Source organism: Pseudophryne corroboree, chromosome 6 (genome assembly GCF_028390025.1).
Source record: "Pseudophryne corroboree isolate aPseCor3 chromosome 6, aPseCor3.hap2, whole genome shotgun sequence".
In the NCBI taxonomy this organism is placed as follows: Eukaryota; Metazoa; Chordata; class Amphibia; order Anura; family Myobatrachidae; genus Pseudophryne; species Pseudophryne corroboree.
In genome coordinates this window covers 45,009,382-45,068,693 of record NC_086449.1, presented here as the reverse complement: position 1 = coordinate 45,068,693, position 59,312 = coordinate 45,009,382, and the positions used below count along the sequence as shown (strand labels likewise).

The window sequence follows — 59,312 nt, the reverse complement described above, 5'->3', positions numbered from 1 at the left end:
TTACAGGTGTAGAGGTCACATCCCAGAACCCTGATTCTCCTAAAACCACAAGAGATTCATCATCAACTGCAAAAGAAACAACGCATGATCTTTCCACGGCCCAAACAGACGAATCAACAATATCTGCTACAGCAACAGCTGATATTATTGAGACAACTGGGGCAGAAAGTACTACTTTAGAAATGACAAATACAGAGGATACAACCATATCTGAAATTCAAACAACACAAGAAGAACAGACAACTTTGCAAACAACAAACATTGAAGGATCCACGTATCCCACAGCAGAGACTACAGGTGTAGAGGTCACATCCCAGAACCCTGATTCTTCTAGAACCACAAGAGAATCATCATCAACTGCAATAGAAAAAACACCAGAATGGTCTACGCCGCAAACAGATGAAATAACAATATCTGCTACAATAGCATATGATGTTACTGAGACAAAAGAGGCAGAAAGTACTACTTTAGAAATGACAAATACAGAGGATACAACCATATCTGAAATTCAAACAACACAAGAAGAACAGACAACTTTGCAAACTACCAACATTGAAGGATCCACATATCCCACAGCAGACACTACAGGTGTAGAGGTCACATCACAGAACCCTGATCCTCCTAAAACCACAAGAGATTCATCATCAACTGCAATAGAAACAATGCCTGATCTTTCCACTGCCCAAATAGACGAATCAACAATATCTGCTACAGCAACAGCTGATATAATTGAGACAACTGGGGCAGAAAGTACTACTTTAGAAATGACAAATACAGAGGATACAACCCTATCTGAAATTCAAACAACACAAGAAGAACAGACAACTTTGCAAACTACCAACATTGAAGGATCCACATATTCCACAGCAGACACTACAGTGGTAGGGGTCACATCACAGATCCCTGATTCTCCTAAAACCACAAGAGATTCATCATCAACTGCAATAGAAACAACGCATGATCTTTCCACGGCCCAAACAGACGAATCAACAATATCTGCTACAGCAACAGCTGATATTACTGAGACAACAGGGTCAGAAAGTACTACTTTAGAAATGACAAATACAGAGGATACAACCATATCTGAAATTCAAACAGCACAAGAAGAACAGACAACTTTGCAAACTGCCAACATTGAAGGATCCACATATCCCACAGCAGAGACTACAGGTGTAGAGGTCACATCCCAGGACCTTGATTCTTCTAGAACCACAAGAGAATCATCATCAACTGCAATAGAAACAACACCAGAATGGTCTACGCCGCAAACAGATGAAATAACAATATCTGCTACAATAGCATCTCATGAAACTGAGACAACAGGGGCAGAAAGTACTACTTTAGAAATGACAAATACAGAGGATACAACTATATCTGACATTCAAACAACACACGAAGAACAGACAACTTTGCAAACTACCAACATTGAAGGATCCACATATCCCACAGCAGAGACTACAGTGGTAGAAGTCACATCACAGAGCCCTGATTCTTCTAGAACCACAAGAGAATCATCATCAACTGCAATAGAAACAACACCAGAACGGTCTACGCCGCAAACAGATGAAATAACAATATCTGCTACAGCAACAGCTGATATCATTGAGACAACTGGGGCAGAAAGTACTACTTTAGAAATGACAAATACAGAGGATACAACCATATCTGAAATTCAAACAACACAAGAAGAACAGACAACTTTGCAAACTACCAACATTGAAGGATCCACATATCCCACAGCAGACATTACAGGTGTAGAGGTCACATCACAGAACCCTGATTCTTCTAGAACCACAAAAGATTTATTATCAACTGCAATAGAAACAATGCCTGATCTTTCTACAGCCCAAACAGACGAATCAACAATATCTGCTACAGCAACAGCTGATATTACTGAGACAACTGGGGCAGAAAGTACTACTTTAGAAATGACAAATACAGAGGATACAACCATATCTGAAATTCAAACAACACAAGAAGAACAGACAACTTTGCAAACAACCAACATTGAAGGATCCACATATCCCACAGCAGAGACTACAGGTGTAGAGGTCACATCCCATAACCCTGATTCTCCTAAAACCACAAGAGATTCATCATCAACTGCAAAAGAAACAACGCATGATCTTTTCACGGCCCAAACAGACGAATCAACAATATCTGCTACAGCAACAGCTGATATTACTGAGACAACTGGGGCAGAAAGTACTACTTTAGAAATGACAAATACAGAGGATACAACCATATCTGAAATTCAAACAACACAAGAAGAACAGACAACTTTGCAAACAACAAACATTGAAGGATCCACGTTTCCCACAGCAGAGACTACAGGTGTAGAGGTCACATCCCAGAACCCTGATTCTTCTAGAACCACAAGAGAATCATCATCAACTGCAATAGAAAAAACACCAGAATGGTCTACGCCGCAAACAGATGAAATAACAATATCTGCTACAATAGCATCTGATGTTACTGAGACAAAAGAGGCAGAAAGTACTACTTTAGAAATGACAAATACAGAGGATACAACCATATCTGAAATTCAAACAACACAAGAAGAACAGACAACTTTGCAAACTACCAACATTGAAGGATCCACATTTCCCACAGCAGACACTACAGGTGTAGAGGTCACATCACAGAACCCTGATCCTCCTAAAACCACAAGAGATTCATCATCAACTGCAATAGAAACAATGCCTGATCTTTCCACTGCCCAAATAGACGAATCAACAATATCTGCTACAGCAACAGCTGATATCATTGAGACAACTGGGGCAGAAAGTACTACTTTAGAAATGACAAATACAGAGGATACAACCCTATCTGAAATTCAAACAACACAAGAAGAACAGACAACTTTGCAAACTACCAACATTGAAGGATCCACATATTCCACAGCAGACACTACAGTGGTAGGGGTCACATCACAGATCCCTGATTCTCCTAAAACCACAAGAGATTCATCATCAACTGCAATAGAAACAACGCATGATCTTTCCACGGCCCAAACAGACGAATCAACAATATCTGCTACAGCAACAGCTGATATTATTGAGACAACTGGGGCAGAAAGTACTACTTTAGAAATGACAAATACAGAGGATACAACCATATCTGAAATTCAAACAACACAAGAAGAACAGACAACTTTGCAAACAACAAACATTGAAGGATCCACGTATCCCACAGCAGAGACTACAGGTGTAGAGGTCACATCCCAGGACCCTGATTCTTCTAGAACCACAAAAGAATCATCATCAACTGCAATAGAAACAACACCAGAACGGTCTACGCCGCAAACAGATGAAATAACTATATCTGCTACAATAGCATCTGATGTTACTGAGACAACAGAGGCAGAAAGTACTACTTTAGAAATAACAAATACAGAGGATACAACCATATCTGAAGTTCAAACAACACAAGAAGAACAGACAACTTTGCAAACTGCCAACATTGAAGGATCCACATATCCCACAGCAGACACTACAGGTGTAGAGGTCACATCACAGAGCCCTGATTCTTCTAGAACCACAAAAGATTCATTATCAACTGCAATAGAATTAACACCTGAACTTTCCACGGCCCAAACAGATAAAACAACAATATCTGCTACAGCAACATCTGATATTACTGAGACAACTGGGGCAGAAAGTACTACTTTAGAAATGACAAATACAGAGGATACAACCATATCTGAAATTCAAACAACACTAGAAGAACAGACAACTTTGCAAACTGCCAACATTGAAGGATCCACATATCCCACAGCAGACACTGCAGGTGTAGAGGTCACATCACAGAGCCCTGATTCTTCTAGAACCACAAAAGATTCATTATCAACTGCAATAGAATTAACACCTGAACTTTCCACGGCCCAAACAGATAAAACAACAATATCTGCTACAGCAACATCTGATATTTCTGAGACAACTGGGGCAGAAAGTACTACTTTAGAAATGACAAATACAGAGGATACAACCCTATCTGAAATTCAAACAACACAAGAAGAACAGACAACTTTGCAAACTACCAACATTGAAGGATCCACATATTCCACAGCAGACACTACAGTGGTAGGGGTCACATCACAGATCCCTGATTCTCCTAAAACCACAAGAGATTCATCATCAACTGCAATAGAAACAACGCATGATCTTTCCACGGCCCAAACAGACGAATCAACAATATCTGCTACAGCAACAGCTGATATTATTGAGACAACTGGGGCAGAAAGTACTACTTTAGAAATGACAAATACAGAGGATACAACCATATCTGAAATTCAAACAACACAAGAAGAACAGACAACTTTGCAAACAGCAAACATTGAAGGATCCACGTATCCCACAGCAGAGACTACAGGTGTAGAGGTCACATCCCAGGACCCTGATTCTTCTAGAACCACAAAAGAATCATCATCAACTGCAATAGAAACAACACCAGAACGGTCTACGCCGCAAACAGATGAAATAACAATATCTGCTACAATAGCATCTCATGAAACTGAGACAACAGAGGCAGAAAGTACTACTTTAGAAATAACAAATACAGAGGATACAACCATATCTGAAGTTCAAACAACACAAGAAGAACAGACAACTTTGCAAACTGCCAACATTGAAGGATCCACATATCCCACAGCAGACACTACAGGTGTAGAGGTCACATCACAGAGCCCTGATTCTTCTAGAACCACAAAAGATTCATTATCAACTGCAATAGAATTAACACCTGAACTTTCCACGGCCCAAACAGATAAAACAACAATATCTGCTACAGCAACATCTGATATTACTGAGACAACTGGGGCAGAAAGTACTACTTTAGAAATGACAAATACAGAGGATACAACCATATCTGAAATTCAAACAACACTAGAAGAACAGACAACTTTGCAAACTGCCAACATTGAAGGATCCACATATCCCACAGCAGACACTGCAGGTGTAGAGGTCACATCACAGAGCCCTGATTCTTCTAGAACCACAAAAGATTCATTATCAACTGCAATAGAATTAACACCTGAACTTTCCACGGCCCAAACAGATAAAACAACAATATCTGCTACAGCAACATCTGATATTTCTGAGACAACTGGGGCAGAAAGTACTACTTTAGAAATGACAAATACAGAGGATACAACCCTATCTGAAATTCAAACAACACAAGAAGAACAGACAACTTTGCAAACTACCAACATTGAAGGATCCACATATTCCACAGCAGACACTACAGTGGTAGGGGTCACATCACAGATCCCTGATTCTCCTAAAACCACAAGAGATTCATCATCAACTGCAATAGAAACAACGCATGATCTTTCCACGGCCCAAACAGACGAATCAACAATATCTGCTACAGCAACAGCTGATATTATTGAGACAACTGGGGCAGAAAGTACTACTTTAGAAATGACAAATACAGAGGATACAACCATATCTGAAATTCAAACAACACAAGAAGAACAGACAACTTTGCAAACAGCAAACATTGAAGGATCCACGTATCCCACAGCAGAGACTACAGGTGTAGAGGTCACATCCCAGGACCCTGATTCTTCTAGAACCACAAAAGAATCATCATCAACTGCAATAGAAACAACACCAGAACGGTCTACGCCGCAAACAGATGAAATAACTATATCTGCTACAATAGCATCTGATGTTACTGAGACAACAGAGGCAGAAAGTACTACTTTAGAAATAACAAATACAGAGGATACAACCATATCTGAAGTTCAAACAACACAAGAAGAACAGACAACTTTGCAAACTGCCAACATTGAAGGATCCACATATCCCACAGCAGACACTACAGGTGTAGAGGTCACATCACAGAGCCCTGATTCTTCTAGAACCACAAAAGATTCATTATCAACTGCAATAGAATTAACACCTGAACTTTCCACGGCCCAAACAGATAAAACAACAATATCTGCTACAGCAACATCTGATATTACTGAGACAACTGGGGCAGAAAGTACTACTTTAGAAATGACAAATACAGAGGATACAACCATATCTGAAATTCAAACAACACTAGAAGAACAGACAACTTTGCAAACTGCCAACATTGAAGGATCCACATATCCCACAGCAGACACTGCAGGTGTAGAGGTCACATCACAGAGCCCTGATTCTTCTAGAACCACAAAAGATTCATTATCAACTGCAATAGAATTAACACCTGAACTTTCCACGGCCCAAACAGATAAAACAACAATATCTGCTACAGCAACATCTGATATTACTGAGACAACTGGGGCAGAAAGTACTACTTTAGAAATGACAAATACAGAGGATACAACCATATCTGAAATTCAAACAACACAAGAAGAACAGACAACTTTGCAAACTGCCAACATTGAAGGATCCACATATCCCACAGCAGACACTACAGTGGTAGGGGTCACATCACAGATCCCTGATTCTCCTAAAACCACAAGAGATTCATCATCAATTGCAATAGAAACAATGCCTGATCTTTCTACAGCCCAAACAGACAAATCAACAATATCTGCTACAGCAACAGCTGATATTACTGAGACAACAGGGTCAGAAAGTACTACTTTAGAAATGACAAATACAGAGGATACAACCATATCTGAAATTCAAACAGCACAAGAAGAACAGACAACTTTGCAAACTGCCAACATTGAAGGATCCACGTATCCCACAGCAGAGACTACAGGTGTAGAGGTCACATCCCAGGACCTTGATTCTTCTAGAACCACAAGAGAATCATCATCAACTGCAATAGAAACAACACCAGAATGGTCTACGCCGCAAACAGATGAAATAACAATATCTGCTACAATAGCATCTCATGAAACTGAGACAACAGGGGCAGAAAGTACTACTTTAGAAATGACAAATACAGAGGATACAACTATATCTGACATTCAAACAACACAAGAAGAACAGACAACTTTGCAAACTACCAACATTGAAGGATCCACATATCCCACAGCAGAGACTACAGTGGTAGAAGTCACATCACAGAGCCCTGATTCTTCTAGAACCACAAGAGAATCATCATCAACTCTAATAGAAACAACACCAGAACGGTCTACGCCGCAAACAGATGAAATAACAATATCTGCTACAGCAACAGCTGATATCATTGAGACAACTGGGGCAGAAAGTACTACTTTAGAAATGACAAACACAGAGGATACAACCATATCTGAAGTTCAAACAACACAAGAAGAACAGACAACTTTGCAAACTGCCAATATTGAAGGATCCACATATCCCACAGCAGAGACTACAGGTGTAGAGGTCACATCCCATAGCCCTGATTCTCCTAAAACCACAAGAGATTCATCATCAACTGCAATAGAAACAACGCATGATCTTTTCACGGCCCAAACAGACGAATCAACAATATCTGCTACAGCAACAGCTGATATTATTGAGACAACTGGGGCAGAAAGTTCTACTTTAGAAATGACAAATACAGAGGATACAACCATATCTGAAATTCAAACAACACAAGAAGAACAGACAACTTTGCAAACTGCCAACATTGAAGGACCCACATATCCCACAGCAGACACTGCAGGTGTAGAGGTCACATCACAGAGCCCTGATTCTTCTAGAACCACAAAAGATTCATTATCAACTGCAATAGAATTAACACCTGAACTTTCCACGGCCCAAAGAGATAAAACAACAATATCTGCTACAGCAACATCTGATATTACTGAAACAACAGGGGCAGAAAGTACTACTTTAGAAATAACAAATACAGAGGATACAACCATATCTGAAATTCAAACAACACAAGAAGAACAGACAACTTTGCAAACTGCCAACATTGAAGGACCCACATATCCCACAGCAGACACTGCAGGTGTAGAGGTCACATCACAGAGCCCTGATTCTTCTAGAACCACAAAAGATTCATTATCAACTGCAATAGAATTAACACCTGAACTTTCCACGGCCCAAAGAGATAAAACAACAATATCTGCTACAGCAACATCTGATATTACTGAAACAACAGGGGCAGAAAGTACTACTTTAGAAATAACAAATACAGAGGATACAACCATATCTGAAATTCAAACAACACAAGAAGTACAGACAACTTTGCAAACAACAAACATTGAAGGATCCACGTATCCCACAGCAGAGACTACAGGTGTAGAGGTCACATCCCAGGACCTTGATTCTTCTAGAACCACAAGAGAATCATCATCAACTGCAATAGAAACAACACCAGAATGGTCTACGCCGCAAACAGATGAAATAACAATATCTGCTACAATAGCATCTCATGAAACTGAGACAACAGGGGCAGAAAGTACTACTTTAGAAATGACAAATACAGAGGATACAACTATATCTGACATTCAAACAACACACGAAGAACAGACAACTTTGCAAACTACCAACATTGAAGGATCCACATATCCCACAGCAGAGACTACAGTGGTAGAAGTCACATCACAGAGCCCTGATTCTTCTAGAACCACAAGAGAATCATCATCAACTGCAATAGAAACAACACCAGAACGGTCTACGCCGCAAACAGATGAAATAACAATATCTGCTACAGCAACAGCTGATATCATTGAGACAACTGGGGCAGAAAGTACTACTTTAGAAATGACAAATACAGAGGATACAACCATATCTGAAATTCAAACAACACAAGAAGAACAGACAACTTTGCAAACTACCAACATTGAAGGATCCACATATCCCACAGCAGACATTACAGGTGTAGAGGTCACATCACAGAACCCTGATTCTTCTAGAACCACAAAAGATTTATTATCAACTGCAATAGAAACAATGCCTGATCTTTCTACAGCCCAAACAGACGAATCAACAATATCTGCTACAGCAACAGCTGATATTACTGAGACAACTGGGGCAGAAAGTACTACTTTAGAAATGACAAATACAGAGGATACAACCATATCTGAAATTCAAACAACACAAGAAGAACAGACAACTTTGCAAACAACCAACATTGAAGGATCCACATATCCCACAGCAGAGACTACAGGTGTAGAGGTCACATCCCATAACCCTGATTCTCCTAAAACCACAAGAGATTCATCATCAACTGCAAAAGAAACAACGCATGATCTTTTCACGGCCCAAACAGACGAATCAACAATATCTGCTACAGCAACAGCTGATATTACTGAGACAACTGGGGCAGAAAGTACTACTTTAGAAATGACAAATACAGAGGATACAACCATATCTGAAATTCAAACAACACAAGAAGAACAGACAACTTTGCAAACAACAAACATTGAAGGATCCACGTTTCCCACAGCAGAGACTACAGGTGTAGAGGTCACATCCCAGAACCCTGATTCTTCTAGAACCACAAGAGAATCATCATCAACTGCAATAGAAAAAACACCAGAATGGTCTACGCCGCAAACAGATGAAATAACAATATCTGCTACAATAGCATCTGATGTTACTGAGACAAAAGAGGCAGAAAGTACTACTTTAGAAATGACAAATACAGAGGATACAACCATATCTGAAATTCAAACAACACAAGAAGAACAGACAACTTTGCAAACTACCAACATTGAAGGATCCACATTTCCCACAGCAGACACTACAGGTGTAGAGGTCACATCACAGAACCCTGATCCTCCTAAAACCACAAGAGATTCATCATCAACTGCAATAGAAACAATGCCTGATCTTTCCACTGCCCAAATAGACGAATCAACAATATCTGCTACAGCAACAGCTGATATCATTGAGACAACTGGGGCAGAAAGTACTACTTTAGAAATGACAAATACAGAGGATACAACCCTATCTGAAATTCAAACAACACAAGAAGAACAGACAACTTTGCAAACTACCAACATTGAAGGATCCACATATTCCACAGCAGACACTACAGTGGTAGGGGTCACATCACAGATCCCTGATTCTCCTAAAACCACAAGAGATTCATCATCAACTGCAATAGAAACAACGCATGATCTTTCCACGGCCCAAACAGACGAATCAACAATATCTGCTACAGCAACAGCTGATATTATTGAGACAACTGGGGCAGAAAGTACTACTTTAGAAATGACAAATACAGAGGATACAACCATATCTGAAATTCAAACAACACAAGAAGAACAGACAACTTTGCAAACAACAAACATTGAAGGATCCACGTATCCCACAGCAGAGACTACAGGTGTAGAGGTCACATCCCAGGACCCTGATTCTTCTAGAACCACAAAAGAATCATCATCAACTGCAATAGAAACAACACCAGAACGGTCTACGCCGCAAACAGATGAAATAACTATATCTGCTACAATAGCATCTGATGTTACTGAGACAACAGAGGCAGAAAGTACTACTTTAGAAATAACAAATACAGAGGATACAACCATATCTGAAGTTCAAACAACACAAGAAGAACAGACAACTTTGCAAACTGCCAACATTGAAGGATCCACATATCCCACAGCAGACACTACAGGTGTAGAGGTCACATCACAGAGCCCTGATTCTTCTAGAACCACAAAAGATTCATTATCAACTGCAATAGAATTAACACCTGAACTTTCCACGGCCCAAACAGATAAAACAACAATATCTGCTACAGCAACATCTGATATTACTGAGACAACTGGGGCAGAAAGTACTACTTTAGAAATGACAAATACAGAGGATACAACCATATCTGAAATTCAAACAACACTAGAAGAACAGACAACTTTGCAAACTGCCAACATTGAAGGATCCACATATCCCACAGCAGACACTGCAGGTGTAGAGGTCACATCACAGAGCCCTGATTCTTCTAGAACCACAAAAGATTCATTATCAACTGCAATAGAATTAACACCTGAACTTTCCACGGCCCAAACAGATAAAACAACAATATCTGCTACAGCAACATCTGATATTTCTGAGACAACTGGGGCAGAAAGTACTACTTTAGAAATGACAAATACAGAGGATACAACCCTATCTGAAATTCAAACAACACAAGAAGAACAGACAACTTTGCAAACTACCAACATTGAAGGATCCACATATTCCACAGCAGACACTACAGTGGTAGGGGTCACATCACAGATCCCTGATTCTCCTAAAACCACAAGAGATTCATCATCAACTGCAATAGAAACAACGCATGATCTTTCCACGGCCCAAACAGACGAATCAACAATATCTGCTACAGCAACAGCTGATATTATTGAGACAACTGGGGCAGAAAGTACTACTTTAGAAATGACAAATACAGAGGATACAACCATATCTGAAATTCAAACAACACAAGAAGAACAGACAACTTTGCAAACAGCAAACATTGAAGGATCCACGTATCCCACAGCAGAGACTACAGGTGTAGAGGTCACATCCCAGGACCCTGATTCTTCTAGAACCACAAAAGAATCATCATCAACTGCAATAGAAACAACACCAGAACGGTCTACGCCGCAAACAGATGAAATAACAATATCTGCTACAATAGCATCTCATGAAACTGAGACAACAGAGGCAGAAAGTACTACTTTAGAAATAACAAATACAGAGGATACAACCATATCTGAAGTTCAAACAACACAAGAAGAACAGACAACTTTGCAAACTGCCAACATTGAAGGATCCACATATCCCACAGCAGACACTACAGGTGTAGAGGTCACATCACAGAGCCCTGATTCTTCTAGAACCACAAAAGATTCATTATCAACTGCAATAGAATTAACACCTGAACTTTCCACGGCCCAAACAGATAAAACAACAATATCTGCTACAGCAACATCTGATATTACTGAGACAACTGGGGCAGAAAGTACTACTTTAGAAATGACAAATACAGAGGATACAACCATATCTGAAATTCAAACAACACAAGAAGAACAGACAACTTTGCAAACTGCCAACATTGAAGGATCCACATATCCCACAGCAGACACTGCAGGTGTAGAGGTCACATCACAGAGCCCTGATTCTTCTAGAACCACAAAAGATTCATTATCAACTGCAATAGAATTAACACCTGAACTTTCCACGGCCCAAACAGATAAAACAACAATATCTGCTACAGCAACATCTGATATTTCTGAGACAACTGGGGCAGAAAGTACTACTTTAGAAATGACAAATACAGAGGATACAACCCTATCTGAAATTCAAACAACACAAGAAGAACAGACAACTTTGCAAACTACCAACATTGAAGGATCCACATATTCCACAGCAGACACTACAGTGGTAGGGGTCACATCACAGATCCCTGATTCTCCTAAAACCACAAGAGATTCATCATCAACTGCAATAGAAACAACGCATGATCTTTCCACGGCCCAAACAGACGAATCAACAATATCTGCTACAGCAACAGCTGATATTATTGAGACAACTGGGGCAGAAAGTACTACTTTAGAAATGACAAATACAGAGGATACAACCATATCTGAAATTCAAACAACACAAGAAGAACAGACAACTTTGCAAACAGCAAACATTGAAGGATCCACGTATCCCACAGCAGAGACTACAGGTGTAGAGGTCACATCCCAGGACCCTGATTCTTCTAGAACCACAAAAGAATCATCATCAACTGCAATAGAAACAACACCAGAACGGTCTACGCCGCAAACAGATGAAATAACTATATCTGCTACAATAGCATCTGATGTTACTGAGACAACAGAGGCAGAAAGTACTACTTTAGAAATAACAAATACAGAGGATACAACCATATCTGAAGTTCAAACAACACAAGAAGAACAGACAACTTTGCAAACTGCCAACATTGAAGGATCCACATATCCCACAGCAGACACTACAGGTGTAGAGGTCACATCACAGAGCCCTGATTCTTCTAGAACCACAAAAGATTCATTATCAACTGCAATAGAATTAACACCTGAACTTTCCACGGCCCAAACAGATAAAACAACAATATCTGCTACAGCAACATCTGATATTACTGAGACAACTGGGGCAGAAAGTACTACTTTAGAAATGACAAATACAGAGGATACAACCATATCTGAAATTCAAACAACACTAGAAGAACAGACAACTTTGCAAACTGCCAACATTGAAGGATCCACATATCCCACAGCAGACACTGCAGGTGTAGAGGTCACATCACAGAGCCCTGATTCTTCTAGAACCACAAAAGATTCATTATCAACTGCAATAGAATTAACACCTGAACTTTCCACGGCCCAAACAGATAAAACAACAATATCTGCTACAGCAACATCTGATATTACTGAGACAACTGGGGCAGAAAGTACTACTTTAGAAATGACAAATACAGAGGATACAACCATATCTGAAATTCAAACAACACAAGAAGAACAGACAACTTTGCAAACTGCCAACATTGAAGGATCCACATATCCCACAGCAGACACTACAGTGGTAGGGGTCACATCACAGATCCCTGATTCTCCTAAAACCACAAGAGATTCATCATCAATTGCAATAGAAACAATGCCTGATCTTTCTACAGCCCAAACAGACAAATCAACAATATCTGCTACAGCAATAGCTGATATTACTGAGACAACAGGGTCGGAAAGTACTACTTTAGAAATGACAAATACAGAGGATACAACCATATCTGAAATTCAAACAGCACAAGAAGAACAGACAACTTTGCAAACTGCCAACATTGAAGGATCCACGTATCCCACAGCAGAGACTACAGGTGTAGAGGTCACATCCCAGGACCTTGATTCTTCTAGAACCACAAGAGAATCATCATCAACTGCAATAGAAACAACACCAGAATGGTCTACGCCGCAAACAGATGAAATAACAATATCTGCTACAATAGCATCTCATGAAACTGAGACAACAGGGGCAGAAAGTACTACTTTAGAAATGACAAATACAGAGGATACAACTATATCTGACATTCAAACAACACAAGAAGAACAGACAACTTTGCAAACTACCAACATTGAAGGATCCACATATCCCACAGCAGAGACTACAGTGGTAGAAGTCACATCACAGAGCCCTGATTCTTCTAGAACCACAAGAGAATCATCATCAACTCTAATAGAAACAACACCAGAACGGTCTACGCCGCAAACAGATGAAATAACAATATCTGCTACAGCAACAGCTGATATCATTGAGACAACTGGGGCAGAAAGTACTACTTTAGAAATGACAAACACAGAGGATACAACCATATCTGAAGTTCAAACAACACAAGAAGAACAGACAACTTTGCAAACTGCCAATATTGAAGGATCCACATATCCCACAGCAGAGACTACAGGTGTAGAGGTCACATCCCATAGCCCTGATTCTCCTAAAACCACAAGAGATTCATCATCAACTGCAATAGAAACAACGCATGATCTTTTCACGGCCCAAACAGACGAATCAACAATATCTGCTACAGCAACAGCTGATATTATTGAGACAACTGGGGCAGAAAGTTCTACTTTAGAAATGACAAATACAGAGGATACAACCATATCTGAAATTCAAACAACACAAGAAGAACAGACAACTTTGCAAACTGCCAACATTGAAGGACCCACATATCCCACAGCAGACACTGCAGGTGTAGAGGTCACATCACAGAGCCCTGATTCTTCTAGAACCACAAAAGATTCATTATCAACTGCAATAGAATTAACACCTGAACTTTCCACGGCCCAAAGAGATAAAACAACAATATCTGCTACAGCAACATCTGATATTACTGAAACAACAGGGGCAGAAAGTACTACTTTAGAAATAACAAATACAGAGGATACAACCATATCTGAAATTCAAACAACACAAGAAGTACAGACAACTTTGCAAACAACAAACATTGAAGGATCCACGTATCCCACAGCAGAGACTACAGGTGTAGAGGTCACATCCCAGAGCCCTGATTCTTCTAGAACCACAAGAGAATCATCATCAACTGCAATAGAAAAAACACCAGAATGGTCTACGCCGCAAACAGATGAAATAACAATATCTGCTACAATAGCATCTGATGTTACTGAGACAACAGAGGCAGAAAGTACTACTTTAGAAATAACAAATACAGAGGATACAACCATATCTGAAATTCAAACAACACAAGAAGTACAGACAACTTTGCAAACAACAAACATTGAAGGATCCACGTATCCCACAGCAGAGACTACAGGTGTAGAGGTCACATCCCAGAGCCCTGATTCTTCTAGAACCACAAGAGAATCATCATCAACTGCAATAGAAAAAACACCAGAATGGTCTACGCCGCAAACAGATGAAATAACAATATCTGCTACAATAGCATCTCATGAAACTGAGACAACAGGGGCAGAAAGTACTACTTTAGAAATGACAAATACAGAGGATACAACCATATCTGAAATTCAAACAACACTAGAAGAACAGACAACTTTGCAAACAACAAACATTGAAGTATCCACATATCCCACAACAGACACTACAGGAGTAGAGGTCACATCACAGAGCCCTGATTCTTCTAAAACCACAAGAGATTCATCATCAACTGCAATAGAAACAACACATGATCTTTCCACGGCCCAAACAGACGAATCAACAATATCTGCTACAGCAACAGCTGATGTTACTGAGACAACAGAGGCAGAAAGTACTACTTTAGAAATAACAAATACAGAGGATACAACCATATCTGAAATTCAAACAACACAAGAAGAACAGACAACTTTGCAAACAACAAACATTGAAGGATCCACGTATCCCACAGCAGAGACTACAGGTGTAGAGGTCACATCCCAGGACCCTGATTCTTCTAGAACCACAAGAGAATCATCATCAACTGCAATAGAAACAACACCAGAACGGTCTACGCCGCAAACAGGTGAAATAACAATATCTGCTACAATAGCATCTGATGTTACTGAGACAACAGAGGCAGAAAGTACTACTTTAGAAATGACAAATACAGAGGACACAACCATATCTGAAATTCAAACAACACAAGAAGAACAGACAACTTTGCAAACTGCCAACATTGAAGGATCCACATATCCCACAGCAGAGACTACAGGTGTAGAGGTCACATCCCAGGACCCTGATTCTTCTAGAACCACAAGAGATTCATCATCAACTGCAATAGAAACAACACATGATCTTTCCACGGCCCAAACAGACGAATCAACAATATCTGCTACAGCAACAGCTGATGTTACTGAGACAACAGAGGCAGAAAGTACTACTTTAGAAATGACAAATACAGAGGACACAACCATATCTGAAATTCAAACAACACAAGAAGAACAGACAACTTTGCAAACTACCAACATTGAAGGATCCACATATCCCACAGCAGACACTACAGGTGTAGAGGTCACATCCCATAACCCTGATTCTTCTAGAACCACAAGAGAATCATCATCAACTGCAATAGAAAAAACACCAGAATGGTCTACGCCGCAAACAGATGAAATAACAATATCTGTTACAATAGAATCTGATGTTACTGAGACAACAGAGGCAGAAAGTACTACTTTAGAAATGACAAATACAGAGGATACAACCATATCTGAAATTCAAACAACACAAGAAGAACAGACAACTTTGCAAACAACAAACATTGAAGGATCCACGTATCCCACAGCAGAGACTACAGGTGTAGAGGTCACATCCCAGGACCCTGATTCTTCTAGAACCACAAAAGAATCATCATCAACTGCAATAGAAACAACACCAGAACGGTCTACGCCGCAAACAGATGAAATAACTATATCTGCTACAATAGCATCTGATGTTACTGAGACAACAGAGGCAGAAAGTACTACTTTAGAAATAACAAATACAGAGGATACAACCATATCTGAAGTTCAAACAACACAAGAAGAACAGACAACTTTGCAAACTGCCAACATTGAAGGATCCACATATCCCACAGCAGACACTACAGGTGTAGAGGTCACATCACAGAGCCCTGATTCTTCTAGAACCACAAAAGATTCATTATCAACTGCAATAGAATTAACACCTGAACTTTCCACGGCCCAAACAGATAAAACAACAATATCTGCTACAGCAACATCTGATATTACTGAGACAACTGGGGCAGAAAGTACTACTTTAGAAATGACAAATACAGAGGATACAACCATATCTGAAATTCAAACAACACTAGAAGAACAGACAACTTTGCAAACTGCCAACATTGAAGGATCCACATATCCCACAGCAGACACTGCAGGTGTAGAGGTCACATCACAGAGCCCTGATTCTTCTAGAACCACAAAAGATTCATTATCAACTGCAATAGAATTAACACCTGAACTTTCCACGGCCCAAACAGATAAAACAACAATATCTGCTACAGCAACATCTGATATTTCTGAGACAACTGGGGCAGAAAGTACTACTTTAGAAATGACAAATACAGAGGATACAACCCTATCTGAAATTCAAACAACACAAGAAGAACAGACAACTTTGCAAACTACCAACATTGAAGGATCCACATATTCCACAGCAGACACTACAGTGGTAGGGGTCACATCACAGATCCCTGATTCTCCTAAAACCACAAGAGATTCATCATCAACTGCAATAGAAACAACGCATGATCTTTCCACGGCCCAAACAGACGAATCAACAATATCTGCTACAGCAACAGCTGATATTATTGAGACAACTGGGGCAGAAAGTACTACTTTAGAAATGACAAATACAGAGGATACAACCATATCTGAAATTCAAACAACACAAGAAGAACAGACAACTTTGCAAACAGCAAACATTGAAGGATCCACGTATCCCACAGCAGAGACTACAGGTGTAGAGGTCACATCCCAGGACCCTGATTCTTCTAGAACCACAAAAGAATCATCATCAACTGCAATAGAAACAACACCAGAACGGTCTACGCCGCAAACAGATGAAATAACAATATCTGCTACAATAGCATCTCATGAAACTGAGACAACAGAGGCAGAAAGTACTACTTTAGAAATAACAAATACAGAGGATACAACCATATCTGAAGTTCAAACAACACAAGAAGAACAGACAACTTTGCAAACTGCCAACATTGAAGGATCCACATATCCCACAGCAGACACTACAGGTGTAGAGGTCACATCACAGAGCCCTGATTCTTCTAGAACCACAAAAGATTCATTATCAACTGCAATAGAATTAACACCTGAACTTTCCACGGCCCAAACAGATAAAACAACAATATCTGCTACAGCAACATCTGATATTACTGAGACAACTGGGGCAGAAAGTACTACTTTAGAAATGACAAATACAGAGGATACAACCATATCTGAAATTCAAACAACACTAGAAGAACAGACAACTTTGCAAACTGCCAACATTGAAGGATCCACATATCCCACAGCAGACACTGCAGGTGTAGAGGTCACATCACATAGCCCTGATTCTTCTAGAACCACAAAAGATTCATTATCAACTGCAATAGAATTAACACCTGAACTTTCCACGGCCCAAACAGATAAAACAACAATATCTGCTACAGCAACATCTGATATTTCTGAGACAACTGGGGCAGAAAGTACTACTTTAGAAATGACAAATACAGAGGATACAACCCTATCTGAAATTCAAACAACACAAGAAGAACAGACAACTTTGCAAACTACCAACATTGAAGGATCCACATATTCCACAGCAGACACTACAGTGGTAGGGGTCACATCACAGATCCCTGATTCTCCTAAAACCACAAGAGATTCATCATCAACTGCAATAGAAACAACGCATGATCTTTCCACGGCCCAAACAGACGAATCAACAATATCTGCTACAGCAACAGCTGATATTATTGAGACAACTGGGGCAGAAAGTACTACTTTAGAAATGACAAATACAGAGGATACAACCATATCTGAAATTCAAACAACACAAGAAGAACAGACAACTTTGCAAACAGCAAACATTGAAGGATCCACGTATCCCACAGCAGAGACTACAGGTGTAGAGGTCACATCCCAGGACCCTGATTCTTCTAGAACCACAAAAGAATCATCATCAACTGCAATAGAAACAACACCAGAACGGTCTACGCCGCAAACAGATGAAATAACTATATCTGCTACAATAGCATCTGATGTTACTGAGACAACAGAGGCAGAAAGTACTACTTTAGAAATAACAAATACAGAGGATACAACCATATCTGAAGTTCAAACAACACAAGAAGAACAGACAACTTTGCAAACTGCCAACATTGAAGGATCCACATATCCCACAGCAGACACTACAGGTGTAGAGGTCACATCACAGAGCCCTGATTCTTCTAGAACCACAAAAGATTCATTATCAACTGCAATAGAATTAACACCTGAACTTTCCACGGCCCAAACAGATAAAACAACAATATCTGCTACAGCAACATCTGATATTACTGAGACAACTGGGGCAGAAAGTACTACTTTAGAAATGACAAATACAGAGGATACAACCATATCTGAAATTCAAACAACACTAGAAGAACAGACAACTTTGCAAACTGCCAACATTGAAGGATCCACATATCCCACAGCAGACACTGCAGGTGTAGAGGTCACATCACAGAGCCCTGATTCTTCTAGAACCACAAAAGATTCATTATCAACTGCAATAGAATTAACACCTGAACTTTCCACGGCCCAAACAGATAAAACAACAATATCTGCTACAGCAACATCTGATATTACTGAGACAACTGGGGCAGAAAGTACTACTTTAGAAATGACAAATACAGAGGATACAACCATATCTGAAATTCAAACAACACAAGAAGAACAGACAACTTTGCAAACTGCCAACATTGAAGGATCCACATATCCCACAGCAGACACTACAGTGGTAGGGGTCACATCACAGATCCCTGATTCTCCTAAAACCACAAGAGATTCATCATCAATTGCAATAGAAACAATGCCTGATCTTTCTACAGCCCAAACAGACAAATCAACAATATCTGCTACAGCAACAGCTGATATTACTGAGACAACAGGGTCAGAAAGTACTACTTTAGAAATGACAAATACAGAGGATACAACCATATCTGAAATTCAAACAGCACAAGAAGAACAGACAACTTTGCAAACTGCCAACATTGAAGGATCCACGTATCCCACAGCAGAGACTACAGGTGTAGAGGTCACATCCCAGGACCTTGATTCTTCTAGAACCACAAGAGAATCATCATCAACTGCAATAGAAACAACACCAGAATGGTCTACGCCGCAAACAGATGAAATAACAATATCTGCTACAATAGCATCTCATGAAACTGAGACAACAGGGGCAGAAAGTACTACTTTAGAAATGACAAATACAGAGGATACAACTATATCTGACATTCAAACAACACAAGAAGAACAGACAACTTTGCAAACTACCAACATTGAAGGATCCACATATCCCACAGCAGAGACTACAGTGGTAGAAGTCACATCACAGAGCCCTGATTCTTCTAGAACCACAAGAGAATCATCATCAACTCTAATAGAAACAACACCAGAACGGTCTACGCCGCAAACAGATGAAATAACAATATCTGCTACAGCAACAGCTGATATCATTGAGACAACTGGGGCAGAAAGTACTACTTTAGAAATGACAAACACAGAGGATACAACCATATCTGAAGTTCAAACAACACAAGAAGAACAGACAACTTTGCAAACTGCCAATATTGAAGGATCCACATATCCCACAGCAGAGACTACAGGTGTAGAGGTCACATCCCATAGCCCTGATTCTCCTAAAACCACAAGAGATTCATCATCAACTGCAATAGAAACAACGCATGATCTTTTCACGGCCCAAACAGACGAATCAACAATATCTGCTACAGCAACAGCTGATATTATTGAGACAACTGGGGCAGAAAGTTCTACTTTAGAAATGACAAATACAGAGGATACAACCATATCTGAAATTCAAACAACACAAGAAGAACAGACAACTTTGCAAACTGCCAACATTGAAGGACCCACATATCCCACAGCAGACACTGCAGGTGTAGAGGTCACATCACAGAGCCCTGATTCTTCTAGAACCACAAAAGATTCATTATCAACTGCAATAGAATTAACACCTGAACTTTCCACGGCCCAAAGAGATAAAACAACAATATCTGCTACAGCAACATCTGATATTACTGAAACAACAGGGGCAGAAAGTACTACTTTAGAAATAACAAATACAGAGGATACAACCATATCTGAAATTCAAACAACACAAGAAGTACAGACAACTTTGCAAACAACAAACATTGAAGGATCCACGTATCCCACAGCAGAGACTACAGGTGTAGAGGTCACATCCCAGAGCCCTGATTCTTCTAGAACCACAAGAGAATCATCATCAACTGCAATAGAAAAAACACCAGAATGGTCTACGCCGCAAACAGATGAAATAACAATATCTGCTACAATAGCATCTGATGTTACTGAGACAACAGAGGCAGAAAGTACTACTTTAGAAATAACAAATACAGAGGATACAACCATATCTGAAATTCAAACAACACAAGAAGTACAGACAACTTTGCAAACAACAAACATTGAAGGATCCACGTATCCCACAGCAGAGACTACAGGTGTAGAGGTCACATCCCAGAGCCCTGATTCTTCTAGAACCACAAGAGAATCATCATCAACTGCAATAGAAAAAACACCAGAATGGTCTACGCCGCAAACAGATGAAATAACAATATCTGCTACAATAGCATCTCATGAAACTGAGACAACAGGGGCAGAAAGTACTACTTTAGAAATGACAAATACAGAGGATACAACCATATCTGAAATTCAAACAACACTAGAAGAACAGACAACTTTGCAAACAACAAACATTGAAGTATCCACATATCCCACAACAGACACTACAGGAGTAGAGGTCACATCACAGAGCCCTGATTCTTCTAAAACCACAAGAGATTCATCATCAACTGCAATAGAAACAACACATGATCTTTCCACGGCCCAAACAGACGAATCAACAATATCTGCTACAGCAACAGCTGATGTTACTGAGACAACAGAGGCAGAAAGTACTACTTTAGAAATAACAAATACAGAGGATACAACCATATCTGAAATTCAAACAACACAAGAAGAACAGACAACTTTGCAAACAACAAACATTGAAGGATCCACGTATCCCACAGCAGAGACTACAGGTGTAGAGGTCACATCCCAGGACCCTGATTCTTCTAGAACCACAAGAGAATCATCATCAACTCTAATAGAAACAACACCAGAACGGTCTACGCCGCAAACAGATGAAATAACAATATCTGCTACAGCAACAGCTGATATCATTGAGACAACTGGGGCAGAAAGTACTACTTTAGAAATGACAAACACAGAGGATACAACCATATCTGAAGTTCAAACAACACAAGAAGAACAGACAACTTTGCAAACTGCCAATATTGAAGGATCCACATATCCCACAGCAGAGACTACAGGTGTAGAGGTCACATCCCATAGCCCTGATTCTCCTAAAACCACAAGAGATTCATCATCAACTGCAATAGAAACAACGCATGATCTTTTCACGGCCCAAACAGACGAATCAACAATATCTGCTACAGCAACAGCTGATATTATTGAGACAACTGGGGCAGAAAGTTCTACTTTAGAAATGACAAATACAGAGGATACAACCATATCTGAAATTCAAACAACACAAGAAGAACAGACAACTTTGCAAACTGCCAACATTGAAGGACCCACATATCCCACAGCAGACACTGCAGGTGTAGAGGTCACATCACAGAGCCCTGATTCTTCTAGAACCACAAAAGATTCATTATCAACTGCAATAGAATTAACACCTGAACTTTCCACGGCCCAAAGAGATAAAACAACAATATCTGCTACAGCAACATCTGATATTACTGAAACAACAGGGGCAGAAAGTACTACTTTAGAAATAACAAATACAGAGGATACAACCATATCTGAAATTCAAACAACACAAGAAGTACAGACAACTTTGCAAACAACAAACATTGAAGGATCCACGTATCCCACAGCAGAGACTACAGGTGTAGAGGTCACATCCCAGAGCCCTGATTCTTCTAGAACCACAAGAGAATCATCATCAACTGCAATAGAAAAAACACCAGAATGGTCTACGCCGCAAACAGATGAAATAACAATATCTGCTACAATAGCATCTGATGTTACTGAGACAACAGAGGCAGAAAGTACTACTTTAGAAATAACAAATACAGAGGATACAACCATATCTGAAATTCAAACAACACAAGAAGTACAGACAACTTTGCAAACAACAAACATTGAAGGATCCACGTATCCCACAGCAGAGACTACAGGTGTAGAGGTCACATCCCAGAGCCCTGATTCTTCTAGAACCACAAGAGAATCATCATCAACTGCAATAGAAAAAACACCAGAATGGTCTACGCCGCAAACAGATGAAATAACAATATCTGCTACAATAGCATCTCATGAAACTGAGACAACAGGGGCAGAAAGTACTACTTTAGAAATGACAAATACAGAGGATACAACCATATCTGAAATTCAAACAACACTAGAAGAACAGACAACTTTGCAAACAACAAACATTGAAGTATCCACATATCCCACAACAGACACTACAGGAGTAGAGGTCACATCACAGAGCCCTGATTCTTCTAAAACCACAAGAGATTCATCATCAACTGCAATAGAAACAACACATGATCTTTCCACGGCCCAAACAGACGAATCAACAATATCTGCTACAGCAACAGCTGATGTTACTGAGACAACAGAGGCAGAAAGTACTACTTTAGAAATAACAAATACAGAGGATACAACCATATCTGAAATTCAAACAACACAAGAAGAACAGACAACTTTGCAAACAACAAACATTGAAGGATCCACGTATCCCACAGCAGAGACTACAGGTGTAGAGGTCACATCCCAGGACCCTGATTCTTCTAGAACCACAAGAGAATCATCATCAACTGCAATAGAAACAACACCAGAACGGTCTACGCCGCAAACAGGTGAAATAACAATATCTGCTACAATAGCATCTGATGTTACTGAGACAACAGAGGCAGAAAGTACTACTTTAGAAATGACAAATACAGAGGACACAACCATATCTGAAATTCAAACAACACAAGAAGAACAGACAACTTTGCAAACTGCCAACATTGAAGGATCCACATATCCCACAGCAGAGACTACAGGTGTAGAGGTCACATCCCAGGACCCTGATTCTTCTAGAACCACAAGAGATTCATCATCAACTGCAATAGAAACAACACATGATCTTTCCACGGCCCAAACAGACGAATCAACAATATCTGCTACAGCAACAGCTGATGTTACTGAGACAACAGAGGCAGAAAGTACTACTTTAGAAATGACAAATACAGAGGACACAACCATATCTGAAATTCAAACAACACAAGAAGAACAGACAACTTTGCAAACTACCAACATTAAAGGATCCACATATCCCACAGCAGACACTACAGGTGTAGAGGTCACATCCCAGAACCCTGATTCTTCTAGAACCACAAGAGAATCATCATCAACTGCAATAGAAAAAACACCAGAATGGTCTACGCCGCAAACAGATGAAATAACAATATCTGCTACAATAGAATCTGATGTTACTGAGACAACAGAGGCAGAAAGTACTACTTTAGAAATAACAAATACAGAGGATACAACCATATCTGAAATTCAAACAACACAAGAAAAACAGACAACTTTGCAAACAACCAACATTGAAGGATCCACATATCCCACAGCAGACATTACAGGTGTAGAGGTCACATCCCAGAACCCTGATTCTCCTAAAACCACAAGAGATTCATCATCAACTGCAAAAGAAACAACGCATGATCTTTCCACGGCCCAAACAGACGAATCAACAATATCTGCTACAGCAACAGCTGATATTATTGAGACAACTGGGGCAGAAAGTACTACTTTAGAAATGACAAATACAGAGGATACAACCATATCTGAAATTCAAACAACACAAGAAGAACAGACAACTTTGCAAACAACAAACATTGAAGGATCCACGTATCCCACAGCAGAGACTACAGGTGTAGAGGTCACATCCCAGAACCCTGATTCTTCTAGAACCACAAGAGAATCATCATCAACTGCAATAGAAAAAACACCAGAATGGTCTACGCCGCAAACAGATGAAATAACAATATCTGCTACAATAGCATATGATGTTACTGAGACAAAAGAGGCAGAAAGTACTACTTTAGAAATGACAAATACAGAGGATACAACCATATCTGAAATTCAAACAACACAAGAAGAACAGACAACTTTGCAAACTACCAACATTGAAGGATCCACATATCCTACAGCAGACACTACAGGTGTAGAGGTCACATCACAGAACCCTGATCCTCCTAAAACCACAAGAGATTCATCATCAACTGCAATAGAAACAATGCCTGATCTTTCCACGGCCCAAACAGACGAATCAACAATATCTGCTACAGCAACAGCTGATATCATTGAGACAACTGGGGCAGAAAGTACTACTTTAGAAATGACAAATACAGAGGATACAACCCTATCTGAAATTCAAACAACACAAGAAGAACAGACAACTTTGCAAACTACCAACATTGAAGGATCCACATATTCCACAGCAGACACTACAGTGGTAGGGGTCACATCACAGATCCCTGATTCTCCTAAAACCACAAGAGATTCATCATCAACTGCAATAGAAACAACGCATGATCTTTCCACGGCCCAAACAGACGAATCAACAATATCTGCTACAGCAACAGCTGATATTACTGAGACAACAGGGTCAGAAAGTACTACTTTAGAAATGACAAATACAGAGGATACAACCATATCTGAAATTCAAACAACACTAGAAGAACAGACAACTTTGCAAACTGCCAACATTGAAGGATCCACATATCCCACAGCAGACACTGCAGGTGTAGAGGTCACATCACAGAGCCCTGATTTTTCTAGAACCACAAAAGATTCATTATCAACTGCAATAGAAACAATGCCTGATCTGTCCACGGCCCAAACAGATAAAACAACAATATCTGCTACAGCAACAGCTGATATTACTGAGACAACAGGGGCAGAAAGTACTACTTTAGAAATGACAAATACAGAGGATACAACCATATCTGAAATTCAAACAACACAAGAAGAACAGACAACTTTGCAAACTACCAACATTGAAGGATCCACATATCCCACAACAGACACTACACTGGTAGGAGTCACATCACAGATCCCTGATTCTCCTAAAACCACAAGAGATTCATCATCAACTGCAATAGAAACAATGCCTGATCTTTCCACGGCCCAAATAGACGAATCAACAATATCTGCTACAGCAACAGCTGATATTATTGAGACAACTGGGGCAGAAAGTACTACTTTAGAAATGACAAATACAGAGGATACAACCATATCTGAAATTCAAACAACACAAGAAGAACAGACAACTTTGCAAACTACCAACATTGAAGGATCCACATATCCCACAACAGACACTACAGGAGTAGAGGTCACATCACAGAGCCCTGATTCTTCTAGAACCACAAGAGATTCATTATCAACTGCAATAGAATTAACACCTGAACTTTCCACGGCCCAAACAGATAAAACAACAATATCTGCTACAGCAACAGCTGATATTACTGAGACAACAGGGGCAGAAAGTACTACTTTAGAAATGACAAATACAGAGGACACAACCATATCTGAAATTCAAACAACACAAGAAGAACAGACAACTTTGCAAACAACCAACATTGAAGGATCCACATATCCCACAGCAGACACTACAGTGGTAGGGGTCACATCACAGATCCCTGATTCTCCTAAAACCACAAGCGATTCATCATCAACTGCAATAGAATTAACACCTGAATTTTCCACGGCCCAAACAGATGAAACAACAATATCTGCTACAGCAACATCTGATATTACTGAGACAACAGGGGCAGAAAGTACTACTGTAAAAATGACACATACAGAGGATACAACCATATCTGAAATTCAAACAACACAAGAAGAAAAGATCACTTTGCAAACAACCAATAATGATGGATCCACGTACACCACAGCAGAGACTACAGGTATAGAAGTCACATCCCAGAACCCTGATTCTCCTAGAACCACAAGAGATTCATCTTCAACTGCAATAGAAACAACACCTAAACTTTCCACGAGCCAAACAGATGAAATAATATCTGCTATAGCAACATCTGATATAACTAAGACAACAGAGGCAGAAAGTACTACTTTAGAAATGACAAATACAGAGGATACAACCATATCTGAAATTCAAACAACACAAGAAGAAAAGACCACTTTGAAAACAACCAACATTGGAGGATCCACATATCCCACAGCAATGACTACAGGTGTAGAGGTCACAACACAGAACCCTGATTCTCCTAGAACCACAAGAGAGTCATCATCAACTGCAATAGAAACAACACCTGAACTTTCCACGGCCCAAACAGATAAAATAATATCTGCTACAGCAACATCTTATATTACTGAGACAACAAAGGCAGAAAGTACTACTTTAAAAATTACAAATACAGAGGATACTACAATATCTGGAATTAAAACAACACAAGAAGTAAAGACCACTTTGAAAACAACCAACATTGAAGGATCCACGTATTCTACAGCAGAGACTACAGGTGTAGAGATAACATCCCAGAACCCTGATTCCCCTAGAACCACAAGAGATTCATCATCCATTGCAATGGAAACAACACCTGAACTTTCCACGGCCCAAACAGATGAAATAATATCTGCTACAGCAACATCTGATATTACTGAGACAACAAAGGTAGAAAGTACTACTTTAAAAATTACAAATACACAGGATACTACAATTTCTGGGAAAAAAACAACACAAGAAGAAAAGACCACTTTGGAAACAACTATCATTGAAAGATCCACATATTCCACAGCAGAGACTACAAGTGTAGAGGTCACATCCCAGAACCCTGATTCTCCTAGAACCACAAGAGATTCATCATCAACTGCAACAGAAACAACACCTGAACTTTCCACAGCCCAAACAGAAAAAACAACAATATCTGCTACAGCAACATCTGATATTACTGAGACAACAGGGTCAGAAAGTACTACTGTAAAAATGACAAATACAGGGGATACAACCATATCTGAAATTCAAACAACACAAGAAAAACAGACCACTTTGCAAACAACCAACATTGAAGGATCCACGTATCCCACAGCAGAGACTACAGGTATAGAGGTCACATCCCAGAACCCTGATTCTTCGAGAACCACAAGAGAATCATCATTAACTGCAATAAAAACCACACCAGAACAGTCTACACCCCAAACAGATGAAATAACAATATCTGCTACAATAGCATCTGATGTTACTGAGACAACAGAGGCAGAAAGTACTACTTTAGAAATGACAAATACAGAGGATACAACCATATCTGAAATTCAAACAACACAAGAAGAAAAGATCACTTTGCAAACAACCAATAATGATGGATCCACGTACACCACAGCAGAGACTACAGGTAAAGAGGTCACATCTCAGAACCCTGATTCTTTTAGAACCACAAGAGATTCATCTTCTACTGCAATAGAAACAACACCTGAACTTTCCACGAGCCAAACAGATGAAATAACAATATCTGCTACAGCAATATCTGATATTACTGAGACAACAGGGGCAGAAAGTACTACTTTAAAAATGACAAGTACAGAGGATACAACCATATCTGAAATTAAAACAACACAAGAAGATAAGACCACTTTGGAAACAACCGTCATTGAAAGATCCACGTATTCCACAGCAGAGACTACAGGTGTAGAGGTCACATCCCAGAACCCTGATTCTCCTAGAACCACAAAAGTTTTATCAACTCCAGAAGAAACAACATCTGAACTTTCCACGGCCCAAACAGATAAAACAACATCTGCTACAGCAACATCTGATAGTACTGAGACAACAGGGGCTGAAAGTACTACTTTAAAAATGACAAGTACAGAGGATACAACCATATCTGAAATTCAAACAACACAAGGAGAAAAGACCACTTTGAAAGCAACCAACATTGAAGGATCCACGTATTCTACAGCAGAGACTACAGGTGTAGAGGTCACATCTCAGAACACTGATTCTCCTAGAACCACAAGAGATTCATCATCCACTGCAATAGAAACAACACCTGAACTTTCCACGGCCCAAACAGATAAAATAATATCTGCTACAGCAACATCTGATATTACTGAGACAACAAAGGCAGAAAGTACTACTTTAAAAATTACAAATAAACAGGATACTACAATATCTGGAATTAAAACAACACAAGAAGATAAGACCACTTTGGAAACAACTATCATTGAAAGATCCACGTATTCCACAGCAGAGACTACAGGTGTAGAGGTCACATCCCAGAACCCTGATTCTCCTAGAACCACAAAAGTTTTATCAACTCCAGAAGAAACAACATCTGAACTTTCCACGGCCCAAACAGATAAAACAACATCTGCTACAGCAACATCTGATAGTACTGAGACAACAGGGGCTGAAAGTACTACTTTAAAAAAGACAAGTACAGAGGATACAACCATATCTGAAATTCAAACAACACAAGGAGAAAAGACCACTTTGAAAACAACCAACATTGAAGGATCCACGTATTCTACAGCAGAGACTACAGGTGTAGAGATAACATCCCAGAACCCTGATTCTCCTAGAACCACAAGAGATTCATCATCCATTGCAATGGAAACAACACCTGAACTTTCCACGGCCCAAACAGATAAAATAATATCTGCTACAGCAACATCTGATATTACTGAGACAACAAAGGTAGAAAGTACTACTTTAAAAATTACAAATACACAGGATACTACAATATCTGGAATTAAAACAACACAAGAAGAAAAGACCACTTTGGAAACAACTATCATTGAAAGATCCACGTATTCCACAGCAGAGACTACAAGTGTAGAGGTCACATCCCAGAACCCTGATTCTCCTAGAACCACAGGAGATTCATCATCAACTGCAACAGAATCAACACCTGAACTTTCCACAGCCCAAACAGATAAAACAACAATATCTGCTACAACAACATCTGATATTACTCAGACAACAGGGGCAGAAAGTACTACTTTAAAAATGACAAGTACAGAGGATACAACCATATCTGAAATTCAAACAACACAAGAAGAAAAGACAACTTTGCAAACAACTAACATTGGAGGATCCACATATCCCACAGCAATGACTACAGGTGTAGAGGTCACAACACAGAACCCTGATTCTCCTAGAACCACAAAAGTTTTATCAACTCCAGAAGAAACAACATCTGAACTTTCCACGGCCCAAACAGATAAAACAACAATATCTGCTACAACAACATCTGATATTACTGAGACAACAGGAGCAGAAAGTACTACTTTAAAAATGACAAGTACAGAGGATACAACCATATCTGAAATTCAAACACAAGAAGAAAAGACCACTTTGAAAACAACCAACATTGAAGGATCCACGTATTCTACAGCAGAGACTACAGGTGTAGAGATAACATCCCAGAACCCTGATTCTCCAAGAACCACAAGAGATTCATCATCCATTGCAATAGAAACAACACCTGAACTTTCCACGGCCCAAACAGATAAAATAATATCTGCTACAGCAACATCTGATATTACTGAGACAACAAAGGCAGAAAGTACTACTTTAAAAATTACAAATACACAGGATCCTACAATATCTGGAACTAAAACAACACAAGAAGAAAAGACCACTTTGGAAACAACCAATAATGATGAATCAACGTATACCACAGCAGACACTACAGGTGTAGGGGTCACATCAAAGAACCCTGATTCTTCTAGAACCACAATAGATTCATTATCAACTGCAATAAAATTAACACCTGAACTTCCCACGGCCCAAACAGATGAAACAACAATATCTTCTACAAGAGCATCTGATGTTACGGAGACAACAGAGGCAGAAAGTACTACTTTAGAAATGACAAATACAGAGGATACAACCATATCTGAAATTCAAACAACACAAGAAAAACAGACCACTTTACAAACAACTAACATTGAAGGATCCACGTATACCACAGCAGAGACTACAAGTATAGAGGTCACATCCCAGAACCCTGATTCTTCTAGAACCACAAGAGAATCATCATCAACTGCAATAAAAACAACACCAGAACGGTCTACGCCCCAAACAGATGAAATAACAATATCTGCTACAATAGCATCTGATGTTACTGAGACAATAGAGGCAGAAAGTACTACTTTGGAAATGACAAGTACAGAGGATACAACCATATCTGAAATTCAAACAACACAAGGGGAAAAGACCACTTTGAAAACAACCAACATTGAAGGATCCACGTATTCCACAGCAGAGATTACAGGTATAGAGGTCACATCCCAGAACCCTGATTCTCCTAGAACCACAAGAGATTCATCATCAACTGCAATAGAAACAACACCTGAAATTTCCTCGGCCCAAACAGATAAAACAACAATATCTGCTACAGCAACATCTGATATTACTGAGACAACAGGGGCAGAAAGTACTACTTTAAAAATGGCAAGTACAGAGGATACAACCATATCTGAAATTCAAACAACACAAGGAGAAAAGACCACTTTGAAAACAACCAACATTGGAGGATCCATGTATTCTACAGCAGAGACTACAGGTGTAGAGATAACATCCCAGAACCATGATTCTCCAAGAACCACAAGAGATTCATCATCCATTGCAATAGAAACAACACCTGAACTTTCCACGGCCCAAACAGATAAAACAACAATATCTGCTACAGCAACATCTGATATTACTGAGACAACAGGGGCAGAAAGTACTACTTTAAAAATGGCAAGTACAGAGGATACAACCATATCTGAAATTCAAACAACACAAGGAGAAAAGACCACTTTGAAAACAACCAACATTGAAGGATCCACGTATTCCACAGCAGATACTACAAGTGTAGAGGTCACATCCCAGAACCCTGATTCTCCTAGAACCACAAGAGATTCATCATCAACTGCAATAGAAACAACACCTGAAATTTCTACGGCCCAAACAGATAAAACAACAATATCTGCTACAGCAACATCTGAAATTACTGAGACAACAGGGGCCGAAAGTACTACTTTAAAAATGACAAGTACAGAGGATACAACCATATCTGAAATTCAAACAACACAAGGAGAAAAGACCACTTTGAAAACAACCAACATTGGAGGATCCACGTATTCTACAGCAGAGACTACAGGTGTAGAGATAACATCCCAGAACCCTGATTCTCCAAGAACCACAAGAGATTCATCATCCATTGCAATAGAAACAACACCTGAACTTTCCACGGCCCAAACAGATAAAATAATATCTGCTACAGCAACATCTGATATTACTGAGACAACAAAGGTAGAAAGTACTACTTTAAAAATTACAAATACACAGGATACTACAATATCTGGAATTAAAACAACACAAGAAGAAAAGACCACTTTGGAAACAACTATCATTGAAAGATCCACGTATTCCACAGCAGAGATTACAGGTGTAGAGGTCACATCCCAGAACCCTGATTCTCCGAGAACCACAAAAGTTTTATCAACTCCAGAAGAAACAACATCTGAACTTTCCACGGCCCAGACAGATAAAACAACAATATCTGCTACAGCAACATCTGATATTACTGAGACAACAGGGGCAGAAAGTACTACTTTAAAAATGGCAAGTACAGAGGATACAACCATATCTGAAATTCAAACAACACAAGGAGAAAAGACCACTTTGAAAACAACCAACATTGAAGGATCCACATATACCACAGCAGAGACTACAAGTGCAGAGGTCACATCCCAGAACCCTGATTCTCCTAGAACCACAAGAGATTCATCATCAACTGCAATAGAAACAACACCTGAAATTTCCTCGGCCCAAACAGATAAAACAACAATATCTGCTACAGCAACATCTGATATTACTGAGACAACAGGGGCAGAAAGTACTACTTTAAAAATGGCAAGTACAGAGGATACAACCATATCTGAAATTCAAACAACACAAGGAGAAAAGACCACTTTGAAAACAACCAACATTGGAGGATCCACGTATTCTACAGCAGAGACTACAGGTGTAGAGATAACATCCCAGAACCCTGATTCTCCAAGAACCACAAGAGATTCATCATCCATTGCAATAGAAACAACACCTGAACTTTCCACGGCCCAAACAGATAAAATAATATCTGCTACAGCAACATCTGATATTACTGAGACAACAAAGGCTCAAACAGAAAAAATAACAATATCTGCTACAGCAACATCTGATATTACTGAGACAACAGGGGCAGAAAGTACTACTTTAAAAATGACAAGTACAGAGGATACAACCATATCTGAAATTCAAACAACACAAGGAGAAAAGACCACTTTGAAAACAACCAACATTGAAGGATCCACGTATTCTACAGCAGAGACTACAGGTGTAGAGATAACATCCCAGAATCCTGATTCTCCTAGAACCACAAGAGATTCATCATCCATTGCAATAGAAACAACACCTGAACTTTCCACGGCCCAAACAGATAAAACAACAATATCTGCTACAGCAACATCTGATATTACTGAGACAACAGGGGCAGAAAGTACTACTTTAAAAATGGCAAGTACAGAGGATACAACCATATCTGAAATTCAAACAACACAAGGAGAAAAGACCACTTTGAAAACAACCAACATTGAAGGATCCACATATTCCACAGCAGAGACTACAAGTGTAGAGGTCACATCCCAGAACCCTGATTCTCCTAGAACCACAAGAGATTCATCATCAAATGCAATAGAAACAACACCTGAAATTTCCTCGGCCCAAACAGATAAAACAACAATATCTGCTACAGCAACATCTGATATTACTGAGACAACAGGGGCAGAAAGTACTACTTTAAAAATGGCAAGTACAGAGGATACAACCATATCTGAAATTCAAACAACACAAGGAGAAAAGACCACTTTGAAAACAACCAACATTGGAGGATCCACGTATTCTACAGCAGAGACTACAGGTGTAGAGATAACATCCCAGAACCCTGATTCTCCAAGAACCACAAGAGATTCATCATCCATTGCAATAGAAACAACACCTGAACTTTCCACGGCCCAAACAGATAAAACAACAATATCTGCTACAGCAACATCTGAAATTACTGAGACAACAGGGGCCGAAAGTACTACTTTAAAAATGACAAGTACAGAGGATACAACCATATCTGAAATTCAAACAACACAAGGAGAAAAGACCACTTTGAAAACAACCAACATTGAAGGATCCACGTATTCTACAGCAGAGACCACTGGTGTAGAGATAACATCCCAGAACCCTGATTCTTCTAGAACCACAAGAGATTCATCAACTACATTAGAAACAACACCTGAACTTTCCACGGTCCAAACAGATAAAATATCTGCTACAGCAACATCTGATATTACTGAGACAACAAAGGTAGAAAGTACTACTTTAAAAATTACAAATACACAGGATACTACAATATCTGGAATTAAAACAACACAAGAAGAAAAGACCACTTTGGAAACAACTATCATTGAAAGATCCACGTATTCCACAGCAGAGATTACAGGTGTAGAGGTCACATCCCAGAACCCTGATTCTCCGAGAACCACAAAAGTTTTATCAACTCCAGAAGAAACAACATCTGAACTTTCCACGGCCCAGACAGATAAAACAACAATATCTGCTACAGCAACATCTGATATTACTGAGACAACAGGGGCAGAAAGTACTACTTTAAAAATGGCAAGTACAGAGGATACAACCATATCTGAAATTCAAACAACACAAGGAGAAAAGACCACTTTGAAAACAACCAACATTGAAGGATCCACGTATTCCACAGCAGAGACTACAAGTGTAGAGGTCACATCCCAGAACCCTGATTCTCCTAGAACCACAAGAGATTCATCATCAACTGCAATAGAAACAACACCTGAAATTTCTACGGCCCAAACAGATAAAACAACAATATCTGCTACAGCAACATCTGAAATTACTGAGACAACAGGGGCCGAAAGTACTACTTTAAAAATGACAAGTACAGAGGATACAACCATATCTGAAATTCAAACACAAGAAGAAAAGACCACTTTGAAAACAACCAACATTGAAGGATCCACGTATTCTACAGCAGAGACTACAGGTGTAGAGATAACATCCCAGAACCCTGATTCTTCTAGAACCACAAGAGATTCATCAACTACATTAGAAACAACACCTGAACTTTCCACGGTCCAAACAGATAAAATATCTGCTACAGCAACATCTGATATTACTGAGACAACAAAGGTAGAAAGTACTACTTTAAAAATTACAAATACACAGGATACTACAATATCTGGAATTAAAACAACACAAGAAGAAAAGACCACTTTGGAAACAACTATCATTGAAAGATCCACGTATTCCACAGCAGAGATTACAGGTGTAGAGGTCACATCCCAGAACCCTGATTCTCCGAGAACCACAAAAGTTTTATCAACTCCAGAAGAAACAACATCTGAACTTTCCACGGCCCAGACAGATAAAACAACAATATCTGCTACAGCAACATCTGATATTACTGAGACAACAGGGGCAGAAAGTACTACTTTAAAAATGGCAAGTACAGAGGATACAACCATATCTGAAATTCAAACAACACAAGGAGAAAAGACCACTTTGAAAACAACCAACATTGAAGGATCCACATATACCACAGCAGAGACTACAAGTGTAGAGGTCACATCCCAGAACCCTGATTCTCCTAGAACCACAAGAGATTCATCATCAACTGCAATAGAAACAACACCTGAAATTTCCTCGGCCCAAACAGATAAAACAACAATATCTGCTACAGCAACATCTGATATTACTGAGACAACAGGGGCAGAAAGTACTACTTTAAAAATGGCAAGTACAGAGGATACAACCATATCTGAAATTCAAACAACACAAGGAGAAAAGACCACTTTGAAAACAACCAACATTGGAGGATCCACGTATTCTACAGCAGAGACTACAGGTGTAGAGATAACATCCCAGAACCCTGATTCTCCAAGAACCACAAGAGATTCATCATCCATTGCAATAGAAACAACACCTGAACTTTCCACGGCCCAAACAGATAAAATAATATCTGCTACAGCAACATCTGATATTACTGAGACAACAAAGGCTCAAACAGAAAAAATAACAATATCTGCTACAGCAACATCTGATATTACTGAGACAACAGGGGCAGAAAGTACTACTTTAAAAATGACAAGTACAGAGGATACAACCATATCTGAAATTCAAACAACACAAGGAGAAAAGACCACTTTGAAAACAACCAACATTGAAGGATCCATGTATTCTACAGCAGAGACTACAGGTGTAGAGATAACATCCCAGAATCCTGATTCTCCTAGAACCACAAGAGATTCATCATCCATTGCAATAGAAACAACACCTGAACTTTCCACGGCCCAAACAGATAAAACAACAATATCTGCTACAGCAACATCTGATATTACTGAGACAACAGGGGCAGAAAGTACTACTTTAAAAATGGCAAGTACAGAGGATACAACCATATCTGAAATTCAAACAACACAAGAAGAAAAGACCACTTTGAAAACAACCAACATTGAAGGATCCACGTATTCTACAGCAGAGACTACAGGTGTAGAGATAACATCCCAGAACCCTGATTCTCCAAGAACCACAAGAGATTCATCATCCATTGCAATAGAAACAACACCTGAACTTTCCACGGCCCAAACAGATAAAACAACAATATCTGCTACAGCAACATCTGAAATTACTGAGACAACAGGGGCCGAAAGTACTACTTTAAAAATGACAAGTACAGAGGATACAACCATATCTGAAATTCAAACAACACAAGGAGAAAAGACCACTTTGAAAACAACCAACATTGAAGGATCCACGTATTCTACAGCAGAGACCACTGGTGTAGAGATAACATCCCAGAACCCTGATTCTTCTAGAACCACAAGAGATTCATCAACTACATTAGAAACAACACCTGAACTTTCCACGGTCCAAACAGATAAAATATCTGCTACAGCAACATCTGATATTACTGAGACAACAAAGGTAGAAAGTACTACTTTAAAAATTACAAATACACAGGATACTACAATATCTGGAATTAAAACAACACAAGAAGAAAAGACCACTTTGGAAACAACTATCATTGAAAGATCCACGTATTCCACAGCAGAGATTACAGGTGTAGAGGTCACATCCCAGAACCCTGATTCTCCGAGAACCACAAAAGTTTTATCAACTCCAGAAGAAACAACATCTGAACTTTCCACGGCCCAGACAGATAAAACAACAATATCTGCTACAGCAACATCTGATATTACTGAGACAACAGGGGCAGAAAGTACTACTTTAAAAATGGCAAGTACAGAGGATACAACCATATCTGAAATTCAAACAACACAAGGAGAAAAGACCACTTTGAAAACAACCAACATTGAAGGATCCACGTATTCCACAGCAGAGACTACAAGTGTAGAGGTCACATCCCAGAACCCTGATTCTCCTAGAACCACAAGAGATTCATCATCAACTGCAATAGAAACAACACCTGAAATTTCTACGGCCCAAACAGATAAAACAACAATATCTGCTACAGCAACATCTGAAATTACTGAGACAACAGGGGCCGAAAGTACTACTTTAAAAATGGCAAGTACAGAGGATACAACCATATCTGAAATTCAAACAACACAAGAAGAAAAGACCACTTTGAAAACAACCAACATTGAAGGATCCACGTATTCTACAGCAGAGACTACAGGTGTAGAGATAACATCCCAGAACCCTGATTCTCCAAGAACCACAAGAGATTCATCATCCATTGCAATAGAAACAACACCTGAACTTTCCACGGCCCAAACAGATAAAACAACAATATCTGCTACAGCAACATCTGAAATTACTGAGACAACAGGGGCCGAAAGTACTACTTTAAAAATGACAAGTACAGAGGATACAACCATATCTGAAATTCAAACAACACAAGGAGAAAAGACCACTTTGAAAACAACCAACATTGAAGGATCCACGTATTCTACAGCAGAGACCACTGGTGTAGAGATAACATCCCAGAACCCTGATTCTTCTAGAACCACAAGAGATTCATCAACTACATTAGAAACAACACCTGAACTTTCCACGGTCCAAACAGATAAAATATCTGCTACAGCAACATCTGATATTACTGAGACAACAAAGGCAGAAAGTACTACTTTAAAAATTACAAATACACAGGATCCTACAATATCTGGAACTAAAACAACACAAGAAGAAAAGACCACTTTGGAAACAACCAATAATGATGGATCAACGTATACCACAGCAGACACTACAGGTGTAGGGGTCACATCAAAGAACCCTGATTCTTCTAGAACCACAATAGATTCATTATCAACTGCAATAGAATTAACACCTGAACTTCCCACGGCCCAAACAGATGAAACAACAATATCTTCTACAAGAGCATCTGATGTTACTGAGACAACAGAGGCAGAAAGTACTACTTTAGAAATGACAAATACAGAGGATACAACCATATCTGAAATTCAAACAACACAAGAAAAACAGACCACTTTACAAACAACCAACATTGAAGGATCCACGTATACCACAGCAGAGACTACAAGTATAGAGGTCACATCCCAGAACCCTGATTCTTTTAGAACCACAAGAGAATCATCATCAACTGCAATAAAAACAACACCAGAACGGTCTACGCCCCAAACAGATGAAATAACAATATCTGCTACAATAGCATCTGATGTTACTGAGACAATAGAGGCAGAAAGTACTACTTTGGAAATGACAAGTACAGAGGATACAACCATATCTGAAATTCAAACAACACAAGGGGAAAAGACCACTTTGAAAACAACCAACATTGAAGGATCCACGTATTCCACAGCAGAGATTACAGGTATAGAGGTCACATCCCAGAACCCTGATTCTCCTAGAACCACAAGAGATTCATCATCAACTGCAATAGAAACAACACCTGAAATTTCCTCGGCCCAAGCCGATAAAACAACAATATCTGCTACAGCAACATCTGATATTACTGAGACAACAGGGGCAGAAAGTACTACTTTTAAAATGGCAAGTACAGAGGATACAACCATATCTGAAATTCAAACAACACAAGGAGAAAAGACCACTTTGAAAACAACCAACATTGAAGGATCCACATATTCCACAGCAGAGACTACAAGTGTAGAGGTCACATCCCAGAACCCTGATTCTCCTAGAACCACAAGAGATTCATCATCAACTGCAATAGAAACAACACCTGAAATTTCCTCGGCCCAAACAGATAAAACAACAATATCTGCTACAGCAACATCTGATATTACTCAGACAACAGGGGCAGAAAGTACTACTTTAAAAATGACAAGTACAGAGGATACAACCATATCTGAAATTCAAACAACACAAGAAGAAAAGACAACTTTGCAAACAACTAACATTGGAGGATCCACATATCCCACAGCAATGACTACAGGTGTAGAGGTCACAACACAGAACCCTGATTCTCCTAGAACCACAAAAGTTTTATCAACTCCAGAAGAAACAACATCTGAACTTTCCACGGCCCAAACAGATAAAACAACAATATCTGCTACAACAACATCTGATATTACTGAGACAACAGGGGCAGAAAGTACTACTTTAAAAATGACAAGTACAGAGGATACAACCATATCTGAAATTCAAACAACACAAGGGGAAAAGACCACTTTGAAAACAACCAACATTGAAGGATCCACGTATTCCACAGCAGAGACTACAAGTGTAGAGGTCACATCCCAGAACCCTGATTCTCCTAGAACCACAAAAGATTCATCATCAACTGCAATAGAAACAACATCTGAAATTTCCTCGGCCCAAACAGATAAAACAACAATATCTGCTACAGCAACATCTGATATTACTGAGACAACAGGGGCAGAAAGTACTACTTTAAAAATGGCAAGTACAGAGGATACAACCATATCTGAAATTCAAACAACACAAGGGGAAAAGACCACTTTGAAAACAACCAACATTGAAGGATCCACGTATTCTACAGCAGAGACCACAGGTGTAGAGATAACATCCCAGAACCCTGATTCTCCTAGAACCACAAGAGATTCATCATCAACTACAATAGAAACAACACCTGAACTTTCCACGGCCCAAACAGATAATATATCTGCTACAGCAACATCTGATATTACTGAGACAACAAAGGTAGAAAGTACTACTTTAAAAATTACAAATACACAGGATACTACAATATCTGGGATTAAAACAACACAAGAAGAAAAGACCACTTTGGAAACAACTATCATTGAAAGATCCACGTATCCCACAGCAGAGACTACAAGTGTAGAGGTCACATCCCAGAACCCTGATTATCCTAGAACCACAGGAGATTCATCATCAACTGCAACAGAAACAACACCTGAACTTTCCACGGCCCACACAGATAAAACAACAATATCTGCTACAACAACATCTGATATTACTCAGACAACAGGGGCCGAAAGTACTACTTTAAAAATGACAAGTACAGAGGATACAACCATATCTGAAATTCAAACAACACAAGGAGAAAAGACCACTTTGAAAACAACCAACATTGAAGGATCCACGTATTCTACAGCAGAGACTACAGGTGTAGAGATAACATCCCAGAACCCTGATTCTCCAAGAACCACAAGAGATTCATCATCCATTGCAATAGAAACAACACCTGAACTTTCCACGGCCCAAACAGATAAAATAATATCTGCTACAGCAACATCTGATATTACTGAGACAACAAAGGCAGAAAGTACTACTTTAAAAATTACAAATACACAGGATCCTACAATATCTGGAACTAAAACAACACAAGAAGAAAAGACCACTTTGGAAACAACTATCATTGAAAGATCCACGTATTCCACAGCAGAGATTACAGGTGTAGAGGTCACATCCCAGAACCCTGATTCTCCTAGAACCACAAAAGTTTTATCAACTCCAGAAGAAACAACATCTGAACTTTCCACGGCCCAAACAGATAAAACAACAATATCTGCTACAACAACATCTGATATTACTGAGACAACAGGGGCAGAAAGTACTACTTTAGAAATGACAAGTACAGAGGATACAACCATATCTGAAATTCAAACAACACAAGAAGAAAAGACCACTTTGAAAACAACCAACATTGAAGGATCCACATATTCCACATCAGAGACTACAAGTGTAGAGGTCACATCCCAGAACCCTGATTCTCCTAGAACCACAAGAGATTCATCATCAACTGCAATAGAAACAACACCTGAAATTTCCACGGCTCAAACAGAAAAAATAACAATATCTGCTATAGCAACATCTGACATTACTGAGACAACAGGGGCAGAAAGAACTACGTTAAAAATGACAAGTACAGAGGATACAACCATATCTGAAATTCAAACAACACAAGGAGAAAAGACCACTTTGAAAACAACCAACATTGAAGGATCCACGTATTCTACAGCAGAAACTACAGGTGTAGAGATAACATCCCAGAACCCTGATTCTCCTAGAACCACAAGAGATTCATCATCCATTGCAATAGAAACAACACCTAAACTTTCCACGGACCAAACAGATAAAATAATATCTGCTACAGCAACATCTGATATTACTGAGACAACAAAGGTAGCAAGTACTACTTTAAAAATTACAAATACACAGGATACTACAATATCTGGAATTAAAACAACACAAGAAGAAAAGACGACTTTGGAAACAACTATCATTGAAAGATCCACGTACTCCACAGCAGAGATTACAGGTGTAGAGGTCACATCCCAGAACTCTGATTCTCCTAGAACCACAAAAGTTTTATCAACTCCAGAAGAAACAACATCTGAACTTTCCACGGCCCAAACAGATAAAACAACAATATCTGCTACAGCAACATCTGATATTACTAAGACAACAGGGGCAGAAAGCACTACTTTAAAAATGACAAGTGCAGAGGATACAACCATATCTGAAATTCAAACAACACAAGGGGAAAAGACCACTTTGAAAACAACCAACATTGAAGGATCCACGTATTCCACAGAAGAGATTACAGGTGTAGAGGTCACAACACAGAACCCTGATTCTCCTAGAACCACAAGAGATTCATCATCCATTGCAATAGAAACAACACCTGAACTTTCCACGGCCCAAACAGATAAAATAATATCTGCTACAGCAACATCTGATATTACTGAGACAACAAAGGTAGAAAGTACTACTTTAAAAATTACAAATACACAGGATCCTACAATATCTGGAACTAAAACAACACAAGAAGAAAAGACCACTTTGGAAACAACTATCATTGAAAGATCCACGTATTCCACAGCAGAGATTACAGGTGTAGAGGTCACATCCCAGAACCCTGATTCTCCTAGAACCACAAAAGTTTTATCAACTCCAGAAGAAACAACATCTGAACTTTCCACAGCCCAAACAGATAAAACAACAATATCTGCTACAGCAACATCTGATATTACTCAGACAACAGGGGCAGAAAGTACTACTTTAAAAATGACAAATACAGAGGATACAACCATATCTGAAATTCAAACAACACAAGAAGAAAAGACCACTTTGGAAACAACCAACATTGAAGGATCCACGTATTCTACAGCAGAGACTACAGGTGTAGAGATAACATCCCAGAACCCTGATTCTCCTAGAACCACAAGAGATTCATCATCCACTGCAATAGAAACAACACCTGAACTTTCCACAGCCCAAACAGATAAAATAATATCTGCTACAGCTACATCTGATATTACTAAGACAACAGGGGCAGAAAGTACTACTTTAAAAATGACAAGTACAGAGGATACAACCATATCTGAAATTCAAACAACACAAGGAGAAAAGACCACTTTGAAAACAACCAACATTGAAGGATCCACGTATTCCACAGCAGAGACTACAGGTGGAGAAGTCACATCCCAGAACCCTGATTCCCCTAGAACTACAAGAGATTCATCATCAACAACAACAACAGAAACAACACCTGAACTTTCCACGGCCCAAACAGATAAAACAACAATATCTGCTACAACAACTTCTGATATTACTAAGACAACAGGGGCTAAAAGTACTACTTTAAAAATGACAAGTACAGAGGATACAACCATATCTGAAACTGAAACAACATCAGCAGGCCAGACCACTTTACAAGCAACTATCAGTGATGGATCCACATATCCAACAGCAGAGACTACTGGTGTAGAGTTCACATCCCAGAACCCTGATACAGAGAAAACCACAAGAGATTTATCATCAACTACAATAGAATCAACAAGTACACTTCCCACAACCCAAACAGTGAAAACAACAGCAACTCCTACAGCAACATCTGTTATTTCTATGAAAACAGAAGCTACTACACAAGAACAGTCCACTTTGCAAACAACAAAAACTGAAGGATCCACATATCCAACAGCAGAGACTACAGGTGTAGAGGTCACATCACAGAACCCTGATACAGAAATAACCACAAGAGATTTATCATCAACTTTAATAGAGTCAACAACTAAAGTTTCCACAGCTCAAACAGTTGAAAAAACAGCAACTGCTACAGCACCATCTGATATTACTGAGATAACGGAGGCACAAAGTACTACTTTAAAAATGACAAATACAGAGGATACAACCACATCTGGTATGTTTAAAACAACAGGTACCGAACAAAGAACTTTACTAACATCTAATTTTGAAGGCTCAACAACTTTGGCAGCAGAGGCTACAGGATTATTAGAAACCTCGCTAGGGACTGAAGTTGAAAAGTCCACAGTAAAAGATATTTCTATAGCAACTGAACATTCCACTGGTCAAGGGGAAGAAACTACAAAATCAGCTATAATTACATCTGGAATTTATGAAACGACAAGAGCAGAAAATACTACATTGCAATTAACAAGTACTGCAGGATTTACATTCAAGACTGCTGACACAACTGATGAAACAAAAACTACAGGCATAAGTACCACAATGAACACATCATATGCAGAAAGTTCGACAACCACCACATCCCCAGTGAGCTCAACTTTAATGACAATGTCCCCTGACATTCAAACAACAGAATTTGGAGCCTCTTCTACAATAAAGGCTACAACAAGTGAACACCCCACAGTGGAAATCCCTCTTACATCAATTGTGAGTCCTGTAACTTCAGAAGTAAGGACCACAGAGAAAACATCTTCTGTAGAACAATCTACAGCTGCAATCATAGACACCACTAGAATAATCGGAGCATCTTCCACAGCATTGGATATCTTTCCTACATCAAATTTAAGGACAACTGAACATTCAACAGTTAATGTTCCTCAAACTTTAACAGATGAACCAATAAGATACACTGACACAACATCACATCAGCAAGAAATAACACACACAGCTAAAGTAGAAGTTTCCACATTTTCACCTTCAGGAACCCCACATGCAGCAGCTACATCTCCCAAAGATGTGACACAACGAACAACAACATTACCTTTATCTATCACACCACAATTGACTGCATCTGAAGATCCCACATCCCAACCTCTAAAGACGACTGGTGGCCTTGTGACTACAACCATCACCACAGCTTCTAATCCTGAAACTATAGGTTTAGAAACCACAATGAGAACATCAGCTGTAGAATATTCCACAACCACGGCCCCAGAGATCAGAAGTTCAATGACATCTTCTTTAGTTAGTAATATACAAACAACATCTGGTGCCTCTTCTACCACAGCTAAACAATCAACAGAAGACATTTCTGATAAAACTGTGAATGTTCAATCTACAGCATTAATGACCACAAAGAGAACCTCTTCTACATATGGAACATCAAATCGAATCACAGTGTCCACAAGCATAAATGGAACTTCAATTACTAAGAATCAAACACCAGGATTGGAGACCTTGCCTACATCAATAGCAATGACTGCTGAAAAATCCACAGTTGAAGATCCACAAATTACAACAGGTGGGCCTGTAAATTACACTGACACAACACCATATCAACTAGAAATAACAGAAGCCATGAGCTCTACACACACAACCATAGTGGAAGGGTCCACAATTCCAACTTCAGGAACCCCAGATAAAATACCAACATCCACTAAGGATGTAACACAAAGAACATCAGTAACATTAAATATGTCTACCATACCAAAATTTACAGCAACTGACCAATCCACATCCCAGGCTCTAAATACAACTGATGGCCTTATGTCTACAACTGTCACCACAGCTACTAATTATGAAACTACAGGCATAAGGTCAAAGACTACAACAGCTGAACAACCCACAGTAGAAATTCCTCATACAACTGTCAATCTTCAATCTACAGGAGTAAGAACCACAAGCAAAACATCTTCCGTAGATGGATCCACAACAGCAATCACAGAGACCTTACACATAACTGGAACTTCTTCTATTACTAAGATTCAGACAACAGCATTGGAGATTTTACCTACATCAAAAGCAATGACAGAACAATCCACAGTGCAAAGTCCTCAAACTACAACAGGCATGCCAATAAGTTACACTGAAACTACACCGCATCAACAGCAAACAGCAGGAGAAAGTACAGTACACACAACAAAAGTAGAAGGATCAACAATTTCAAAATCAGCAACCACAGAAGTAAAAGCAACATCTCCCAATAATGTGACACAAGCATCAACAACAACATTAGATGTATCTACCACACCAAAACTGACAGTATCTGAGGATTCCACATCCCAAGCTCTAAATACAACTGGAGGACTTATGACTACAACTGTCAGCACAACTCTTAATCCTGAAACTACAGGTATAAAAACCACAATGAAAACATCAGGTATAGAAATTTCCGCAACCACAGCCCAGAAGATCACAAGTTCAATGAAAACTTCTTCTGTTAGTAACATGAAAACAACATTTGGTGCTTCTTCTGCAACAGAGGCTACAACAGCTCAACAATCAACAGCTGACATTCCTCATACAACAACTGTGAGTCCTATAACTGCAGAAGTAACATCAACATTAGATGTATCTACCACATCAAAACTGACAGTATCTGAGGATTCCACATCTCAAGCTCTAGATACAACTGGAGGACTTATGACTACAACTGTCAGCACAACTCTTAATCCTGAAACTACAGGTTTGAAAACCACAATGAAAACATCAGGTGTAGATCGTTCCACAGCTCCAGAAACCACAAGTTCAATGAAAACTTCTTCTGTTAGTAACATGCAAACAACATTTGGTGCCTCTTCTACAACAAAAGCTACAACAGCTCAAAAATCAACAGCTGACATCCCTCGTACAACTGTGAGTCCTATAACTGCAGAAGTAAGGACCACACAGAAAACATCTTCTGTGGAAGGGTCTACATCTGCAATCACACAAACCACAAGCATAACTGAAAGTTCTATCACTAAGACTCAAACAACAGCATTGGATACCTTGCCTACATCAAAAGTAATAACATCAGATATATCTACCAAAGCAAACCTGACTACATCTGAACAATCCACACCTCAAGCTCTAAAGACAACTGGTGTCCTTGTCACTACATCTGTCACCACAGATCTTTTTCCTGAAACTACAAGTGCAAAATCAACAATGAAAACATCAGCTGTAGAAAATGTTACAACCACAGCCCCAGAGATTAGAAGTTCAGTGACAACTTCTTCAGTCACTAAGACTGAACTAACAGCACTTCCTCCCTCTTCTACTTCAAATGTCCCAACAGCTCTGCAATCCACAGTTGAATTACGTCAAACAACAATTGAGAATCCTAAAACTCCAGAATTAACAACCACAAAAATAACTTCTTCTGTAGAAGGATCCACCGCTGGATCAATTGGAACATCGTCTATTAGTAAGACTCAAACAACACCATCCACACCTGAAGCTCTAAATACAACAACTGATGGCCTAATGACTTCACCTGCAACCACAGCTCTTAATACTGAAACTACAGGAATATGGTCCACAAGTTCAGTGACTTCTTCTTTTACCAGCATTCAACCAACAGCACTTCCTACATCTTTTCCTTCAAATTCTACAACAGGTAAGCAATCTATATTTTAAATACCTCATACAACCACAGGGGTCTAATTAATAAGCCTTGGAGGGAGATAAAGTACCAGCCAATCAGCGCCTAACTGCCATGTCACAGCCTGAGTTTGAAAAATGACAGTTAGGAGCTGGTTGGTTGGTTGGTTGGTTGGTTGGTTATCTCTGTCCACTTTATTTCCATCCAAGCTTAATAAATAGACCCCTGAGTCTGTGTATGGAGCAGAATAGAACCTGTATTGGAAAAAACTGCTACATTGTAGCACTTCCTGTACAGATTCAGAGACACAGTCGCGCACAGATGTCATATATCACATTAATCAGCACAGTCTCATCTTGTGTCCTAGTCACATTGCGTTGCAACTAAGATGCATTCTGGGCCAAAAAAAGCAAATAAGGTGCTAGAAGACTGCAGCAAAGATGTATGAGGATACTTCTGTATAAAGGGCCCATCAAGGATTCTGCTGGCATATAAGGGGCATCTAGTAGAGTCTGATGGCATATAAAGGGCTTGTGAAGGAGTCTGACGACACATAAGGGGCATGTGGAGGTGTATGAATTAATTTGAGGGGCACATGGAGGAGTATCATGGTATATAAAGGGCATCTATAGGGATCTGGGGGCATATAAGGGGTACATGGACAAGTAAAATACAGTGGAACCACTGGCAGATTCTACCTGGGTGGGGGAAGGGGGCTGCCGCTGGCCTTGCTGCCTCGTTCCCGCTGCCTGATATGCTGCCTTGGTCCTCGTCGCCAGCCAGGTCCCCGCACCTGCACAATGGAACTGATAGGTGCCGAGATCGGCGCCTGTGCACAAGCAGCGACTTAACTGCGCAAAACCCACAGCTTCCATGGACTGCATCAGCAGATACCCATAAAAGTCGGGCTAGGCCTAACGATGATACAGGGAATGGCTTCCTACAGAAAGCCAACTCTCTGCTAATCGCAGCCCGGTCTGGCAGTCCCAGAGGGAGGAAACACCCCTCAATGGGACTGCCTGTCCTGCGGGTGACTGGCAGGTAGGACTTCCAATAGGAAGTCACTGCCAGTCACAGTGAAGCCAGTGCAGTCACCGACTACAACTGTCAGACAGGTCACAGATACTATATAAATGCCTATGGGCGGGATGTACTAAAGGAAAAATGCGATAAAAACCCAGTTTTGGGGTTTTTTACCGCATTTTTATATATACTAAGCCCTGGATGCTTGCTTACAGATGTGGATCCTGTAGAAGCCTATGGGCTTCTTTTTCGCATCTCCACAGAAGCCGCCCGGGAGGAGCCTGGGACACGCTGCAACAAAAGGCACTCGGGGCTAGGGGGCGGAGGAGATCCGCAGACACCCTCTCACCCCACGACGCCGGCTTCGCAAAGTGCAGCTCTTTTTGGAGAGCTGTACTTTGTGATACTAATCGCATTTGTTAGTACATACTGTATGCAATTAGTATTATTGCGCTGTTTGGCGGAATATACTCCACACCCTTTGTACATCTCACCCTATGTACTAAAGTGCCATATACAACAAAAAGATGACAATGTTATCGAGGACGGTTTCTCGGAATCAGTGGAATTTCATCAGATGGTTCAGTTTATTCAAATGTTACCATTATTTAACATGATTAAAGTCTATAGCTAATTGAGATCTTACAAGACTAAATAAAATGATAAAAATAGAGAAGAATGTTCAAGAAAAATAGATATATGAAAAGAAATGTAGTTTTGTTGCCACTTGTTCTTAATGTCCTTCTTATTAAATATAAAAGGGTTCTTCATAGTGATAAATATCTGTCTCTACTGTAATATTGTCCAATATCTGCCCTCTATTCCGAATATATTGTATTATGAACCTATTTCAGTAAGGATTGCAAAATTTTGCTTTTTAGCAGAATTTGCAATCCTTTGAATCGCACGCTGGGGGTCGCCCATTGCAGCGCCAGGCCGCCAAGCATGCAGCCCACCTACTGCAATCACGTTGAAATTGCGATCGTGCTGCAATTACAGCGTGATCGCTAAAATTGTGGATGCCTCCTGCCAGCGCAGCCTGGTTGCGACGGCAGGAGATCCACCTCCATTTTTTTAGGTCGGATCGGCTGCGTGTGACGACCCCGCAGCCACCCCGAAAATGCCAACGACATGCCCCGTTTGCGCCGCCATGCCCCCGTTTATCCTACGCCGCCCCTGCAACGGACCACCGCTCACCCCGCAAACACCTCTGCCTGGCTGTCACTCAGGCAGAGGCGTTCGCAGCTAATGCTAACCATTAGGAAAAACTGCGGTTGGATCGCAATTTGCGATCCAACCTGAATTAGACCCAATGTTGGTGTAAATCCCATATATGGGATTCGGATGAGTTAAAAGCATATTTATTAAATAAATGGAGTCTTCTTGGGAGTACCTGAAAACACCAAGGATTCCCTGGATTTACCACATACTGTATGGGAGCCTATATCTGCCACGCTCCCTCCCTTTCTCATTGCAAAGCAGCCCGCATAGGTGTCTATAGGGGCTGCTATGTAGCAGCTGCATTTACCAAGATCCGGAATGCGAAGCCTATGTGCTACTTACAGTACCACCAATAGTTTCAGAGAGGGATCCTTAAGATCCCTCTCCGTTGCCCCCACTGAGGCATTGGCTGCTCGTACACAATACTTACTCATGGGTGTGATACAGCTAAACTGCACTGCAATATCGCACTGCTTATATCTCCAGGGGCACAGACACCTATTATTCTGCCTGCACACAGGATGCTTCTTGCACCCCTCAGCTGTTAGTGTTGGCTGTGCTTGTTTTTATGAGATTGCTGCTCCCATTGCAGTGTAACTACACTACAATAATATACCAGCCAGGTCTAGGCATAATGATTACCAAACCATACTAACCTTAAGGCAGCATTAGTGTGTGCTGGGTGCAGTGCTGCAGTGCATTGATCATTCTCACTGCAGCTGCTTCTTGCTCCTCCTGTGTGTGACACATGCAGGCTCCACCCACCCACTATGATGCAATCACTGTGTCTTCCACTGCAGCAGTTTCATTCGCTGAAGAGCGTATCCATCAGAGGCAGTTAACCAATGGCTGCAGCAGTCCCTTCGTCCATAGAGATGCTGCTGCAGCATGTCAGAGCAGACAGAGGGCGGCAGGGCCGTTTCTAGACAATTTGGCTCCCAGTGCGAGATTTCAAAATGCGCCCCCCCCCCCTATTGCTCTAAAAATAAAAAAAAAGTGTGCCCCCCCCCCCCATATAGCCATAAAAAGAAAAAGCATGCGCGCGCCGTAGGCGCGCGCGCTCCCGACAAGGGTGTGTGGCCTGATTAAAATGGGCGTGGTCTCATTAAAGTGGGCATGGCCTCATCTGATATCATCACACCCACCACAGTGGGGAAAAAATAAAAATAAAAAAGTCCCCTTTTTACACATTACAGCAGGCAAGTGTCCCCATATTACACAGCGCGGCAGGCAGGTGTCCCCATTTTACACAGCGCGGCAGGCAGGTGTCCCCATTTTACACAGCACGGAAGGCTGGTATCCCCATTTTACACAGTACGCAGGCAGGTATCCCCATTTTACACAGTACGCAGGCAGGTATCCCCATTTTACACAGTACACAGGCAGGTGCCCCCATTTTACACAGTACGCAGGTAGGTATCCCCATTTTACAAAGTGCAGCAGGCAGGTATCCCCATTTTACACAGCGCGGCAGGCAGGTGCCCCCATTTTACACAGCGCGGCAGGCAGATATCCCCATTTTACACAGCACGGCAGGCAGATATCCCCATTTTACACAGCACGGCAGGCAGATATCCCCATTTTACACAGCACGGCAGGCAGATATCCCCATTTTACACAGCACGGCAGGCAGATATCCCCATTTTACACAGCACGGCAGGCAGATATCCCCATTTTACACAGTACGGCAGGCAGATATCCCCATTTTACACAGTACGCAGGCAGGTGCCCCCATATTACACAGTACGCAGGCAGATGCCCCCATATTACACAGTACGCAGGCAGATGCCCCCATATTACACAGTACGCAGGCAGATGCCCCCATATTACACAGTACGCAGGCAGGTGCCCCCATATTACACAGTACGCAGGCAGGTGCCCCCATATTACACAGTACGCAGGCAGGTGCCCCCATATTACACAGTGTGGCAGGCAGGTATCCCCATAGACAGGTGCCCCCATATTACACAGTGTGGCAGGCAGGTGTCCCCATTTTACACAGCGCGGCAGGCAGGTGTCCCCATTTTACACAGCACGGAAGGCTGGTATCCCCATTTTACACAGTACGCAGGCAGGTATCCCCATTTTACACAGTACGCAGGCAGGTGCCCCCATTTTACACAGTACGCAGGCAGGTATCCCCATTTTACACAGTACGCAGGCAGGTGCCCCCATTTTACAAAGTGCAGCAGGCAGGTATCCCCATTTTACACAGCGCGGCAGGCAGATATCCCCATTTTACACAGCGCGGCAGGCAGATATCCCCATTTTACACAGCACGGCAGGCAGATATCCCCATTTTACACAGCACGGCAGGCAGATATCCCCATTTTACACAGCACGGCAGGCAGATATCCCAATTTTACACAGCACGGCAGGCAGATATCCCCATTTTACACAGCACGGCAGGCAGATATCCCCATTTTACACAGTACGCAGGCAGGTGCCCCCATATTACACAGTACGCAGGCAGATATCCCCATTTTACACAGTACAGCAGGCAGATATCCCCATTTTACACAGTACGCAGGCAGGTGCCCCCATATTACACAGTACGCAGGCAGATGCCCCCATATTACACAGTACGCAGGCAGATGCCCCCATATTACACAGTACGCAGGCAGATGCCCCCATATTACACAGTACGCAGGCAGGTGCCCCCATATTACACAGTACGCAGGCAGGTGCCCCCATATTACACAGTACGCAGGCAGGTGCCCCCATATTACACAGTGTGGCAGGCAGGTATCCCCATAGGCAGGTGCCCCCATATTACACAGTGTGGCAGGCAGGTATCCCCATAGGCAGGTGCCCCCATATTACACAGTGTGGCAGGCAGGTATCCCCATAGGCAGGTGCCCCCATATTACACAGTGTGGAAGGCAGGTATCCCCATAGGCAGGTGTCCCCATATTACACAGTGTGGCAGGCAGGTATCCCCATAGGCAGGTGCCCCCATATTACACAGTGTGGCAGGCAGGTATCCCCATAAGCAGGTGTCCCCATATTACACAGTGTGGCAGGCAGGTATCCCCATAGGCAGGTGCCCCCATTTTACACAGTGCGGCAGCGGCAGGCAGGTTTCAAGCTGAGGAGAAGGAAGGGGGAGAGGGGGGGGAGAGAGAGAGAATACTTACGTCTTCCCGCTCTTCGGTCCCGCCGCCTTACGTCCCGCGCCGGCCGCCTCCTCCTTCTTGCTTCTCCTTCTCGCCTCTCCCGAGCGCTCCTGCTCGGGGGGCGGGGCTTTGCGGAATGACGCGTTTGCGTCGTGACGTCACGACGCAACATTCCGCAAAACTCCGCCCCCCGAGCAGGAGCGCTCGGGAGAGGCGAGAAGGAGTAACTAAGTGCCGCGGCGGGCGCCCCGTGTGGTTGCACTGCTCGCCCGCCCCTAGAAACGGCACTGGAGGGCGGGATGTACTAACACTAAATTGTGGTAACACCTCTGAAACCTTCATTTTCCAAAGGTTTGACCGCATTCCTTAGATGCTCCGGAAAGCGGAGCTTGTGCCCAATAGGCAACACCATCTATAGAAGCCTGTGAGCTTCGTTGCCCATATACAGTATATACCTCTCGGGTACATCCCAGTGTCCCCCGCGTCTTGCACATGCACTGTCCTTTACATAAGTATTTAGGGGTCTATTCATTAAGCAGTGAAAAGAGTGGAGAAGTGAGCCTGTGGAGAAGTTGCCCATGGCAACCAATCAGCTGCTCTGTACAATTGCATAGTATGCAAATTTTAAATGTTACTTCGATGCTGATTGGTTGCCATGGGCAACTTCTCCACTGGCTCACTTCTCCACACTTTTCACTGCTTCATGAATAGACCCCTTAGAATTCTGCATGCAGATGCATAAATAAATTCTGCAATGCCTGTGGTGAGTGGCGGGATGTATCGCATGCAATATACGATGCAGGATACATCCACATCTCATGCCGGCCATCTGTCCCCCTTTCCAGGATGCGACTGCCCATTTGCGATTTTCAGATATCTGCGACTGAAGCTGAATTAGGCCCTGTATCCCATAAAGCCTGGAAACACTGGGAAGTAAATTATCTTTATAGTATCAGTGATAATTAAGATTTCTGGACAAATTGCAGGTCCTGGGGGTGGTTCTTCTTGGATTGCACAAGCGATCCCCTGTGGAATTTTCCAGATTATTGCAAACGCCTCTGCCTGACTGACATGCAGAGGCGTTCGGGGGGGAGGGATGAGGGGCGTTTCCAGAAATATGGGCGTGTCACCCCATTTTCTGGGAGTGGTGAGGCCAAGGACTGCGTTGCTGAGGTTTACTAATCTTGCCGTTGCAGAACACGCGCTGGGGATCCCTGCGGTCAGTATACTGACCATGTGATCCCAGCGCGAGCGTAACGAAGCCCCTTGCGGGTTCGGTGGTGGGCTGTGCTCGCAACAGGATCTATTCCCACTCTATCCACGCCCACGAGTGGGAATAGTCCCTGACAGTTGGCACGTCGACTGTTGGGATTTCGTGCAGGCGGGATGCAGGGGTTCGGTATTGTGACCGGTGGTCTCCTGACCGCCGGTCACATAACTACATTCCCTAGTTTCCCCTTGTGCAGTAGCAAGCCCTCAGGCATCCACTTTTTAGTCCTGTGGACAGTGCATCTCCACCGTGGGCGCACCATAGCATGTCTCCTATGGCAGGCGCAGAGCCTCCTTCTGAAATTCCTCTAAATATGGCCTCTGTGGCTTTGTATGGGAATGTAATCGCGTTCGCTAACTCGCCCCCAGTGTACCATACGTGTCCCTTACACTTTGGAGAGTGTTAACTGGGGTGTGCAAAGTAGTCCAGCCCAGACCACTTTCTTAGGATATGGGTGGGGTAAACGTGGCGGCATCCTGTGCTTACTGTATGTTATCAGACCAGTAAATAAATTGAAGTTCCCCTGCAGTTGTGTCCTCCTTGAAGTGCTCGGAGAGCTTGCAGTGACTGTGAGTCTGCTCCTCCCCTTCTGGGGCGTCCTTGCTGGTCACTCAGGTGTTTGGTGAAGCTTCTATATAATTAGAGACCCCACAGGCCTCTAGGGTCCTTCTCTTGCGGCAGGTAACGGTTCGGCCACGGCATTTGTATTCCACGCCACTGATCCCTTGTCTGTGTGTGCAGGGCAGAGAGCTGGTAGGCGCAGAAGTGGTGGTAGGGTGTCGGCTGCCACGTGAGGGTGGGTGTGATTGTGTCACATGGCAGCCTACCACCCAAAATTCCTTAGATGGGTGTGGCTTCAGCATAATGTGGGAGTGGTCTTGGGTGAACTTTGCTTTTTCTATTTTGGTCCAATTGTACCATTTAAAATGTTGGGAGGTTTTGTAATAAAGGACATGGAATAAGTTGCGTCACGGTCATCAGCTGGAACATCTTACCAAACTAATGTAACCTTTACTTTTTGTATGTCTTTCAGACAACCAATGTGATAATGGAGGCCACCATGATGGAAATAAATGCATCTGCCTGAACAACTTCATTGGGCCGCGCTGTGAGGACGTTCTAGACAGAATCACACCTGGGGGTATATTTACTAAAATTCCTATTTTTCTGAATGAGGTTAAAGTTCAAACACGAATGACATCGAATGTATGAATTTGCAACTTTTTGAATTTTGTACGCCTCATTTACTATGCTGTCGTATTCTGCATTTTCGAGTTTTCCGATGTCGATGTCATTCGTATTTTCGGCCAGTGTTTTACGGGAGTGAATAGTAAAACACTGCCGACAATAACACAATGAATCTTGGCTGGATCAGTGAGATCCGTGCAGGGCTTCATTGTGCACCTTTAAAAAAAAATTTAAAGTGTTAAAAATCAAGAAAATTTGCGTGGGGTCCCCCCTCCTAAGCAAAACCAGCCTCGGGCTCTTTGAGTCGGTCCTGGTTGAAAAAATATGGGGGAAAAATTTACAGGGGTTCCCCCATATTTAAACAACCAGCACCGGGCTCTGCGCCTGGTCCTGGTGGCAAAAAGACGGGGGACAAAAAGCGTAGGGGTCCCCCGTATTTTTAACACCAGCACCGGGCTCCACTAGTCAGAGAGATAATGCCACAGCCGGGGGACACTTTTATATAGGTCCCTGCGGCCCTGGCATTAAATCACTAACTAGTCACCCCTGGCCGGGGTACCCTGGAGGAGTGGGGACACCTTAAATCAAGGGGTCCCCCCCTTCAGCCACCCAAGGGCCAGGGATGAAGCCCGAGGCTGTCCCCTCATCCAAGGGCAGCGGATGGGGGGCTGATAGCCAAGTGTTAAAATAAGAATATCGGTTTTTGTAGCAGTACTACAAGTCCCAGCAAGCCTCCCCCGCAAGCTGGTACTTGGAGAATCACAAGTACCAGCATGTGGTGGAAAAACGGGCCCACTGGTACCTGTAGTAGTACTACTACAAAAAAAATACCCAACAAAAAACAGTACACACACACACCGTGACAGTAAAACTTTATTACATACATGCATACCGACACACATATACTTACCTATGCTGACACGAAGCAGTCGGTCCCCTTCTGCAAGTAGAATCCACGGGTTACCTGTCAATAAAATTATACTCACAACAATCCAGAGTAGCTCTGTCCTCTTCTACTTGTAATCCACGTACTTGGCAACAAAAAAAAACGAAAAACACGAACCACACACTGAAAGGGGTCCCATGTTTACACATGGGACCCCTTTCCCCGACTGCCGGGACCCCCGTGACTCCTCTCAAAGAGGGTCCCTTCAGCCAATCAGGGAGCGCCACGTCTTGGCACTCTGCTGATTGGCTGTGCGCTCCTGAGCTGACAGTCAGGCAGCGCACGGCAGAGACACAATGTAGCGCATAGGCGCTACATTGTATCCAATGGTGGGAACTTTGCGGTCAGCGGTTGACCGCGAGTAACCTCAACCGCTGACCGCAAAGTGTCCACCATTGGATACCATTGGTCACTTACTGGTTCACCATTGATGGCAACCATCGATGGTAAACATACCGATGGCATCCCTAGTCTGATTATTGGAACTTCCCAGGACAGTGTGGAGGTGTCACAGGAAATGTTCCAGGACCACACGGAGCATGCTCAAAGGAGGCACCCACTGCGAGTGGAAATGCAACACAGTGGTAACGCCACTCTAATCACACTCTAAAGAGTACCCATTCGCGCAATGGCACTGCCCACTCTACCGTGCGTGAATAGCCTAAATCTTGTCCCTCACGCGCCTGAAAAAGGGATGTGGCCTCTGGTGAATGGGTGCGTGGCCTCTGGTGGAAGGGCATGGCCTCAGGGCACGTCCCCATTTTTGTCACTCTGTTTTTTTACTCCTACAGTGTGAAAGAATCAGGCTGATCGGGGCCGGAGCTGACATCACACATGCTACCTGAAAATACTTGGGTACGCCTGTGTTTTTCCTGACACTACCAGAAAAAGGCCAGTTACCACCCCCAAACCCCAGCTTCCTGTCACTCAGTGAAGACGAAAGATTTTTTTTAAGTTTGACCTCGCGGGTGCACACTACGATCCGTACGCATGCGCAGTCGATCGATAATCGGCCGCCATGCCAATTCGCACAACTGCGCTCAGGTCTGAATTAGCCCCGTAGTTGTGTGCAGCTGACACGTGCAGAGTTGACATTTACTAACATTGCAATTAGGAACAAAAGTACCTACAGTATAAACCACAGCAACTAATTAGACAGTTGCTTTCATTGTCTTGTTTCAAATAGTCAGATGAAACCTATCTGTGGATTGGTTGCTGTGTTTTTAGTGCAGATTTGCATGTTTGCAATAAGCCTCAGAATACTGAAAACATGTTTATTAGGGGTCTATTCATGAAGCAGTGAAAAGAGAGGAGAAGTGAGCCAGTGGAGAAGTTGCCCATGGCAACCAATCAGCTGCTCCGTACAATTGTATAGTATGCAAATTATAAATGTTACTTTGATGCTGATTGGTTGCCATAGGCAACTTCTCCACTGGCTCACTTCTCCACACTTTTCACTGTTTTATGAATAGATCTCTTAAGGCCAGTACTCACGGCCCGATTTGGGAGAGATGTGTGCTGAGCGAACCGCTCAGCACACATCTCTCCCGGCGCTCAGCACAGCGCGTTCTGTGCTGAGCGTGCGGGGGGAGACGGGGGGGCCGCTCATTTCACCCAGCGGGTGAAGTGAGCGACCCGCTAGATTGGCCTGCATGCAGGCCAATCTAGCAGCAGCGATAGCGATGTGCGGGGCCGCGCATCGCTATCGCTGAGGGGGCTACACACGGAGCGATGTTGCTGAAAATCTAAGCAATCTAGTCAGATTGCTTAGATTATCGCTCCGTGTGTACCCCCCTTAAATGTCAAACTCTGCGCAACTCATCATAACACTGTTTTGGGTTTAAACCCCCCCCCCCCCCCCCTCCCTGGAAACATTGACTTGTGAAGACACCCTATTTATAACCCACTCAAACCCCTTCCCTCACAGGGGAGATGTGACTGAAATGTGCACGACTTTGAATCACCCATACTTGCGCTATCTTGCTTTTGACGCATGCCCCATGTAAGGAAACTAGCAAGAAATGGCATCAGTTCCGCTCTTCATGGGACCGGTATTCAATAATGCCAATATACTTTAAAACTGACACATTGATGAGCGTTGGGTGGGCAGCGGCGCGATAATTGGGTCTGGCGTTTCGGGGAAAATGCAGGCGTGCCTGGAGCGTTATCGGGGGGCCGGGTGACATCACACGCAGCCGATCCGATGCGATCTTAGCCACTTGCAGTTTTGCTTTTTTAGCAAAACTGCAATGCATGCTGAATAAGGTCCATAGGCCCCTATATGTACTATCCAAATACAAATCCCATATCATGCACGATGAATATAACATAATTACTGTATTTGTTTTCCCAATAGCTGTAGAGGCTAAAGTGGACGTGAGCCTGGTGATCAGTAACAGGCTCTTCACAGAGGCTCTGAGCGATGACACATCAGAGGAGTATAAAGCGTTTGAGGCGGAGTTTCAGCGAGAGGTGAGCGGACACAGAAATGTTTCTGGCTGTTATCACATTATACGGTGCTGCTGCATCGGCTCTTGCATCGTCATCATTTGTTGTCACTTCTTTGTCTTTTACCCAGATGGGACCAATCTATTCATCCATCCCAGGTTACAAGGGAGTGACTATAAACTCGCTGAGGTAAACTCCTATGCTTTGTATACCGTGATCACTTCCTTTTATTATAGCTGCGTAGGCCAAAGTCATAACTACTGTATGCTGGGAAAGGATTGTATTAATAGTTCTTTACCGCGGGACACTTCCGTCCAGGACACATCATTTATCGCCCACTTTTCCGTTCCGCCATGGTAGTCTGCTTCTTAATGCTAGTGCAAGAATCAGCTCATGTATGCCAGAAAATCTGTGCGACTGCCTGTGGAAGGGAAGTAACTAATGTGACAGCCGGGACTACAAATTACATAGCCGCCACATTGATTGGCACTATAGATTTTCATTGACCGATTGTTTGTTGAGTCCTTCAACCTATCGTACTTCCTGTACAGATGTGTCCTGAACTAGTCTCAATAGTCCGTGTGATGCGAGACGCCACGTGGCGCGAGTGAGCTGCCAGGTGTCATGCGACTCTGCTAGAAGCGGGCGTCTTATTTTTGCATATTTTTTCCTGAAAATGCGTCTCAGTCGCAACGCGATGCCACTAGGACGGACGAGCAGACTAATTTGATATGTGACACTTGTACATCTGCAATTACAACGGCGTATATCAACCCCTTGCTTCCATTGCACACATCTCGGCATAATTATCAATGCACACTCGCACCAGCCCTGTCCCCTGTAAAAGATCCCATAGGAAGCACTCTCTGATAATCACAGCCAGACAGGCTGCAGTGTTTTCTCCCCCACCCCCCCAACCCCC

The 59,312-nt window shown here is 41.5% G+C and overlaps 1 protein-coding gene across 1 annotated transcript; it reads left to right on the top strand.

Annotated features, from left to right (window-relative positions):
* The first annotated feature begins 662 nt into the window (after nucleotides 1–662).
* Nucleotides 663–47,213, top strand: LOC134934222 (mucin-3B-like). Its single transcript, XM_063929707.1, has 27 exons — nucleotides 663–1,033; nucleotides 1,208–1,623; nucleotides 2,614–3,078; nucleotides 3,778–4,242; nucleotides 4,942–5,406; nucleotides 6,829–7,152; nucleotides 7,270–7,734; nucleotides 8,284–8,607; nucleotides 9,598–10,062; nucleotides 10,762–11,226; nucleotides 11,926–12,390; nucleotides 13,813–14,136; nucleotides 14,254–14,718; nucleotides 15,268–15,591; nucleotides 17,164–17,628; nucleotides 18,328–18,792; nucleotides 20,215–20,538; nucleotides 20,656–21,120; nucleotides 21,670–21,993; nucleotides 22,111–22,284; nucleotides 22,402–22,866; nucleotides 23,416–23,739; nucleotides 24,262–24,612; nucleotides 25,162–25,776; nucleotides 26,167–26,649; nucleotides 26,767–37,385; nucleotides 37,440–47,213. The coding sequence occupies exons 1-27, from the start codon at nucleotides 663–665 to the stop codon at nucleotides 47,211–47,213; spliced, it is 30,651 nt and encodes a 10,216-aa protein (XP_063785777.1).
* Nucleotides 47,214–59,312: the final 12,099 nt, after the last annotated feature.

Bases quoted from the DNA above. Each gene is read 5' to 3' on its own strand.
- LOC134934222 (XM_063929707.1), top strand. From the start codon at position 663: ATGCCTGATCTTTCCACTGCCCAAATAGACGAATCAACAATATCTGCT. The intron at 20,539-20,655 runs GTACTACTTTAG...CATATCCCACAG, and splicing joins TGAGACAACTGGGGCAGAAA to CAGAGACTACAGGTGTAGAG. The intron at 22,867-23,415 runs GTACTACTTTAG...CTGCTACAATAG, and splicing joins TGAAACAACAGGGGCAGAAA to CATCTCATGAAACTGAGACA.